General features: G+C 37.9%; 3 protein-coding genes and 1 pseudogene across 3 annotated transcripts in view; all 4 read right to left on the bottom strand.

Moving 5' to 3' along the window:
* The window catches only part of LOC149841317 (ubiquinol oxidase 2, mitochondrial-like), a 15,703-nt gene extending 5,873 nt beyond the window's left edge, over positions 1 to 9,830 (bottom strand). The window contains exons 1-3 of the mRNA XM_090004752.1: positions 9,341 to 9,830; positions 9,099 to 9,227; positions 5,505 to 5,993 (exon numbers count right to left, since the gene is read on the bottom strand). Of these exons, the coding sequence (XP_089860878.1) occupies positions 5,505 to 5,993; positions 9,099 to 9,227; positions 9,341 to 9,688 (966 nt within the window). The 5' untranslated portion in view covers positions 9,689 to 9,830. The remainder of the gene's footprint in view (positions 1 to 5,504; positions 5,994 to 9,098; positions 9,228 to 9,340) is intronic.
* A 14,477-nt stretch (positions 9,831 to 24,307) lies between these two features.
* On the bottom strand, positions 24,308 to 24,934 carry LOC149841316 (pentatricopeptide repeat-containing protein At5g46100-like). The gene has a single exon (XM_090005243.1). The coding sequence runs from the start codon at positions 24,932 to 24,934 to the stop codon at positions 24,308 to 24,310; it is 627 nt and encodes a 208-aa protein (XP_089861369.1).
* Positions 24,935 to 38,609: 13,675 nt separating this feature from the next.
* LOC149841315 (multifunctional methyltransferase subunit TRM112 homolog B pseudogene) lies at positions 38,610 to 39,229 on the bottom strand (annotated as a pseudogene).
* Positions 39,230 to 40,128: 899 nt separating this feature from the next.
* LOC149841314 (ubiquitin carboxyl-terminal hydrolase 4) lies at positions 40,129 to 56,232 on the bottom strand. Its single transcript, XM_090004751.1, has 6 exons — positions 55,920 to 56,232; positions 54,384 to 54,500; positions 41,770 to 41,868; positions 41,488 to 41,676; positions 41,110 to 41,291; positions 40,129 to 40,812 (listed from the first exon to the last, which is right to left on the bottom strand). Exons 1-6 carry the CDS (start codon positions 56,040 to 56,042, stop codon positions 40,413 to 40,415), a joined length of 1,110 nt encoding a protein of 369 aa, XP_089860877.1. The 5' UTR covers positions 56,043 to 56,232; the 3' UTR covers positions 40,129 to 40,412.
* Between the last annotated feature and the right edge of the window lie 15,857 nt (positions 56,233 to 72,089).

Genomic DNA, 72,089 nt, shown 5'->3' with positions numbered 1-72,089 from the left:
TATTATCGAAGACTACTAGGTCGATTGATATACCTTAATTACAATTACAAGGCCCGACATAGTCTATTGTGTTAATATTTTAAGCCAATTTATGCATACACCAAAGAGGCTACATCTTGATGCTGCACAGAGGCTCTTGCGATATCTTAAGTCCATGCCAGGTCAGGGCATATTGTTGTTATCTAATAGCAAACTTCAAATGTCTGTCTACCATGATTCAGATTGGGCATCATATTCAAAAACTTGAAGATCTACCTTAGGTTATTGCACCATGTTGGAAAAGAGTCCAATATCTTGGAAAACAAAGAAGCAGACAACAATATCAAGATCGTCAGCTGAAGCAGAGTACAAATCGATGGCACTTGCAACTTGTGAATTAACATAGTTAAAATATTTATTGACAGACTTAGGAATCATGCATCCCCAGCCTATGTTGATGTTCTATGACAACCAGGCAACATTGCATATTGTGGCAAATCCGGTGTTCCATGAACATACTAAACATATAGAGATCGGTTGTCATGTTATAAGAGAAAAAATTCAAAACGGCTAAATCAGAACTCGATCAATTTGTTTCGACAAACTTACACTGCACATATATGTTTACCAATTGGGACAAGATCAGTTTCTTCAAATCAAGAGCAAGTTGGGTGTTATCAATCCCCATGCTCCAACTTGAGGGGGAGCATGATAGAACGAGAATCTAGCGGATCAACAGATCATGATAATTTATATCGTGATTGGGATAATGATAAGCACTGGGATAACGATAACCTTATCGTTATATCCAGCTAATTTAGTGGAGATACACAAGACATTTTTGTATATATATATATATATATATATATATATATATATATATATATATATATATATATATATATATATATATATATATATATATATATATATATATATATATATATATATATGTGTGTGTGTGTGTGTGTGTGTGTGTGTCTTGTATATTTGAGTATGTATTCAGAGAAAAATAGAATTCTATTTTCTAAACTGCGTAAGACTTTCTTCTCAAACATTTTCTTCAAACCGCAAAACCATATTTAGTATGATATCAATAGATGTCTGAATAGCACCTCCATGATGGCGCATGAGAAAACTGCACATATGAAGATGAATGTTTTTGCAACCAAGAACACCCAAGTGACAACAGAGGATCATGCAGCAAGGTCCCCAGTAGATGCTTCCCCATCCCCTCCCCCATCTAATGAAGATCTTAATATGGATTGCTAGGGGGATGGGGTGTCGGTGGGCCTAGATTAGATTTTGTAGACTGTTCCACACGGTCTGCCACTTTGGTTTCACGATTCGGGAGCACTTGGGACATTTCATCGAGGCCGATTGTTTCACTGTGAACGGCAAACAAGTAGATAAAGAGTGGTGTGGGTGGAATTGTATTCTCAATCTTGTGGTGCCCAGCTCACGAGTGGCTTTGAAAAGTGGGAGGATAGATCTGGTAGCCAAAACGAAATAGGTTCTTAACAGAAAATTCCAGCCCCCCTAATTTTCCGTGGATCTAATTCCAGTTTTGTATGGCTTTGAATATTTTTGTGTACAACAAGTTAAATGTCACACTAATACAATAGTGAAGCAATTAGCAAAACTGGCCATAGGGGGGATGCACAAGTCCTGGAAGCACCTAAACGAGTATTGAACTCCTTGAGAATGGAAAGAATAGCATCGAGATATGGCAGGAAAAGAAAAAGCAAAGAGAGTGATACATCGTTTACGTGGTTCGGCAATAAAGCCTATGTCCACGGTGAGATAATCTTCCTTGATTATGTTAACTCACATTGGTTACAATTAAATAAGTCTTGGTTGTTTACATTTTCATCTAGATGAGGTTTCTCATTTAACGATATTCCTTTCTTGATTTTGCTCTTATCTTGACAGATCATGGTATTCTTGAGAGAGTGAGTCAGACAACGATTTTGTTGAGTCTGTGAGTCCATCATGCCAAGGATACACATAGAGCTATCCAAATGTAGAGTCTTGTTGTATCTGGTGGTGCATGAGCTGAGCTAGCATTGAACTATATCGGGTAATATCCCCTCAAACTAGGCGGTGGGTTCAAGTGGGTCCACAAGCCAAGTTTGGGTCGAAGCGATTGGAAGGCTGGCTTCGTAAGAATATCAACGACTTGAAGATGAGAGAGAATGAAAGCAGTAATGAGTTGACGTTAAGCCACCTTCTCACACACGAAATGGTAATCAATTTCAATATGCTTAAAGCGATTATAAAACACCAGATTAATAGTCATATATAAAGCAGAGAGATTATCACAAAAGATGGTATGAGCCTAACTGATAAAGAGGTTGAGATCACGAAGGATGAAGGTAATCCAAGTAATTTCAGCAGTGGCGAAGATGAGAGATCGATATTCTACTTCAGTGCTGGAGCAGGCAATCGTAGGCTGCTTCTTTGTGCTCCAAGAAATGCAGTTACCGCCAAGATAGACACAAAACCCAAAAGTCGACTGATGTGTGAGAGGGCACCCAGTCCCGTCAGCATCAGAAAAACCATAAAGAACAAGGGGGTTGCGAGCAAGTAAGCATATGCCAAAGTGGATGGTGCCTTTGATATAACAAAGGATCCTCTTGACTAGTTGAAAATGAAATACCGTAGGAGTATGCATATATTGACAAATGAAATTAACACTATAGGATAAATCGAGTCGAGTAAAAGTGAGATATTGGAGGCTTCCAATGAGACTCTGGTAATAGCGAACATCTTCAAAAGGAGGGGAGTCAAGTGGTGGGTTTATTCTACCAATCATAGGGGTGAAGATGGGCTGGCAATCCTTCATCTGAGTTTTTTCGAGAATGTCATATGCATATCGAGTCTGGTCAAGAAAGATACCTTGATCAAAGCGCTTGACTTGTATTCCGAAGAAATGATTAAGATCTCCACGATCTTTCATGGAAAATTCTTTACTTAACTGCTGAATAACATCGGTTAAGAATACTTGGCTACTCCCAATAATAATAATATCATCGATGTATAATAACAAAAAGATGCTTCATCGAGTATGTCAGCATATGAAAAGAGAAGAGTCGACAACCCTACAGAAGAACCTCATTACCTATAAGAGGGTGTTGAATCTATAAAACCATGTGCGAGATGACTGGCACTGACCATATAGAGCACGATGAAGCTTGAACACATGTGAGGGTTTGGAAGGGTCTTGGAATTCGGGTGGTTTGTCTATGAATACGAGTTAATCAAGAGAGCCATGGAGAAAGACATTTTTGATATCTAGTTGGAGAATAGACCAAGAATAAGCTAAAACAACGGACAATATAATGCGAATGATGGTGGGTTTAATGACAGGAGAAAAACTATCGATAAAATCGACTTCAAACAATTGGATGAAACCATTAGCAACTAAGTGGGCTTTAAATCGATCCAAGGAACCATCAACATGAAGCTTAGTTTTAAACACCTCCTTGCAGCCAACCATGTTCATATATGGACTTCTAGGTACAAGGTCCCAAGTGTTTGTTTGTGAGAGAGCAAGTATCGCTTATTGCATGGCCTTCAACCACCCAGGGTGAGCTAGGGCAGACTTGACAAATTTTAGTTCAAGGGAAACATTCAACTCAGCTAAAAAATATTTTGGGTTTGGTTTGACAATACCAACTTTGTCTCAGGTCAACATGTTGTGAGTGTTAGTGGAGGAGATGTTACCATGATCATGATTGGAGATCAGGTGAGAAGGTTGGACTTGAATGGGCAGGGAACTAGGTTGTTCGGTCAAGGTTGAAGGTTAATCAAGCTCATCATGATAGTGACCAATGGAATGATCGATGGCTGAACCTACCTGATTTTCAAGGTGCTGCTGTGTGATAGCTGATTGCTTTATAGTAGCATGTATGGACTCAACAATGTTGTTGTTATTTCGATGATCGACTTGATCCCTTATATGTTGATCAACTTGCTGCCAATGAGAGATATTTTGAGCGTCACATTGCTTGTCTTTAAAAGGTAAACAATTTTCATCAAAAATAACATGTCGGCTAATGTAAATTCAGTCGGTTTCAATATGCAAACAACGATACCCTTTATAGTTATCACTATATCCCAAAAAAATGCCTGGTAGCGACCTTGGAGATAGCTTGTTCTTAGCACAATCTCGTAAATGAGGGTAACAGCTTGATCCAAAAATATGAAGATAATCATATGCAAACTTCTTACAAAAAAGTCTCATATGGCGATGCCATTTTCAATATCGAGCTGGACAAACGATTAATTAACCAAACTGCCATGAGGAATGCCTCGACCCAAAACTTTGTGGGTAATAATGCATGAGTCCATCATGCAAAGGATAAGCGGAGAGAGGCCCATCCTCAGGACCGGTCCCCATGGAGGGACTGCATATATAAACATGTACTGAATTATAGATTAATGAAACCTCGTGCAGATCTGCCTAACCCCAGCTTGCCTTTCAAAAAAAAAAAGGAGCAAGGTACACCTTGGTTAATCTCTAATTTTTAATCAAATATATTGTAGTGTTACTAAACTTCACACACTCAAAAAAAAAAAAAAAGGTGTAACAAAGAATTCAGCAATGGGCAACCCAAACTCATGGAGCATGTTCAGTTGATGGAATACAAAAACTATTAACCAACGGGGTCCACATGGTTCCTACTTGGTAGGAGCTGTCAGTACACGTCTCCTTGTGGAGGGATTTTACAGGTTCAAATCCCAGTGGTACGTTGTATATATAATAACTGGTGAGGTCGGCCTAGCCCCATGGCCCAGCTTGCCTTTCATAAAAAACCTATTACGTTGATCCACAAATGGTTTTTTATCTATTCATAATTAAAGAACCAGGGAAGCTATTGTTTTTTTTTTGTGTGCGTATCAGCTCAGAGCGTGCTCTGACGGTAATCTGATAGACTGACACCATGTGATTAACGACATCCCAAATACGTTCTGTGAACTGGTTTTAGATCCTGTATCCTTTAGAAACTGGAACAAAGGGCAACTGCAGGGCCTGTACCCTGGAGCAGCCAAATAGGCGGGGTCACAGGGAGAGGACCCCTGTGACTCAGTCAACAAAAAAGCCTAGGCCCAAAGACTTACCAACCGCTCTGAAAAAACTCGTGGAACCAATCTAGAAGACACAGATCCCATCCATGGTAGCTGGGATGCCATTCATAGCATGGATGAACGGCCATGCTCTGACCTGAAAGGGGATGGAGGATTTCATGCAACTTAAAAAGCACAACTTATGATTGGGAACATGGAGGCCCGCTTGAGATAACGAGGCAGGATGGGGTGCAATCACATTGCACAAATGCATTGTGCACCTCATCACCTTCCATCTGCTGTTGTACAGCATGTCAGAGTGGGGCCCAACAGCAGATGGAGGGTGATCAGATGCAGCAACACAATGCATTTGCGCAATGTGATTGCAACTGATCACAATTCGAGATAACTCAGCGAAAAGGAGAAATAAGGTAAGAGAAGATCAAGACACTCACAGAAGCAAAGTGGTTGACATCACGATGGTGCGCTTCATCTGCTCTGATCACGAGCACAACATCCTTGAGAGTGGCATCTTTCGGCAGCCTCCAATAGTCTATAGCAATAGCAGGTGCTGGAATATTAGGGATGGCCCGGCTGTCTATCTCCTTCAAGAACTCTGTGTAAGAATGTATGGCTTCCTCCTCGAGGTACCCCACAACTCTGTGTGCAAGCTTCGGAGAAAGTAGGTAGATCACGAAATACGCATTGAAGAAGACGCCCTGAACCGCTAGAACCAGGAGTCGTTCGTACCATTTCGGCTTCACGATCTCCACCATCGTCATGAGGTGCATCCTCTCGTTCTCGGCTTCTTCGAGCAATGCCTTTATCCATCCGCCGCTGTGCTCAAACCTCCGCAGTGACTTCAAGTGCAGAAGCATGCCGCCCACCATGCCCGGAACAGCTGCAACCGTTTCGAGCATCATGGCCCGGCAACCATATCGCCTCTGCACCATGATTACCCAAAAAATGATATCAAACACACACACACACAACAAAATACTTTTTGCATGTTGATGCAGGAGTGGAGGAAGACCCGGGGTTCATAAGGGTCTATTTGAATTCATTTTATATTTTTAGTTTGTATTTGCATATTAGGTTCAAAGTGATGGACTCGTATATAATTAGAAAGTTATAGGAACTTACCTTAATTAGAGTATATCAGTTAAGTAGTTTGTTTTGATTGTAATTGAGAGTTTTCATCTATAAAAAGATGAGAAATCTTATTGTTATCTAAGAGTTGAGATTGATATGAGATAATTTCTTGTTACTGATTTTCTCGTTAATTTTTATTTTTCTTATTTTCTTAGATAAAACTAGATATTCGTAGTTTATGTAGTAGTAGCTGGTAATTTGATAGATTTTCTCGTAAATCGGGCAATGGATTTACATCATATGCTTAGGTTTTCAAGAACTTACTATAAGCAGAGGCGTTGAATGAAATTTTGTTGATTAAACCATCAGATTGATGAAACAACCCATATTTTTAGTGTTCGAGATTAATTATGTAGCTATGGAGAAAATGTTCAAGAATCCAAGATATACGTTGATGCAAGCGCCCATGTTCATGGTATGCATCAGTATCTACCCATGAATGCCTTTTCTCTCAAAAAATCATGAGTTTTTACTCAAATGACTTGGTTGTAGCACATGTAATCAATCCCTAAGGCGTGTCCTAGCAAAGAGGGTTGGCTCTGCCAAACATGCTGATTCGTTTTCTAATTATGTTTTGGAAATGACTTGGTGGCCTTCCTAGAAACGTCACACATGACCTTGACTTATTGAATTGAGGGAAAACAAACGGACATTAACCAGCTTGTCCCGTTTGGTTAGATACTTTCACCAGGAATCCCATGGAAGTTGAAAATTCTTATGCCATTGAATTAATGAATTCCTAAAGTTGGAAATCAGGAAGACGTTGAGGAACCAATTTGCAAAATCAGGGACAGACAATCGTTTTCCCACCCAAAAAGATCTCTTTTTTTTTTTTGGTCCATCAATCAGGTAAGCAAGGCATGTAACGTGGCATTTTCGTCGCTTTGCAAAGGAGGGCTGTACGAAGGCATTTTCGTCATTTCCTAACACATCGACCTCGAAGTTGTTTCCTGTCGCTCTCTGTCCCTCGTAACTCGTTAAAGCCGTGGGGAAATTTCCGAATAGATCCCATCTTTCTCGCTAATTTAACATATCCGCCACTTCTATGGTAAAATTTATTAAACGCTCTTGTTTTCATAACATTAGTTCAAATCAAGTGCGAAAACTACTACATCAAGTACGAAAACTACTTCACCAATACGAAAGCTAGTACACCAAGTAAGAAAACTAGTACTTGGGATACTTTAATTTTCAAAAACATCAGTTCTTCGAATATAGGTAAAAGTTGAGCACTTAATTGAAAAGTCACCTAAACCCTCCGGTTTCGTTTGACATCCTGTTCAGGTTTGTACAGAACATCTTACCCAGGACAGACAGGACAGTGGTCCGGTTCAGGATACACTGTCCAGTTTGTCCTGGATAGAGGTTTTCTTTCTATTTTTTTTGTATTTTAAAAAATGTCCCATCTTCAATGTTTGTTCAAAAAAATTAACTAGTACATCAAGTACGAAAACTAGTACACCAATACGAAAACTAGTACAGCAAGTACGAAAACTAGTACTTGGGATACTTTAATTGTCAAAAACATCAGTTCCTCGAATATCGGTAAAAGTTGAGCACTTAATTGAAAAGTCACCTAAACCCTCCCGCTCGTTTGACTCCCTGTTCAGGTTTGTACAGAACATCTTACTCAGGACAGACAGGACAGTGGTCCGGTTCAGGATACACTGTCCAGTTTGTCCTGGATAAAGGTTTTCTTTCTATTTTTTTTGTATTTTAAAAAATGTCCCGTCTTTAATGTTTGTACAAAATTTTTTTGTCCTGAATGTTCCACGGACCCACAACGCTTGAATCAAACGCTCTCTCACTGTACAGAAGCAGGCAACTCGCGGGAAGGACCATTCCCCCTCCTCTCTTCCTTTCACTCAAGAAACGAGATGGACAACAATAAACCTACCCACCTGTAAAGCATATCCGTACCTTTCCCTAAAACTGCCCTTTCTTTCTAGTTAATTCTGAAAATACCCCTGCTACAGAATGAGTCCGCGAATACGCAAAGAGAACATGACTTTTGGGTGTTTTTCCTTGTTATCTAAATCACGATCTCATCACAGTCGAGACATTTTTTCGTTTTCTCCGTCTACCTTTAGGGTCCGTTTGTTTGTCACGGAAAGTGGAGCCTTTCAGCAGAAAGGCATCGACGGGTGTGCATTTCCCTGGAAAAGGAGCCTGAAATACAGGGGACCCCCAATTTTCAGAAGAAAGGGTTCCCGTGGGGGGTGGCCCGATGTTGTTTCCGCGGAAAGGAAAGAGCGGCAAACAGACCCTTAAGCCGTGTTTGGAAATTAGGCGTCAGAGTTTGCTAGAGTGAGAAGTGGGGAATACACAGCACCAGCAACCAAAGTTGGCAGTTTCTAAACAGGACCTTAAAATATTTTTGTTTTCTACCGTTCACCCGAATTCTGCATTGTCTCAGGAACGGATGGGAAATATATAGCAGAGAAATATTGGCAAAACTAGATTGTACCATGCCCTCTAGAAAAACCTGAGAGCTTTATCTGATCCATCTGAACCGACTGATGTGTTTTAACATGGCTTGTTTATTTTGAATTTAAAAATACGTAGTCTTTTTTTTTTTTAAGAAAAATACGAAGAATTTTCAATCCAGAAATTTCAGTGCACTTTGTTTTTCGAAGTAATTAGAATAATTGCTTATACAAAATAATCGGATGATCCTGAATATGTTTTTAAGCAATCCATATAGATGCTTGATCCGCAAAAAAATCAAGAAAATGTGAAAAAACGAATGGTTTCCGCTACACTGTACGATAAGTCGAGTGTAGCCAAGGTTTTTTATATATATTATAGCAAGGAAGACAAGATTGAAGAATGGAGATCGAACTTGACGGGAATAATTAAAATTAATTTCCAACTTATTCCAAGAATAAAAAAACTACCTGGAATAAGATATCGGTCGGAATCCGAAGAATTTTGACTGTCCGATAGGCAAGTTTGTCCAAGAACGTCTTAGGCACATGATGCTTCGAGAGATCGATCGACAGATCGGCGGCATACGTATCCCACGGCTACAAATCACATCATATAAAACAAAAAACAGATTATCAGAATTCCCAGAAATTCCTCGGACAAACGGGAACGCAAAGGGAGGGAAAGAAGATTATATAAAAAAAAAATCAACCTTAAAACAATTCCAAGGCCAAACTGTTCCGTCCTCCTTCGTGATCTTCGTCGGCATGATCCCCCAATAGCTCGAGATAACCGTACCGGTCTCCGGCAGCGTTTGGGCCGCCCGCTTCGCGGGCTCGGCGATCGATTTCTCCTCCGCCGGCTCCTCCTTCTCTAGCTCCGGCAAAGCAGAGCTCATCGGGCGGCTCCATGTTGTGATGCCGATGAAAGAGCAGCGATCGATGGTAGTAGAGCGGCAGAATATCGCCGGAGAGGAGAAGGCGGTGGAGAAGCACCTGCCGGAACTGTGGCGATGGTGGAGGAGTTGAAACAGCAGAGAGCTCGTGACCCTGTAATTCATCTTCGAGGAATCTCTTTCCAAGGAAAATGAACGAGCTAGGGTTTTCTGAGCGGTGAAAGAGGTAGGGTCGGAAATTCAGAAGGCGGTTTGGTAGAGAAAAGCCAGAACCAGAGGACGATGAATCGACGATTCCTTCCCAGTAAATGGGAAAAGTTCGCCATACGCTATACTGTATGAAATTTCAAAAGAGTGCCAAACTTTTTGTCAATTACAATAATGCCCTCAATGGGGCCTTCGGAGTTTTACGCAGCCGGTATGACCCAAGGTATGGTAGGTTGGGCCAACGCGACCAGGTCTTCACACCGAGTGCTGTTTCTTCAGGTTATAAATCAAAAAAAAAAATGCCTTGAATTTGACGCGCTTCTTGCTTTAACTCGGTGAAAAACCCAAACGTCAAGCCTTACTATCTGATGCTGCTAAGATTATTATTGAAATTACTGTATTACACGTGGTGGCCATCTAAGATATGGTAGAGTGCCCAATAATAGCTACGTATGAACAGCGGGTAGGGCGGCCAGATGAGCCAATCCTAGCCTAGCCATTTTGGGTTCGGTTGGGTTGGGTCTGGATTTTTTATGCGCAACCATTAGTTACCAAGCCTAAAGGCAGCTTATTTTTAATGAATTGAGATCGGGCGGAATGTTGGGCCTGATGGTGGATGATCAAGTGCAGCGGCACACTAAAGTTGTGCAATTCGCATCGTACCTGATCTTTCTTGGGTTGGGCTTGGGCTTATCGTTAGGCTGCCCATCCAACACGTTAAGACAACTTAAAATAAAATTAAACTTGTTATTGGCTGCTGTGGTTTCTTTTTTTTTGTGCTCCTGACGCCTCACCTTTGATAGAGGTTTGACCCGGTTATCTTTTTGCCTTGGAGCAACAACTCCAACAGCATCCGAGTCCAAGTAGAAATGATGGCACTGCTCCCTCACCTTTTTTAAAGTTCAACATGGTTCACAACTCCTTCCGCCACCCTGAGCGACCATTAATGGCACCGACAGTCAGCAAAGAGCTAAAAGAAAAGATGCACACCCAAATTTAATGTGGTTAAGTGAACTATCACTTACGTCCATAATACTTTACTCAACGATTCACGTGTGGGGTTTTCCACTATTTAAAGATATTATATGGTTATTGACTAATCTTAGTTTATCTTTTAGATTCTTCTCTTTTTTACATTTGATAATATTATCTTAATCTTCTTCACATCTAACCTAATTAGCCTTTTCTCTGATATTATCGATAGTCTTGGTCTCTAAAATATTGGCCTCACACATGTCTTCTTCTTTTGTATGATTGAGATTATCGATAATCTTGGTATTATCGATAATCTTAGACTCTATTGTATTGGCGTCACATTTGGTTCTATCATTAGAGTTAGAGTTAGAGTTAGAGTTCCAATCTTATTGTGATCTTCATGGTAACCGCTTGGTAGAGTTCGAGTTCCAATCTTATCGTGATCTTCATGGTAACTGCCTGGTAGAGTTTGAGTTTCTTGCTCAATCTTATCGTCATCTTCATGGTAATTAACTGTTCGATAGAGTCTGAGTTTCATTAGCACACTCAAGCTTATCGTGATCTTCACGATCTCTATTGTTAACAGTCCCCCTCAAACTAGTGGCGGGCGGAGCGGAGAGACCCAGTTTGACTCGAAGATCAAGGAAATGAGTGTGCAGTAAGGGCTTAGTAAAAATGTCAGCAAGTTGTTTGGATGATGGCACATAACGAGTGATGAGATTTCTCAGGGCAACTTTGTCCCAAACAAAATGATAGTCGATTTCAACATGTTTCATGTAGGAATGCAACGTGGGTTTATGGCAGTCTGAAGTGCCAAAATATTGTCATAAAAAATGAGAGGGGGGTGTTGAAGGAAGACTCCCAAGTCATGTAGCAGAAATGTGAGCTACATAAGTTCAGCAGTAGTGGATGCCAACGAGAAGTATTCGGCCTTTGAACTGGATCTGGCAATAGTAGGTTGCTTTTTGATACTCCAAGAAATGCAATTGTTCCCAAAGAATGTGAAAAAGCTAGAGGTAGAGCGTTGGTTAATGGGACATCCAGCCCAATCGACATCTGAGAAGGCATACAAGGACAAAGATGTATTGAAAAGCAGTCAAATCTCATGATCAATAGTGTCGTGAACAAAATGAAGAATGTGTTTTACCATTTGGAAATGAGTATTGGTTGGATTCTGCATGAACTGACTGACAAAATAAACACTGAATGAGAGATCAGGTCGAGTCATAGTGAGGTATTGGAGACCGCCAACCAGACTGTGATAAAATGTAGCATCCCGAAAAGGCAAATCACTATCTGTAGTGCTAGTAGCATAGGTCACCATGGGTGTAGAGACAAGCTTGGTACGAACCATTTGAGCCTTATCAAGAAGTTCATAGGCATAGTGCTTTTGATTCAGGATTAAGCTCCCGGAGTACCTGTGAACTTCAATGCCCAAAAAATAATGCAAGAATCTGAGATCTTTCATAGCAAACTCTTTACTGACAATGTGGATAAATTGTCTAAGAAACAAAGGATCATTGTCAGTCAGAGTAATATCAACATAGAGTAGAACAATAATTATCATAGATCCATTTTTACATATAAATAAAAATAGATCAACAATGTTAGAGAAGAAACCAAGAGAGATAAGAAATGTTCTAAACCAATCAAACTATGCCCGAGGAGTCTGCTTGAGTTCATACAAGGCTTTCTTCAGTTTGCAAACAAAATCCGACCTTTGAGGGTCTTAAAATCCTGGAGGTTGTTTACGGAACACAGTTTCATTCAAACGACCATGTAAGAATGCATTCTTGACATCCAATTGACGAATATTACTGTTGTAGGCCAAGGCAAGGGAGAGGACAATACGAATGGTGGCAGTCTTGATTACGAGAGAGAAGGATTTCAAAAAGTCAATACCCAGGATTTGATCAAATCTCTTAGCAACAAAATGAGTTTTTAGCAGTTCAACAGAGCCGTCACTTTTGAGTTTGGTTTTATAAACCCATTTACACCGAATGATATGCATGCCAGGCTCCTTGGGCACAAGTTCCCACATGTCATTGATATGAAGAGCATGCATCTCTTTGTGCATAGCATCATGCCACCCTTTGTGGGCAAGAGCAACCTTGAGACTCTTTGGTTCAAGCGGCATAGAAAGAGAAATAAAATATTTTGGATTAGGCTTTACTATGTTGTCCCTTATACGAGTGACCATATGATGGATTCTAGAAGAAGAACTGTCAGTGGTACCTTCAACACTATCCCTAATGATAGCAGACTGGCTAACGTTGGCAGAAGAAGGATCACAAGACTGTGAACCTTTAGAAGCAGCACTGACCAAGTCGTTGTGAGTGGGTTCACGTTGCATAGTCGTGTCATGAGATGACTCATATGTGACGTTTCTTGGATCCTGTGGGTCATTAGACTCAATCAAGTTGGATTTAGTCTAAGTGAACCATTATTTCAGACTGATGATCTCACTTCTGTGTTGGTTGGTAAAGAAGAGGAGGCCAAGTTTATGATAAGGGAAAACATTTTCATCAAAAACAATGTCTTGATATATAAACACGCATAGTGGAGGGTAAAGACATTGGTAGCCTTTGTGATAATCACTATAGCCCAGAAAAACACATTGTAGCATTTTTGGATCAAATTTATTTATAGCATAGTCCTAAAGATATAGAAAATAGTGGCACCCAAAGACTCTCAAGCTAGTATAATATGGTTTCTTTCTAAATACCTTCTCATAAGGGGTTTTCATAGATAAGTTGGGTGTAGGTAACTGGTTTATGATCCATACTGACGTTAAGAAGACTTTCACCCAGAAATGAGTCAGAATTTGAGCATGAAAGAGCATGGTTAACCCCAGTTCGGTGATGACCCGATGCTTTCTTTCAGCCATTCCAGTTTGTTCTAGAGTTTTTGGATAACTTTTATAGTGAACAATCTCATTCATCTTTAAATAAGTCCCAAGTGCAACACTTCCAAACTCGCCCTTTTCATCGGTTTAAAAAATCTTTATTTGTTTTTCAAACTGAGTTTGAATATATTTATAAAATTCAATAAATTTGTTGCACATCTCAGATTTATGTCTTAAAGAGAATATCTAAGAAAAATGAGAATATTCATTAATAAAGGCAACATAAATTCTGAAATTTTGATGAGAAGTAAAATGAGCAGGTCCCCGTAGATCACAATGAACTTTTCCAAACATCTTTGTGCAATGATCATCAACAGAAAGGAAATGTAGTCTACTTATTTTACCCATTTGACAGCTTGCATATATATCATTTTTAACAGACTTTGAAGTTACTGAAATAGATTTACTTCTTTCAAGAAAGTCAACAATTCGGGCATGCACATGCCCAAGTCGTTGATGCCAAACATCCCAACTGGAGTTTCTGAAATGTGAAGAAAAGAAAACTTTCTCTTTGTCATCAACCTTGTTCCTTGAGTTGTTGAATCCATATAGGTCTCCTACTCTATTTCCCATCGCCACTTGCTTGCCCATCCTCTTGTCCTTAACCACAAAACCATCATATGAGAATTCAAATAAACAGGGCATATTAGAAGTTAATTGGCTTATAGACACAAGACTCTCTTTAATATCTGGAATGACCAAGACGTTGTTTAAGTGAAGCGAATGGTCACCATTTTCAATTTTTTGTGGACCCAACATGAGTGATATTTAATTTGGCGTCATTTCCTACCATAAATTTTTTTGAACCATAATACTTGGAAAAAGTTTCAAGGTTACCTAGATTGGCAATAATGTGTGCGGTGGCTCCTGTGTCGGAGAACCAATCTTGATATTGAGTATCAGCAAGTTTCATTGTTGCAAGAGCCTGTGGGACATCTTCAGCTTGATAGGCATGATTAAAACGGTGCCAATAGTTGATGGCACTGTGATTCATTTTGCCACATATTTGACACAAGACCCCTTTCTCTTTTCTTTGATTGCTTTTGACATTCGGTTGATTAACACCTAATTTAGTTTTATTTTGATTGAATCGACTGCCACCCTGTCTAGCTTGGATAAAGCCACGTCTTTTTGAGTTGAATTGTGGCTTTGTGTTAGCACAATTTTTTTGTTTGGTAAAATTTTGCCCCAAAAAGGCAGAGTACTCATTTGCACCTTCTTCATGTACGGTGTGCATGGTTTCACGCCCTTGGAGTAGGCCAATCACATCATCATATGGTGGAATGGGGGCCTTTAGTATAGTTGTAATGAATGTGTCATGCTCATGGACAAGCCCATTAAGAAGCCAGAATACCATAGTTTCATCTTCCACATGTTTGTCAATGGTCGCGAGTTCATCACAGATTTTTTTAAACCCATTAACATATTCATTCACCAAGAGGCTTCTTTTCCGATATGACTGTAATTTTTTGCGTCAATAGGAATTCATGTTCCTTGGAGACATGAGCAAAGGCCTTGATAAGGGTATTTCATACCTTGCTTGATGTTTGGCGGTGAATGACGAGACCCAGCACTTCTTCAAATAGAGTGCCCATGATGCATCCTCGCAGCAACCCGTCGGATTTTTTTCAGGCAATAAACTTTGCATTTGAAACACCATCTATGGTTTGAGTCGGGATAGGAGTTTCACCATCAACAAAGTCAATCATGTCTTGGCTTTCAATCATATCAAGTAATTGTGTTTTCTACAACAAGAAGTTTGAATGGTTGAGTTTAATTGTGATGAAATTTGCCACATTCAGGTTGAAGGGGTATGAAAATTTTATAAAGCATTCAGTGGATGTTGATGTCATTGAGAAGGATACTATAATCACCCAGGATGCTAGTCGCTCTAATACCATAAAATAAAAGATGCACACCCAAATTTTAACGTGGTTCGGTGAACTATCACTTATATCCACAATACTCCACTCAATGATTCATGTGTAGAGTTTTTCACTATTTAAAGATATTACATGGTTATCGACTAATCCTCTAAATTCTTCTCTTTTTTACATTTGATAACATCATTACATTTGATAATATTATCTTGATCTTCTTCACATCTAATCGAATTAGCCCTTCCTCTAATATTATTAAGATTATTGATAGTCTTGGTCTCCACAATATTGGCCTTACACGTGTCTCCTTCTTTTGTGTGATTGAAATTATTGATAATCTTGGACTCCGTCGTATTGGCATCACATTTGGCTCTATCATAACCATATGTTAGAGTTAGAGTTTCAATCTTATCGTGATCTTCATGGTAACCGCCTGGTAGAGTCCGAGTTCCAATCTTATCGTGATCTTCATGGTAACCACGTGGTAGAGTTTGAGTTCATTGCTCAATCTTATCGTGATCTTTATGGTAACCGCCTGGTAGAGTCCGAGTCCCATTAGCATGCTCAAGCTTATCGTGATCTTCATGATCTCTACTCTTAACAAGAGCAACTAGGGATGCCACGGGTCAGATTTATGTAACATCCAACTTGAATCTAACTCCAATTAACTGGATTCAGTAAAGAAAATTCAATCTGATTAATAATAGATTCTCATCAAGAATTCATAATGGGTATCCGATTTTGATTACATGTACTCACTTATATTCTGCATTAGCCTTTCTTCATCCGGATTCAAATTTGAATCTAACTATGATTAGTCGATATCTAATTAGTCAAATCTGGTATTAGCTACACCCAACCCTAATCCGAACCGTTTACATACCTATGAGCAACGGACTGGATGGATGGATGGTTTTGGTCTTAACACACCCCCTTGATGTCATGTAATTATATATATATATATATATATATATATATATATATATATATATATATATATATATATATATATATATATATATATTGTGTCATGGGGATTATTTGTATTTGATGTCGTAGGCTATAACCAATTTTGTTTGCAGAGCATACATTCTATTGGAAAAATATTGGCTGCATTTGTGGGTTATCAAACCCTCCAGTGAAAAAAAAAACTTCCTTTTTTCTTGCCAAATTAGACTCTCCAGATGTGATCTACATACAAGGATCACGATTTTTTGATGTTTATGTAGTTTTTTTTGGTGATTTTTTGATGTTTATGTAGGTTTTTTGGGGGTTAAAAATTGACAGTGTATAATGTATCAAGTGTCAAAAATATGATCCAAAGGTTGATCCTTACTAAGTTAGACATATCGAACACATTTATCAAGTTGGATTTGGTTGACATGACTTGCCCTTATGAGTTCCAACTAGAGGGTTTGGAACCCACCAGTATAACCAATATTTTCCCATTCTATGAGTTCCCACTAGAGGGTTTGCAAATGGCCAAGTGGCGACACACCAATTTCATGAAAATAAACCGTAGATTCATCGGTAAGGTACCATAAAAAATAATGGATCATTCATGAGTTCATATCACACGTTGGGTCTTACCCGTCTTTGTGGTTGGATGATAAGGCAACCTTAAAACTCATTAAATTCATGAGTAAGTTTTTTTTTTAATATTTACACTAAAAAATCATCCCTAGGATCATAGACCTAGCCATGTTGGCTCTGCTTGCTGTACGTCGGGACAACGTAAACTCCGTAAGCTTACCCCTTGCTCCCAAGCTTCACACAGTGTTAACAACAAATCCTTCCTAGAGCAAGGCCAAACAGACACTAACTGAATCAATGGCAATAGGAACACCAGAAAGCCCAAACATAACACTAATATTTACTATTCAAGCTGAATGTGCAGATCATGGAGAACTAGCACCCTGAACAGCAGAATGATCAAACAAGAAATTCATGTTAGCCATATGGGTAAAATATGATTTAACAGGCAGCAAGCTCAATGACATGCAATCATCTTCAGAAGCTAGTGAAAACGATCCCATGAATGCTACTGAATGTGCCAAATGGCCGTCTTGAAGAAGGCAATGAACATTGAACTCGCATTTCCGTTACACATCACTTCAGATCCATTCACTTCACTTTGAAGTTTGACGTTCATATTCTCTATTTAGTTATGGACTTACAATTGATCAAAATTCAGAAGGATTTTCCCTCCTACTTCAAGCTCCTGATGGCTACCAAAAAAGCAATAAAAAGCAAAGGCATAATTTTATCATTCATTGATGCTTGTGCTGGTTGTACTTAGTCAACTGGCCATATAGCAGCATTCATGAAAGCCTATTTTTATTGATATAAATCAAGAGCTTGAGCTCAGAGTATTTTGACTAATCAACCTTCGTTGAAATTGGGATGGAAAACAATCATAAATAATCTCTCATTCTATACAAAGGCTACGATCCACGGCTAGCATTTGTTGCAGTAGGTCCGTGTAATGCTTTCATAATTTCATCAGTTCAATTTGTATCAATTCAGTCGCTTCCCGCACCTTCCTCCGATCCCCAAAACTGTTGAGAAAAAGAAGCGCAAACTGAATGCAACCACTTCTCAAACGAAGACGATGGCAACAAAGTACCTAGAAGAAGAACACGTATATGCCTTGCACATAATACAGAATAACTCATTTCACCCGAGAATAAAACCCTTATCATCCAAGGGATACCACAAAAATATTTATACTTCGATTCACAAGAGCAAGGGATAATAAAGAAAATAAAAAACACAATAAGAGAGAGGCACACACAATTTTTAACGTGAAAACCCTCTCAAAATGAGAGGTAAAAACCACGGGGTTGAGAGCAACCCAACAACAACTCCACTATCTGATATAAAGAATGGTTACAAAGGGGTATACACAATGCCTACCCACAATAAGCCCACAAATCACCACAATAGAGAAACATCAAAGCAAATAAAGAGGTGGAAGTGGAAGAATATCACCTAATCAATAGTAATAACCTTCCCACAACAAAAGTTTTTCTTTCTCTTGCAATAATCTTTACAAAATAAGAAGGGGATAAGAAAGAAGATGAAGAACACCAACAATTAAAGCTTTTTTTTTTTTTTCTCCTTCTCTCCCACTTTCGTTCTCTCTTTCTCACAATCTTGTGGAAGCCCCACACAAAACAAGAGGAAGAAACCCTCTTCCCTCTCTTTCTTTCTCTTTTTTCTTCAAAGAGCAAAACTCAAAAGGACTCCACCAAGCATACCATCCATCGTACCCTCTTTTCTCATTTTTCTTTCTTTTTCACCTTTTCAATTTTAGTCCCGCACTTCTTGTTATTTTTCTCCTTTTCAAACCTAAAAAAATGCAAGGTGAAGTGTGTCTCTTCACCTACCTTGAATCGGGTCCTGCACATGAAGGGGACCCAAATCCAACACATATCCCTCTCACCGGCTATGTGGAAGACTTTGCCAAACCGATGATAGAGCAACATACTTCAAGTTTACTATGAGGCAACTCCTTAGTCGTCATATCTGCACCATTATCATTTGTATGAATCTTCTCAAGCTCAATTAGCTTTGTATCTAACATATCACGTATCCAATTATACATCACATCAATGTGCTTCGACCTTGCATGAAAAGTAGAATTCTTGCCAAGATGAATCACACTCTATCACAATACAAAACATACTTCTCTTGAGTAAAACCAAGTTCTTGCATAAATTTTTTCATCCACAGTAACTCTTTACTGGCCTTTGTCACTGCAATGAACTCTGCCTCTATAGTCGATAGTGCCACACATTTCTAAAGTCTCCACTACCAAGACACTGCACCACCTACTAAAGTAATCAAATATCCAGATATAGACTTTATAAAATCAACATCACCTGTCATATCTGAATCTGTATAACCTACTAAAGTAGGTTTCTGCTCATCAAAACAAAGACACAAATTGCTTGTTCCTCGAAAATATCTCAAAATCCATTTCACATCATTTCAATGCTCTCTACCAGGATTTGAGAGAAATCTGCTAACAACCTCAACTACATGAGCTATATCTGACCTCGCACACACCATTGCATACATCAAACTGCCAATTGTTGAAGCATAGATAATCTTTTGCATATCCTCTTTCTCTTTATCTGTAGAAGGACTTTGCTTCACACTCAACTTGAATTGTACTCTAAGTGGAGTGTTTATTGTCTTTGCCTTATCCATGTTGAATCTTTGAAGTACTTTCTCAATGTACTTCTCTTGTGATAGCTATAGCTTATTTACCTTTGTATCACGAACAATTTGCATGCCCAAAATCTGACTTGCGGCTCCCAAATCCTTTATGGCAAATGATTTGCCCAACTCTTTCTTCAAGTTAGCAATTCTTAAAGTGTTCTTGCCCACAATGAGCATGTCATCAACATAGAGCAACAAAATGACAAAATTATCATTTAAAATTTTTCTTACAAAAACACAATGGTTTGAAGTAGTCTTTTTGTAGTCATGCTCCCCCATAAAAGACTCAAACTTCTTATACCACTATCTGGGAGCTTGTTTCAAACCATACAAGCTCTTTCTCAATATGCAAACATAGTCTTCCTTTTCTTTCTTCTCAAACCCTTCAGATTGCACCATGTATATCTCTTCCTCAAAATCACCATGGAGAAAGGTTGTCTTCACATCCATTTGCTCAACTTCCAAATCAAAACTTGCTGCCAAGCTCAAAGCAACTCTGATAGAAGACATTTTAACAACTGGAGAGAAGATCTCTTTAAAGTCAACACCTTTCTTCTAACTAAAACCTTTTACAACCAACCTAGCTTTATATCGTGGGTGTGACGAGTTCTCATCTCGCTTCACTCTAAAAACCCAACGATTCTTCACGCCCTTTTACCTCTAGGCAACTGTACAAGCTCAAAAGTATGGTTGTCATAAAGAGATTACATATCATCTTTCATTACTTCAATTCACTTCTCTTTCTGCACATCTTGCATAGTTTCATCATAGCTCTCAGGTTCTCTACCATCAGTCAACAAGACATATTCATGTGTAGGATATCTAGTGGATGGTTGTCTCTCTCTAGTAGATCAGTGAAGTGGATCTGCAGCTGAAGAAGAACTTGTCTTATGCTGCTCAACATCATCACCATCAGACATATCTGACCTGTCAATATTCTGTTGTGAATCTTCAGCATCCTCATGTGTGTCATCTTCAACTGAATTTGAAAAAGATGACAAAGGAACATGATCCATATCAATCAAGCTGTCACTGCTCTGAGATTTTTCCTTCACCACTTTCTCAATATCTTCAATGGTTCGGTCTTCAATAAAGACAACATCTTTGTTTTTGACAAGCTTCTTTTCAATAGAATCATATAACCTATACACAAACTCATCCTGACCATATCCCAAGAATATACATTATTGTGTCTTTTCTTCCAACTGTGTCCTTTCATCTTTAGGAACATGCACAAAAGCTTTGCACCCAAAAATACACAAATGGTCATAGGAAACATTCTTTCTAAACCAAACTCTGTCAGGAATATCATCATCTAAAAAAACATAAGGAGACAAGTTAATAACATGAGCCACTGTGCATAATGCTTCACCCCAAAAAGGTCTTGACAACTTTGCATTTGATAACCAACATCTAACTCTTTCAACAAGAGTTCTATTCATTCTCTCAATTACACCATTCAATTGAGGAGTCTTTTGATGCCTTATACCATGCATCTTACAATACTCATCAAATGGTCTCAAATATTCACCTCCATTGTCAGTTTGAATGTGCTTTAACTTCTTCTTTGTTTGTCTCTCAACAAGAGCATGAAATTGCTTGAATGCATCAAACACTTGGTCTTTTCTCTTTAAATCATAGACTCATAACTTTATTAAATGATCATCAATGAAAGTCACAAAATAAAGTGCACCTCCAAGCGAACTCTTTTTCAAAGGACCACATACATCTAAGAGAACCAATTCTATAATTTTCTTCTTTCTTGATGGTGGATGACTATTGAAAGATACTCTCATTTGCTTCCCAACCAAGCAATGAGTATACCTTTTCAACTTCTCTTTCTTCACTACAAGAAGTAGATTCTTCTTTATCAAGCATTCAATGCCCTTTTCGCCCATATGACTCAACCTCTTGTGCCACAATTCAACTGACTTCTCATTTTCAGTCACATTCTTTAAAATCAATGCCTACAAAATATACATACTGTTGCACTTCTTTCCACGAGCTATAACCAATGAGCCTCTAGTGAGCTTCCATTATCCATCATTGAATATACTATAAAAGCCTTCATCATTAAGCTTTCCCACTGAAATTAAATTCAAGCAAACATTTGGCACATGCCTAACATATTTAAGCATCAACATAGTTTCATTGGTGGTTTGCAAATTTACATCACCAACACCAACAACTTTAGACAAACCATCATTGACCATTCTCAATACTCCAAAGTCGCCTGGAGTATAAGTAGCAAAGAACTCCCTATTTGAAGTAATATGGAGAGAGGCACCACTGTCTATCACCCAACTAATATCATGACTAGTCAAGTTCACCACATCATCATCATAGACAACAACTAACTCAATCGAAGTAGTTGCAGTAACACGATCACCATTCTCATTATTTTTCTTTTCCTGCTTTTCACAATTCTTGTTCTCTTTTTTCAACTGAAAACAATATTTCTTAATGTGCCCCTTTTTTCTGCAATGATGACACTCCATATTCTTGTATCTTGATCTTGATTTGCTTCGGCTTTTATCTCTACCCTTCTCACCCTTAAATTCACTTCTCCCCCTATTTTCAGTGACAAATGCCTTTGACTGTGGAGAATAGCCTTAAGATTTACTTCTCATCTCTTCATTGAGGATACCGGCTTTAACAAGCTCTATAGAAACAACACTATTAGGAGCGGAGTTGGTGAGTGAGACCCTAAATGTCTCTCATGAATCCGGTAGAGTAGCAAGCATCCAAAGCCCTATAACTTCATCTTCAAATTTAATACCCATGCCAGACAATTGATTAACAAGCCCTTGAAATTCATTCAAGTGGTTGGCTATAGAGCTTCCTTCTTTATACTTGAGTTGCATCATTCATCTAAGTAAATATAATTTGTTGTTGTTAGTTTTCGAAGCATACAAATTTTCAAGCTTAGTCCACAATGTCCTTGCATGATTCTCATGTTGAATATGATTATAGACATTCTCATCAACGAATTGCCGAATAAAACTACACACTTGCTCATGCTCAAATTCTCATTCTTCATCACTTTTAGATTCGAGTTTCTGAGTAGCAAACACTGAAAGATGCATAGCCTTTACAAACAAAAGATCTTTCATCTTGTTCTTCCATAAATTATAATTTGTGCCATTCAAACTAATCATCCGACTTGTGTTTATATTTATTCTTGAACCTGAAGCTCTGATATCACTGATGTTGAGAAAAAGAATCGCAAACCAAATGCAACCACTTCTCAAATGAAGGCAATGACAACAAAGTACCTAGAAGAAGAATACTTCTATGCCTTGCACATAATACATAAAATAACTCCTTCCACCCGAGCTCCAAAATGAAACCTTTATCATCCAAGGGATACCATAAAAATATATATACTTTGATTAATAAGAGCAAGGGATAATAAAGAAAATAAAAAAATACAATAAAAGAGCGGCACACACCAATTTTAACGTGAAAAACTCTATCAAAATGAGAGGTAAAAATCATGGGGTTGAGAGCAACCTAACAACAACTCCACTATGTGATATAAAGAATGACTACAAATGGGCATACACAATGCCTACCCACAATAAGCCCACAAATCACCACAATAGAGAAACATCAAAGCAAATAAAGAGGTGGAAGTGGAAGAATATCACCTAATCAATAGTGATAACCTTCCCACAACAAAAGTTTTCCTTTCTCTTGCCATAATCTTTACAAAATAAGAAGGGGATAAGAAAAAAGATGAAGAACACCAACAATTAAAGCTTTTCTTCTTTTTTTCTCCTTCTCTACCACTTTCTTTCTCACAATCTTGTGAAAGCCCCACACAAAACAAGAGGAAGAAACCCTCTTCTCTCTCTCTCTTTCTCTCTTTTTCTTCAAAGAGCAAAACCCAAAAGGACTCCACCAAGCATACCATCCATCGTGCCCTCTTTTCTCCTTTTTCTTTCTTTTTCACATTTTCAATTTTAGTCCCTCACTTCTTGTCATTTTACTCCTTTTCAAGCCTAAAAAAAATGCAAGGTGAAGTGCGTCTCTTCACCTTCCTTGGATCGGGTCCTCCACATGGAGGGGACCCAAATCCAACAAAAACCGCTCATGATTGCATTCCATGTGAATTCATCAGGAATGCATCCATCATGCAACATATCACTAACAACTCCACCAGCTTTATACACCTTCCCTTTATTGCACATACAATCCACAAGCACATTGCAACTTCTCAAATTAGCAAAAATTCCCTGCCTTCGCATATTCTGATAAACCGTAAAAGCCTTGTTCGCATCTTTTTCGCTACACAGTCCCTGAACGACCACATTGTGCATACTGGCATGAACTCCCTAAGTAATGTGGTTCGACATCACTTCGCTAAGGATCATCTCATCGATGAAATTTGATGCATCGTGAAACCTCCGTGAATCACAAAGACAACCAATAATCTTGTTGTACAGTCCTGCATCAAGCTTTCATCCCTGCAGCTTCATCCAATCCAAAATCTTCAATGCTTCCTGAGTCTTGCCTTCTTTACAAAGACCACTCACCAACGAACTGTAAGTAATCATGTTCGGGGCCAAAACGCTTGCTCGTCATCTTCTACAACAATATAACTGCTTGCGAAGACCGTCTGCTTTTACACAGACCATCAATGAGAGCACTGTAAGTTACCACGTTGGGCTCGATTCCTCCTGCATTCATGTCATCGAAGAGCTTTACAGCCTCATCGAATTTGCCATTTCTGCACAACCCATGTATGATGTCGCTATATATAATAACGATAGGCTCACAATTCTCCTTGTTTATCTTCTTCATCAACTCCCTGGCTTCACCCACCTTCCCAAATGAGCATAACCCATTAATCATAGTGTTGTAGGTGTAGCAATCCAGGACGCACCCATGATCACCCATCTCCCTAAAAACCTTCAGAGCGAAGCCTAGCGTCTGGGGACACTTGTAGAGTGCCTTGATCAACACATTGAGCGAAACCACGTTGTAAGAGACACCCATTTTCTCCATGAATCTGTAGAATATGTGAGCTAATTTCAGTTTGTTTTCGAAGACGAGGGCATCGAAGACGGAGACAAACAAGCTTTGCGTGGGAGAGCAATTGCACTCCCTCATCTTCGAAATTAGCCTAAGGACGTTGAGGGGGCAGTGGGCTTGAGAGTAGGACTTGAAGGAGAGGAAAACGCATTCTGGGCAATCGAGATTCTTGTCCCTCATGCGGTTCAAAAGGTGAAGGGCGGGTTCGAACTGGTTGTCCACGAGCAATCAGAAGATCATGAGGGAGAACGTGTCCTGGTCGTGTATGTACGCATTGGAGTATTCGGCCATGGCCGAATCGAAGATGAGAACGGCCTTGCGGATCTCCCCGAATCAGTTTTTGAATGTGCTGCAGCGTGATGGTTTTCGGCCATCTCATCGGAGTCATGAATTCTTGGTTTTCTAATAGTGAAATGAGAGCAATTTTCCCTTCTCTCTCTACCTCAACTTTAGTGTAACACTATCTTATGGGACTTTGGGAGTCCGAGTTTGTTTGGTATTACTTTCTATATGAAAAGAGTATAGACTTCACATAGAGAAATATGACTAATTTTTTTTTCATTATCATTTAATAACTCACTTTCTTTCATAATATTCATCATTTATAATAAAAGAAAATAACAAATACATTATTTTTCAATTATATGAAAGTAAAAATTATCAAATACTCCATCGAAAAAGAAGTCGATCAAGTCCTGCATGTACTAGTATGCTTGGAACCTACAGTTGTAATTAAACAGGAAGGTGTGTCTACAACTCAGTAAAAAATAATTATAAGCAAATAAACACTTAAACTTACAATTGTAGTGGGCTCTAAGCCCTTAGTCTCAGTTTAATTTTCGACACACCACACAAGTTTGTATATTTTAATTACCCTCATTCACTCTCTTAAACACTCTGATCACACCAAACTAATCCTATGTCAGTTATACCGATCATAACTGTCTATACGCATAGCAACCCACGTAGAACACTTCAATTCTACATGTTAGCCAAACAATGAACCATACACTCTCACTGGTCCCCAAACTACCAGGCACTGTAGTGAAACAAAAAATGAACCCCACTGATAGCTAGTTGGAAGGTCAGGATCAATCTCAATCTCGGTATGGTTCATGCTACATTGTAACCATGATGGTTCTCAACCATCCATGGTCGTCTAGAGTCCCCAAACACTGTGTGAGTATAACCCTAAGTCATAGGCTAAGTTTAACACATAAACCCACATTCTTAAAGTCATGTTTCACTCATTCTCTCATGAGTGATATCATGAAATAATCATGATGAATTTCATTCTCTAATCTTAGGATGACATTAGGACTCACATTTATCTCATAATAAGCATGCAAAGATGTAGGGTCTCCATATCGTTAAATCACCGGTGGCCTACTCTCTATGATGACTGTACTCTGGCCGAGAACTAAGTAGCCCTTACCACAGGTCGCCACTTCTAGGATTTAAGGGGTTATACATGTTAATCTCAATATATTCATTCATACAACATAAATAGAATAAAATGAGACTCAAGTCTAAACACAATCTCATTACAATACATGGCATAAGCAGTTTATCACATATACATGCTATCATGAAATAATCTTTTTAACATGCATGACATACAATAACTAACATATATTCCACAATTAACATGTGTATGTAATCATCTCATAATATCATGCATGGTCAATATATGCATATCATTTCCACACTTAAATTGTCATGCTAATCACAACAATAACATGCAACGTAAAAATATTTATTCATATCTAAAATTACTTATAATATCTCTTACCTGTGCGAATACCGTGCTCTAATCGCAATCGAGTCTCAAGATGTTCTGACAATAGAATTTGGTCATTACATAAGCATATTTGTATTAATTCATAAAACCTTATATACTTTAACAAATTTATCAAAATACCCCTCCTGAATTGACTCATGAGATCTCAATTTTTGTGTCCTTGATTTGACTAAAATTAGTAGACAGAAAGATTCTCCTCTACAATATGAGTTCAATGCACTAAACCTCACTCAATTCTGAGTTCGGAGTGCAAAGTTATGCTCATTTTATCAAAATAAATCTCAGGTACCCATAAAGGTATTTTGGTTCAGATTTATTCTTAAAATTCGAAAATAAGCATAACCCGATCTAGATCAACTTCTGATCTAGATCCAAAATTGACTATTTAAATCTAGACCCATAACTCATCTGGATTCAAAACTGTCTGACTGGATCCAGAATAGTCTCACTGAGTTCAAACTCAATTCTGATCTGGATCCAGAAATGATCCAATCAGATCTGATCTGGATCCAGAACTGATCTGAACCAAAACTAGTTCTGTTCTGGATCCAGAACAGTCAGTATAGATCCATACTCAAATATCTTTAGATCCATTTCTATTTGGATCTATCCAAATTGACTGGATCCAGATCTGGTCTGGTCCAGATCTAATCAAAATGGATCTAAGATTTTGTCAGACCGAACAGATTCGATCTGACCCGGTTTGATCCAAACTGATTTGGTTCAGATTGGTTTGGTCTAAACCGACTCAACCAGAACCGGTTTGACCGAATTTTTTTTTATAGGCCCTCTCTTTTTTTAATTAAAGTTGGCTCAGTTTGGGCACGACCCAAATCGGCTTGGTTTGGGTCGCGCCTAGACTCACCCGGTTCGGTCTGGGTCACACCCGGACAGAGCCGGTCCTCTTAAAAACCTAAAAGCTAAAGGGGTTTTGCCGCTTCCATTTTTACAAATGCAAAGGGTCGGTCGTTGCTGGCCCTCTCCCTCCTTCCTCCCTGTGGTAGAGGGTTCGACCACCGACGTCGGTTGGTTGGCTCTCTCTCTCTCTCTCTCTCTCTCTCTCTCTCTCTCTCTCTCTCTCTCTCTCTCTCTCTCGTAAACCTCTATTTTTTTTGTAGTTCGTCGGCAGCCATGGCTATTGGCTCCCTTTGCCCGAGAACAAAAAGAGAAACAAAGAAGAAGATGAAGAAGAAGGGGAAAGGCCTTACCTCATCGCTGGCGAAGAATCGGTAAGCCCCTCAAAAAAAATTTCTTCTCTCCCTCGCTCTTTGCCGCTTCCTCTCTCCCTCTGTCGTTCGCTTGATGCGAGGTGGAGGGGCTGCATGAGGGCTTTTATAGCCCTCACGTAGGGTGAGGATAAACCTCACCCCTCCCGCAGATTGTGGGGAGTGAGGGTTATCCTCGCCCCCTTGGGTCTACCAAAGAGGCGGCTCCCCCAAATGGGGAACTCTCTTTTTTTTTTTTTGGATCAGCCCTTTTGTCGGAGGGGGTTTACATTTTGACAAGAGGAGAAGTGGTGCTCCCCTCCCAGCTAAAACACGTTGTAGAGGAGCACTGCCATTAAAGTCACATGGACACCGTAAAAACGACACGAACACGTTACCGCTCTCTAGTTTTCTATTGGAGATGATATACACGAAGACATGACACGAGAGTACATTGAGGTATCCTGTGACATAGAGGACGGACCATCGGTCGTAGGCATGGCAATCAAATCAATGAAGATGCTTGACCTTGTCTCGACTTTGTGACTCTTTTAAAAGCTTGTTTGAGTCTGATGTTGTTACGCTAATGATGCAAGCACAAAGTTAATTCTATGCTAAAAAATAATAAAGATAAGCTCAAGCATTAGATGGATGCAAACGGATCGGACTCAAAACAGCTAAATACATGGAGAATCGGATCGGAATCGAGTCAGAAGAGCCAAAAATCACAAAACCACAAAAAAAAAATCGACCCATTTGCATCCCTATCAAGCACCACAAAGCTTGACACAGTTCAGTTCTGTAAACCATGGTTCCCATGGAAACGAGTCATTTGTCCGTGGGGCCAGAGCAAACGCCCACTCGCTTTGTGGGGCCCACGGTCTACTGAAACAGCTTTTCCTTTTCGTACGAAAATCGTTTCGCACTCCCTTCTCTTGTGAAATGATTTTCGTTCAAATCTCTTTCTCTCACTCTCTCTTTATATATATATATATATATATATATATATAAGGAAGTATTACGATCATAATGATAAAAGTTAAAGACGGCAAAAATATAGGCAGTTAAAAACATGCAACATTTTAAAAAATTTCATAAATCTCGCATTTTTTTTAAAATATCAACAATAAAAAATAAATTAAAAAATATAAAAAAAACATTTTTATAAAAAAATATAAATAAAACACATTTAAAATAAAAACCTTGGGGGTTTTCATGATAAATATCTGCTAAAAGCGTAAATATCACAATATTCATGACGGTTTGAAAAATATCATGAAAATTTGCCATTTTTAAACTTTCAGGCAATTTCTTGAGATATTATCGCAAGTTTTTTCTAAATCTCGTAATATTTGTCAGAGAGGTTACAATGCACAACCGTTTGTCTATTTTAATAACATGTACAATGATGTCCCTCAAAACAGTTTGTTGGTAATTTATTTGTTTAGCTTTTTTGTCATTTGCTTAAAAATTTAGTTTTTAACATAAACCGCTAATGACTGATCTACCCCTTCTATTCCCTTTCCCTAACCCCTCTCTCTCTCTCATTCGATGGTTACCCACCCAAAAGTAGCCGGATTACTACCCGTAGTTATCTTTCAGCATCCAACCTCATTCAATATCTCCAATAGTATAACCCTCTCTAAGGAAAGAATATGGATTTTGATGCTCCAAATCAAGCCTTTGCAGTTGATTTTGAGGTTCATTTCTTTGTAATTTCTCTTTATTTTTTCGAAAAATTTGGGTTCTTGTTTTGCTTGTCTTTTCTCCAGGTTTAATGGAGCGTTGATATGTTATGATTAGGGTTGACAGGTTGATACAAGAAAAGAGATGGAGCTTTAGTGACTGATTTTATCCCTCATTCAGAGAGCGTAGGTGCTTGAGCGCCCTGACCGTCGAAGGACGGTCGCAGAAAAAAAAAACGAGTTTTTCCCCCAAAAAACTACTTTTAGCGGCACACAAAAAATTTAATGACGTGCACAGGGACGGTGCATCGTTACAAAATTGTAATGACCAGCCATGCAGTAGGCCAGTTGTTTTTAGGAATCAAAAGACTACACACTTGAGAAAACCCCAGTTTGGAAGCCTTGAGTCAGAGGTAAGCTGTTGTTACCCCCATTATCTTCCACTGTTTGGAAGAAGTGTGTTGCAGCTTCTCCGATACTGTTTGTTGTTTGGGAGCAATTGCGTTGCTTTGAGGATGAAGCTAGCGACTACAAAAATAAATACATTTTGGGAGCAGAGCAGAAGACCTAAGTCCATAAAAGATTCATTTGGATCTGTTTTAGATTTTAGATTTTATTTTGGATCTTTGTGCTTAGATATTGGATTAATATGTTCGATCCATATTGTTAGAATAAGTTTTATCTTTCAGTAAAGTTATCTAAATATGTTAATTAATTTGATTATAATTAAGAAACTCTCATCTATAAAAAAAAAGAGATATAGGAGGTTATTAAGAAACTTTTTGAAGCTCGGTCTGGTTCGGTATTTCATTCAAGTTAGACCTAAACCCAGTATTTTATTCCCATTAGTGTGGAACAAACCCAAATCAGACATTATCGAATCCAAACCTAGATCCAATCACATTTTATATAATGCACCAAAATTTCTAACTTGTAAAAATTGTGAAAATTTTAAAATTTTGTAGTTAATCATTTTTTAGAGTTAAAATAATAGTTCAACAGAATATTTGTTTGAAAAGATCAAGTTAGCGAACCATGGGCAGATTCCGGGCGAAATATCCAACAAATAGATTGGGTCCCAAAATGTCTTGGAATTTGGGCCTGCATTTTCATGCAATCATTCAAAACCATAAAGATTCAAACCAAAGATCTAGATATAAATAGTTTTATACAAAAAGTTCATATACAAAATGTCAAAATGTGCTCAAGAGCGAACAACAGAGAGAATGAATTCTTGACATCATCGCGTCATCGCACCATCGCCCGTAGAGACTGTCTATTTATCACTTAGATCTCATAAAAATGGCCAGACTCATGAAAGTCTGGTAGGTACAATGATATTACGCAGTTGTACAGAACTAATACAAGTATTATGCACATGCAACTAATGATCTACGAATTTGTATAAGCAGGGTATCGTTTTCATTTTGATTAGTAGTGTGGATATCATGACTTTGTTTTAATATTAACCTACCTGTGGGTACTCACAGGACGAAATTCTGGCTACAATCTGAGATCACTCAGGGGTTTGTTATTTCATGTAAATTGATAACCTGAATAATTAGATGAATCTGATCCAAAGGAGACGGTATTACTATCGAGAGAGAATTATCTAAAGACTGAGAAAATTAAGGATGCATCATTACTTCTGCACAAGTTATGGGATCTACCACCTAAGACAATAATTGGTAGCCATGTCCCCTAACTCTGATGATTGGGGACTATGAGTAATTGCTACCTCGTGGAGCGTAGTTGTTAACAACTTGTCCATCAGAGTTTGTATCTCATATCCTCTTCAGATAGACATGATGTGTGAATGAGTTTTTGGGTCTTCTATTACTAAGGGGTTTTAACACATTGGTATATGTCTTGCTCGGGTAGGCATCATCTACTCGTTCTAGCAAGGTTTTCAAGTTTGTTATTATTGTAACTCATTCACCATGCTTTAGTCTTGAAATCGATTGAGCATTTTGTCTGTCAAGGCGATCTCAGAATTTGCATGTGATTTTTTTATAAGACGGTGCATTGTTGCAATGTGAGGTTTGTCACAAACCTCGACTCATTCATCAGTGTACGAACATGTCTTGCATGTCTTATATTACACAGTGATGATAATCAACCCAGTTTTCAGAAAAGATTATTGCTTTTATTTTTTAAAACCAATAGGGGTATTCTAGAAGATTATCACTGTAAAAAATGATATCTTGATCCTCAACTTGATATAGATCTAGGTTAATCTCAGATACATATCGAGGAACTTGATGTACATGTGATCGAAGTCCACGTAATCAAAGTTCTGCATTTTGCCCATTCAAAAATAGATTCGGCTGCATATTCTTAAAATATATCGAACTTATTTCTTTTTTAACAATCTTTTAATGTTCAAACCATACAGGGTTAACATTTTGTAAAGTTCAATAATTAAGAATGTCTGATACATGCCAGCGTAAAATCTCGTGCACGTGTTTTTTTGAAAAAAAAATTAAAGCACACGTACGAACATTGAAGTATGGGTACGTAAGTAAATCATATGTAATTTAATAAACCAAGTGTATGCAAAACTGTGCACAAAAATAGATGCACACATTATTTATAAAAAACAGCATTCGCATAAATGTCATCATAATAAATACACATGTAATTTAAATAAAGCACGTGTATGACATACATAAATAAATGCACACTTAATTTAAGAAAGCAACATATACATAAATGTTATGCATATAATTTAAATAAAGCATGAGTATGCAATATTTTGTACTGAAATAAATTATACTTATACATGTATGTATATATGTATAATATATTTATATATATATATGACTTAAATAGAAAATACTTATATTAGGATTGCACAACCATGGTGACAGCTTGCTCATGCCTTGATATTCATGCCGAAGGTACTGAAATTCATAGATTAAGCAAGTTCGATGTCAAAAGATTTTTGTGAAACTGCGACAAGAACGATCGTTAAATAATTTTTGACAGAGGTGCCAACTACAGTGGCATCGGGGTCAAAACCGAACCGAGTTTGAGTTTAACCGGACTAAGACGGGCTTTAAAGTCGATCCGAGCTTAGTTCATATTTTAACTATGCCGAGTTCTGCTTTGGCTAAGATGAGCTGGGCTTAGTTGACTTGACCGAGACAGACTCAACTCAACTAAACAAAGCTAGACTCATTTGATTTAACCGCTCAAGCTCGGCTCAAGTGAACCAAGCTGGGGTTCGATTAGGCTAACCGAGTCGGGGTTCGATTAGGCTAACCGAGTCGGGCTAGGCTCAAGTGAACCAAGATGGGGTTCGATTAAGCTAAGCTCGACTTGGTTAAGCCAAGAAAAACAAGGGTTTTTAACCGAGTCAGGCTCAGTTGGATCTAACCGAGCTGGGGCTTGGTTACAGGGAACCAAGCTAGGCTCGGTTTACCCCAGGGTCAACTCGCCAGAGCCAACTGAGACTCAAAGGAAGCCAGGGGTTATGGCTGGGACAGCCCCCGAGTCAGAAGGGGGAGTGTGCTGGAGGGCTCGACTGAGTCTAGCCCGATCCAACATATCAGTAGTGATTCGGGTAACCCCGAATCTCGGGTGCGGTCCAATACACCCCAGGCCTCAAGTGGTTGGATTGGGCTCCCCTGCGTCGAGCCCGGTCTAGCAGAGATCCGGGTCACCCCGAATCTTAGTGATTCAGCCCACTGAACGCAAGGCGCAGTGGAGGGCGGCATTGGGTACCGGAAGCAGGAGGGAGGAAGAAAAAGAGGCGGGGGAGGAGCCCCGCCGTAGCGGGTGCCGGGCAACACCACCAACAGGGTGTTGCTGGGCAAAACAAAAGAGGGGCGAAGGAGAGCGGTGGCGCTCTGCCTCCGCCCGATCAAAACAGGAGGAGAAGAGGGTGCCAGGTGCCCTCTCTTCCAGCGAGCCAGAGCCACCACAGCTGGTGGCTATAGTTCTCCGGCAGGTCCTGCTGGAGAAGAAGAAGAATAAGAAGAATGGAGGAGAGGAAGAGGAGGGCTTCATCTGGGTCTGGCAGGGGCTCAACAGCCAGAAAGAGCGGGAGGAAGGGTTGACGTATATAGAGAGAGGGGAGAGCTGAGAGGGAGAAGAAGAAGAGTAGAAGGAGGTGAGTCAGGTTTTGTTTTGAAAACAGAGAGAGAAGGGGGTTTTATAACCCCTTCGAGTGGCGGTGGCCCCATCTAGGATTAGTTTGGGTCCATTTTGGATCCAATTCCAAATCAATGAGTATAAAACATTACAATAATATGGTTTTATTAGGTTGGGTTCGAATGGATCTGATCCCGTGTTATTTAAAATAAGAACCATCTTGGGTCTTATTTGGATCTTGAATCCAAATTAATATTCATCCATATATATATATATATATATATATATATTTGTTTAATTGTTTTAAAGTTGGTTCCACTATTGGGATCTGATTCTAAACCCGATCAGTTCAATAATTTGGATCACTTTTGGATCCAACTTAATTTGATATTGGATCTATCTAATGGATCTGAACCTAAGTCTTAAGGTTTTGAGAAGTCCGGATCTCATTCGAGATCCAACTTGAAACCATTTTAAACTTGGACTAGTCTAGTGAATGGATCCGAGCTCTCCTTATAGTGTTTATAAATCTGGATCACTCTCTAGATCCAAACTCATTTAACTAAGAGATCTAGTGAATCCTAGGCATCTCAAGTACATATTTGAATTGGGTTTCATGGGGGGTTGATCCCCGTGGATCTTTCATCGAGATCCAAATCCAAAGATGTTTAAAAAGCTCGTAACTTGTTAAATAACTTGATAAAAATCCAAAATCTCAATGATAGTTAAGTGTCAATGAATTACTCATAATAATACCAAGATAATCCCTTATATTTTCTGAAAATTTTAGAAAATTCATGGACTTTACATTTTGGGCCGGGTCAAGACTATAGCCATGCACATTATAGTTCTGAATTGGGTATAAAGCAAGTCCATGTACCCCAGGATCCAATCCAGAGTCCAACCCATCCTTATGTAGGTCCGACAATTAATCCGATGCCCAATCAAGTCACAATCCAAACGGATTTTCACCAAGCTCAATATTATCCAGACCCGAACCATGAGCCAAAACCTATTTTAACCAATTCTAACCTTCTTTTGGACCCAAACCAACTCCAAACCCCATCTCACTCGTATTTGGACCCACTATTGTTTCAAAATCCATTTAGTAGCCAAATATGGACCTTAACCAAACACCCACAATGTGCACAAGCCCCAACTCTCAAATATTCATCAAAAACTCCAAAATAATGGATAAAGAATTAGATTTGTGTTAAGTATGGTGAAAACTTTTGCCAGAGTTTATAAGCTGCAATGATCTAAAAATATTCTTTGATTGAATTCAAGCAATGAAGCGGATCTTCAAAGAGAACCAGACCCAGAGTACCATAAAACAATTATAACCATGCTTGCGTTGCGTAAGGAAGCTAGAAGATGATTCAAGGACATGCTATTCGCTCAAGGAGTAAGCGATTCTACATGGATCGAGTTGAAGCAACTGATGCAGGTACTTTTCGTGGGTCCATTGCCTCTCGCTTTGGACCCAACAGATACCTAAATCCAATTGGAGCCTATTCCAAATGAGCCTTCATCCATTCAAGACTTATCCAAAGTCTCAGATCCAATTAAAAATGATTTGGATCTGACATCCCTTGATGGATCCAGACCACTTTTAGTGAATCCATTTGAAATCACCTTAAGTCCTAAAGATCCAACATTAGATCCACATGACCCAATCTAGAGTGACCTTTTGGAAACCTTATCCATACTCAAATATATCTCATATCCAAACCCCAATACCCATATCCAAGATTTTTCTATATCCATATCTCACAACCCAAGCTCATTGAAGACCTTTTACTTGCTTAAACAAGATCCGTACGAGGCTCTACAAGAAGATGCGAATGGGGTTCCTTCTGAGTGGATCCAAATTTTGTCTAAGCCATTTGCTTCAGATCCATTTGACCCATTTTATTTTGAAGGCATCTCATGTGATTTTGGATGCTTTGGAAAGAATGCTCCAGGTTTTCATGTAAATATTGGAGCAAATCCAGCTTTATCCACTCTTTATGGTGCGGTACACGAATCTTGCTTCATATTGTGGGCCCATAACCCACAAGGTGGAACAAGATTAAAAATAGCTCAAGTGGGATCCAAACTTGAGGGCAAGTCTTCTCCAATCCAAGAATTAGAGATGACAGTGGATTGGGGTAGATGCAGGGGACAAGGTCTCCACCCCTGCCCCATCTCAAAATTTTTCCCCCCATTCTCGCCTTCATCCCCGTTTCATGTCCTCCATCTCCGGTCCAAATGGGGTGAGGTGGGAAGGGTCCTTGTTTCCCCCGAATCCACTGCCATCCCTAAAGAAGGAGGTCGAACCGTCGAAGGGTATTTTAATTATTTTACTATTGGAGATCGGGGACCGGGCAACAAAACGCATAAGTCCATCCCAGCACGGGTTTTAATTTTAACCTCCATCCTTGTCTCCATCCATGTTTCATGTCATATATCCCCGGTCCAAACGGGGCAAGGTGGGGGCGAGGCTGCGTTTTTTCCCGGTCCACTGCCATCCCTAGCAAAGCTGAAGACCTGTGTCCATAAAGGATTTATTTGGATCTGTTTTAGATTTTAGATTTTGTTTTTTATCTTTGTGTTTAGATATTGGATCAATGTGTCAGATCTATATTGTTATGATAAGTTTTATTTTTTGAGAAAGTTATCTAAATATGTTAATTAATTTTATTGTAGTTAGAAAACTCGCATCTATAAAAGGACGAGAGATCTAGGAGGTTAGTCAAAGTAAAAGTTGATTTGAGACTCTTAATTGAGTTATTTCGTATTTTTTCAGTTCTTTCCCCTTTTTGGGTTTTTCTTTAGTTTTCGTGCATAAGAGTAGGGTAACATAACATTTTATCGTAGATTAAGCACTTTATTTTACATCAACAATGATGCAAGAGCAAAGCAGAAGACCTGGGTCGATAAAAGATCAATTTTAGACTTTAGATTTTGTTTTGGATCTTTGTGCTTAGATATTAGATCAATATGTCAGATCCATATTGTTAGGATAAGTTTTATCTTTTGAGACTAAATATGTTAATTAATTTGATTGTAATTAGAAAACACTCGTTTATAAGATGACAAAAGATCTAAGAGGTTATTAAGAGTTGAAGTTAATCTTAATTTAGTTATTTTCTGCTTTTTCGATTCTTTCCCATTTTCTCACTTTTCCTTGATTTTCAGGCATAGGAGTAAAGTAACATAACATTTTATCATAAATCGAGCCCTCATTTTTACATTCCTATGTTTTAGGACATGTTTGTTACAGTCCCTTTCATATGAAAGGGGGTCCCTTGTGGAAGGAGGCATGTTTGCCACCAGGGTTGAAACAAAAGACACAACGGGAAAATGGGCATGGGCCCATGCAATTAATGTGTTTCTCCTGCTTTCATATGAAAATGTGGTCGCACCCTTCCTCAAGGAGTCATTTACCCTCATGAGACTCCATAAGAAATCAGTGTCCCATTCCCCTGCGTGTAACAAACATACTTGGGCAACTTCATCCCCAACACCATGCTTTTGTGATACATGGAAACTGTGTTTCCATCCCAATGCAAGTATGAGTGTCAACGGATTGGGTTTACTCGGACCTGACCTTACGAAACCCTATAGGGTCCCTGTATGACGATAAATAAGAAGACCCGATTAAGATTCGGGTCTAGACCCAAAGGTCTGATTAATACATGGAGCTGGGTATAGTTTGCGAAATTTTATACCAGACTCAGGCCCGACCCGATGAGACCGACAAATTTTCAATGTAAAAATGATAAAAAATATTATTTTACCGGGTATGGCCCAGGTATGATTCATGCAGTTGTTATCGGATCCGGGTATGAATTCTCTTATGGTGGGTCAAATTAAACTCAAGTCTGACCTGACACCATACCCAAAAATCAGGAGCAGGTCTGGTTCCACCTGGGTCTAACCCATTGACACCCTTAAATGCAAGGGTCACAAGTTTTGGCGTCCGGGCATGTTTGCAAGATTTCTGCATTTTCTCAAGATTAAATCACAATCAGAACACTTGCTCAAGATTAGTGAAACATATAAAAGTACTTGTGATTGTGATTGCCGATTGCTCTTGACCTGAATTTGGTAAAAAATGATCACAAGATTGCCTGTAACCCACAATCACAGATTCTACTTTCGCAACAGTGATTGGCCAAGCTCCAATTAACAGCAAATTGGAGATATTGGATCGGGCAAATCTAAACAATAACTCGCTTGGCTCAGATAAACTTTAAATAACAACAAATAGATATATTTTATATCACATAATTTAGTGCAGTTCAAATGGTTTTTTCTCCACGAAGGACAGGAAAATCACCCTCGAGATCAGATAACTAGTAGCATTGGCTAAGCCTGCCATACCGCACGGGATTTGCAAACGATAGATTTATAGGTAAAACTTCACCGGTTCCACCTCTGAAACATTGTATTTTTTATAAATGAATCAGCTCAAGTTGGGTTCAGTCGGTCTACAGTTCAAACTATCTTTTTGGCAAACAAGCTACCTGGAGCTCTGATCAGTCTAGGTTGGGCTCATTATCAGCTCGAGTTCGGCCTGGGTAGCTTGAAAAACGATCCCAGCTTGAGGTGTTCAAGCTTGGTCGGCAAGAACCTTCTCAGGTCTTATGATCCAAACCAAAACCAGAAGCTGTGGATGCAAAAATAATAACAATAATAACTCATTATTCAAACCAAGTTTGAGTAGTTTCTATGTAAATCCTTCTTTTCCATCATTGGTTATTATAATATTTTCATGAAATTTTGCCAAAATTCATACGTCGTCAATTTGTCACCCTAACGCACTAGCAATATACCAACCATAAATCCCTAAACATGAAGAACCACGCACCTCTTAGTTCTTCTTGCAGCCCCCAAATCAAAATTTCTGAACTACTCACCAATCACCTCAGCCATAACTCAATTGGGGTACATGTTAAACTAAGGCTTTGAGATGATTGATTGGTACATATAATTCAAAACCCTATAAGGAACGGAACGGCCCTCTTGATGAATGAAACCTTAAAGCCGAAAACCCTTCAAAAATCTCATCACTGCAAACACCAATCAAAATTTTGCAAACTACCCATTTCTTATCTCGATACCAATCAGAAAACCCATCAAACAAAAAAGGCAAAAAAACGGTGTCCAATCCGACACCTTCTACATGATCCCCCACCAAAGAAAACCCTAATTTCAAGCCTCCAATACGATCGGGATCTCGCGAACAACCAGGAAGAGATTTCATAACATATCAAAGAAAACCAAAAGGGAAACAAAGAAAGAAAGAAGAAGAGGAGTAGAAAGAGAAAGGGAACTCGCTAGACTTCGTCTTCGTGGAGGAGCATGTTGGGGATGCCCTTGTTGACGGGGAAGCGGCGGCCGGTCTCGGGGCAAATGAGGGCGCCCTCCTCAATGTGGAGCTCGAGGAGGGCATGGTGGAACTTCCGGAGGAAGTCGTCGGAGTCCAGCATGGAGGGGTCGGCGCGGTCGGGGAGGTCGGTGTCGCCCATCTTGCGGGCGGCGTCGTGGAGGGCCTTCTATTCGATCTTGGGGAAGATGTTCCTCAGGAACTCCGGGTTGAAGGCCACCTCCTTCACCGCCGACTTCTCCACCTCCAGCTGAAGTGGAAAGCCGTTCACCACCCCCTTGATGTTGACAGCATGTTGTGCGTGAACAGCCTCATCTTTTCTCTCTCTCTCTCTCTCTCTCTCTCTCTGTCTCTCTCTCGGTGATTGATTTGATAGCGAGGGGAGGCAAGGAGTGTCTATATATTCGGGCTCAAAACAGGGTCGGACATGACTGTATTTGGGTCTCTCTCTCTCTCTCTCAGTGGAGGAACGGAGAAAGGGTCACATATGGCTGAATTTGGGTCTGATCCAGAATTACATTTGCCATGAGATCATTTTTGGTTATGTCCATAAATTATACATATCCAAGGACTTTCTCAGGGGAGGAATGGAGAAAGGGTCACATGTGGCTGAATTTGGGTCTGATCCAGAATTACATTTGCTTAGGCATTGGGAGGGGTGGGAGTATGAGATCATTTTTGGTTATGTCCATAAACTATACATATCCAAGGACATATGTGAATACAAATTTATTTTATGGCGAGGAACCCTCACCGAAGGTGGGGCCTCACGACCACCCTGCCTTTCTTGGCCCACTTCTGAAAGCTATGAACACACTCATGGTCCAGTGGGATTTGATCTGGTGTCTTCATCTCAGTTCCCTCACAACCACCCCGGCCAGGCGGGGTCCTGCAGTGTTGTTATATATGAATACAATTATGATTTTATATGCATGAGATTAACATGCTCTAGATAGCATGAGATTCCTCCTAGAAAGGAAAGCCAAACCGAGGTTGGCCTAATGGAAGTGAACGATGTAAAAAGCAGATGCTTCTCATTTACAAACTGGGTCAAAAACTGAGCTCTACTCATATAATTCCCTGTTGCAATCTATCTCGCATAACCATCAGTCTCAAACAAGAAAGGCACCAAGCAATCTTCCAATGGGGGTACCGTCCGATTCCTGTCACACTCACTTGATATGCATACATATAGAAAATGAAAGAGGATAATGTTTTCTGTAAATATTATTTGATATTGAGAGCAATGAAGCAACCGCATTTCTATAAAATACTCGGAATCGAAGAATACAAGCATCTGTGAAATCTCAACCACCATTTACACTCTCCTTTATTGTCGAACAGGCAAAGGATAGTGTGCTCCCACCATCCACTGTACATGGCAATCTGCAACCTTCTCACATCTCATGCAGCTCGTTTTGGAGTAGCTCTTTCACAAATGAGAAAGAGAAGAAAACGAAGAAGAATCACAGAGTTCATAGCGAAAAAGCCTGCCTCTTCAACTCTTGCCTCCTAAGCTCTCATAAAACAGAATGTACCCATGATCTGTGTTGCTAGAGTACTCCTGGGCCGACCCGAAAAACGTCTGTACAGCCGACTCATCTATCATCTCCACGTTTTCGTCATCAAAGAAAAGCCAATGGTTGTGGCTCTTCACCAAACTGACATAATGACCATGATTTGGACCACTACCGACATGAACAACAACAGCGAACAAGGAATATTCAGAGTCTGTGCTGTCCATGGTGTTGCTTAGCTTTAGCTCTAGAGGAAAGACAACTCTGTATGATAGTTTTTTGTATCGGCCAACCTGCTCCATGTATTTGAAGCGTTTCAAATGGATGACAAGGATGTGAGGGGGCTTCTTTATCTTCATCCTCTTCTGTGCTTCCTGCAAGCTGCAGATCAAGGAGCTCCGGTTAAAACAAGACCAATATGCCATCAGGAAAGCACAAAAAAATAAGTCAAAAAAGGTATAAAAACTAGAAGGTTGACAAATGGCCCAAAGACATTTGAAACAGCTTAAATTTGACTATTTTATAGCAAATGACAAAAAATTTGAGCTACCAACAAATAAGAAAATTGAGTTGCACAAGCCTCCCACCAACTAAAAATCATGAAAAGGACAAGCATGCAACACAATTCCATCTGTTGATTATGAGGAAAGATTAAAGAGAAGGATGTAAACACTAAACCTGCAACATTTATCACAGAAGAATTTATCCTCAGCATTCAATGTCTCAGTAGAACTGAAATTTTTTAGACAACTGGTGATGGAACTGTTCTGTTCAATGTCAAGGCTCAAATCTAAAAATGTCTCATCCCTTGCCGTAACTGTTTCACACCTTAGGCATCTTGTTTCATTGGTGAGGATACCCTGTTAAGAGAAATGGGAAAACATGTCAATATAGCACGGGCCCTTGAAACAAAGAGCAAAAGAATACCATCTGGAATGATGCACATTCTGCAAATTACTCGATAAGGTGCAAGATTAACAGACAATTGTGAGTACCTGGATGCACATACTGTAAATTACTCAATAAGGTGCTAGATTAACAGACAATGGTGAGTACCTGGAAAATTTTGTGAACCCATGTAGTCACAGGCTCTTTTTGGATGCCATTTGCTTGAACATTGCGATGCCCATTTGCAGTCTTTTCTGAAGGAGATGAAATCTCTGGAGAATCATTTGCAGCATTTGATTCTTTCTCAAGAATATCAACAAGCTCATTTAATAAGAAATTCAAGAATTCATGTGCATCCTACACCCCAAAAGAAAAAAAAAAACAAAATTGAGTTACCTTCCAAAAAGATATGAGCAAAGTTTGTAGGGACATCTAAGATGGCCACCATACCTGATGCATGTAACTACGGAAAAGCTCATGTTGTTTCTTCACTCTCTGCACAAAACGTTTTGGAGCAATAACACCAGTTTTCTTCTTCTGAGAGCTTATCTGCATCAAATAAACCATATTTTTGGCATTAAAGAAAATGCATGCAGTAGAGAAACATAAAATAACAAAAGCCCCGTTCAGCATATTTATGAAATGACAAACACATACAAGTCCATTTTAAAGCCAAAGTGAAACTATAATAAACAGGAAGAGCCTTAACATGTCTCAAATGTAACTAAGGAAGCAAAAGGTCAAAGCAATATCAAGAAGCACTTTGAGTGAACCAGTAAAGCAGGTCAACTTTCTTCCCTTTCCTGTCAAAAAGAATACTGTTCCTGATAAACTTTCAATTTATTCTAGGTTTACTGAGCAAAGACCAACAAGGTTTATTTAGAAAAGCAGACAAGGATCTTGTTGCAAGTCTCTGAAATTCCATAGAGAAATGATTAATAAGCTATTAGGTGAATCCTGCTGTATTCCATTTCCTGGAACGTGTTTTATTCAAGTTAGCTAGTCATTCAATAGTAACAGTGCTAGAACTACTTCCTGCCTAGTCAGTATAGGAAACCTGCATCTCCTTTGCATATCCTCTCAGAGATCATCAAGCTCATTTTGCAGAACGTGCTGCAAACACAAATCAACTTCAAAGCTACAATAGCTCCTCTATTGAGCAATGTAATAGAAAATTCATTTGTTCTTATCCCGCCACTACCAATATTCTCCAATGTCCAAAAAGAAAATTCCCATCATTAGCAACCACTGGTTGGATTTAATTGTCAGACATCATCATCCCACAAACAAATGGAGACCACCTGCAGAATTTACATGCACCTAGACCATTTCCTTGCGTTAAAACTTGATGAAAAATGAATTGCCTCAGTGTTTGCAGCAAAGTAGATTTGTAGATAAATTAGGCAGTTCAAATGATGTAGTTCATCATCCAACTTAAAATGAGTTATTACCACTATCATCATAAATAAGCAGCATAGGAGATACTTTTCATACTAAGATGTTTGACAGACACAGGAGTCCATAATCTGCCAGGGTGGAAGAGAATCAACAATCAAGTGAACAGAGGCATGACTGCCTATCTCTGCATGACATAGTAACAAATTTATGAATGCTAACAAACAAGTAAATGTGTCTTAGCTTCAACTTCAACTCTTCAAAGTTCAAACACCTCAGAAATTCTGGTGATATTATTGGTCAAAGCAAAACCATTCTCTGACCACCTTAATATATGGTGGTATGAGAGAGGCACAATTCTCTTAATGGTAGGCTCTCTAACTGAGTATCACATGTCTCATGAAGCATGCTCGTTCTTCCCATACTAATTGGTGAATTTCAGTGTAGGCTTTCTGGCTGGGTTTCAACACGTCTCATGAAGTATGCTCATCCTTCCCATAATTGGTACATTTCAACTTAGCCACTGTGCACCATTAAAGGGCCTCTAGCCATGTGCTTCATAAGAGCACAATGGAGCAGTTAAGATGGATCAACCTACAATAGCTCCAAGGATGTAATCCAATCCTTATATTAAAATCTTAAACAGCATTATGATTTCCATCAAGAACCTGATTTGGGAAAAACCAACCACTGAGAAGTGAGAACAGTGAAGGAGGTCTATAAATGGCAATGCACAAAATGGTAGCATCCACTGAATCAAATGTAGAAGACTACCATAGAGGCTAAAAAGATAATCATCAATGCCCTTTCACAACCCTTTGAGTTTTTGTTTGGCTTCCATCAAAAAGTAATATTGCAACAAACAAGTTTTGGAGGCTTTTGCAATCAGCTTGGCAGAAACTTTGCTTAAAGCACTTTTAGCAACATCAAAGATAAAAGTGAATCCATTATTTGTTGATCAACAGCCAAGAAAAATACTTGAGGTCACCAATTTTTCACAGAAAACCCTAAACTCCAATGACAAAATCCTCAAGTTCTCATTGTTATTAGCATTATACTCTTGAACAACACTCAGTAATTAACACATGAGATGCGACTGCAATGTCAATTGCTGGAAAATAAATTTGATGATAGGAAATCCCTTGGACATAAAAGTCAACTAGGAAAAAAGATCTTAACTTACATTTTTTCTATTACCATAGGAAAAGGGAAGATTTAACTCATACTCTCTTTTTTTCGGCTAAAGCCTTTTGGTTTTTCACCATCAGAAAACAGCCCCGCCTGTGAGCAACTTTTTCTGCTGCACTTGGTAAAAGCAACTAGAAACCTTGGGCATCTGTATCTTTTCCCCCTTTGTTTCTACCAATTGATTCCTACTCTCTAGTCTATTCTTGTGAAGCACGCCCCACCACCATGCATCTTGGCAAGAATGGGAGTTTTCCTCCATAGATCATCCACAACATAATAAGTGCTAACTGAAGAAATTTTCCAGACAGCTAACCTGTTTTCGTCATCGAATTCACATGCCCATCAAAATCCTCATGCTTAGGTTACTTTAAATCAGACTAAAAACTTTTCACGTTGTTTACCAATGGCAGTGGCTTTTCTCTCTTAGTTCAGTGTTGAAGAAAATCTTTCAAAGAAAATCTTTCATGTATAAAAGATTTTCTTCACCCAAACAGATAATCTCAAGTGAGCAAACAGAATTGCACACTCGATCTCATAGATCATATAGAAATTTGTGAAAGCTGTAATTTGAGGGATCTGGGTATGGTTAGATGTATCAAAGATGAAACACAAAGGGTTTTAGTCAAAGATGAGGAGATTAAGGAGAGATGAAAAGATTGTTTTGATAAGCTATTTAATGAAAGTCATGCTCAGGATCTTGGAGACTTCTCCATTCCTTTTCATGAGATGAATCGTGACTTCATGCGCAAGATTCAAAAGAAAGAAATTGCAGAGGCTTTGAAGAAAATGAAATCAAGAAGGGCAGTTGGCCCAGATGGTATACCTATCGAGACTTGGAAATGCTTGGGTGAGAAAGGTTTAGAATGGTTGACAAATCTTTTTAACAAGATTTTGCGGACAAATAAGATGCCTAATGAGTGGAGGAAGAGTACTTTGGTGCCTCTATATAAGAATAAGGGTGATATACAAGATTGCATAAACTATCGTGGTATAAAACTCATGAGTCATACTATGAAACTTTGGGAGAGAGTGATTGAGTATAAGTTGAGGAAGGTTGTCATGATATCGGAGAATCAATTTGGTTTTATGCCTGGAAGATCAACTATGGAAGCTATACATCTTCTTAGACAACTTATTGAGAGATATAGAGAGAGGAACAAAGATTTGCATATGGTTTTTATTGATTTGGAGATGGCATACGATAGAGTATCTAGGGATGTTCTCTGGTGGACAATGATGAAGAAAGGTGTTTCTCTCAAGTACATTAGTATAATTAAAGATATGTACGAAAGAGTAGTAACCAATGTCCGCACTTGTGGAGGGGTGACAACCAATTTTCCTATAACTGTTGGGTTACATCAAGGATCTGCATTAAGCCCTTTCCTATTTGCAATAGTGATGGATGAGCTTACGAGATCAATTCAAGAAAATGTGCCGTGGTGTATGTTGTTTGCTGATGATATTGTTCTGATTGATGAGTCTAGAGCTGGGGTTAATGCTAAGTTAGAATCATAGAGACAGACATTGGAAGCAAGAGGTTTTAAGTTGAGTAAGAATAAGACAGAATATATGAAATGTCGGTTTAGTAAGCAACGAATAAGTGATGGGAGTGTAGTGAAGTTTGGTGAGCAAGAAATACTGGTGGATGACTGTTTCAAATATTTGGGATCTATCATTCAAAAGTATGGAGAAATTGATGGAGATGTAAATCATAGGATAAAGGTTGGGTGGATGAAATGGAAAAGTGCAACTAAAGTGTTTGTGCGATCGTAGAATGCCATTGCGGTTGAAGGGAAAGTTTTATAGGACGACAATTAGGCCCGCTTTATTATATGGTACGGAATGTTGGGCTGCCAAGAGACATCATATTCAAAAAATGAGTGTAGCTAAGATACGTATGCTTAGATGGATGTGTGAAAATACAATAAAAGATAAGATTCGAAACGAGGAGATACGTAAGAAGGTAGGCGTTGCTGTTAAAATGTATTCTTCAATCATTGTAATTATATATATATATATATATATTATATATAAAGGATGATACATATACATATATGGTATATATGTATATGTATCTTCCTAATTATATATATAAAATATATATTTCTCTATTATTAGCCATAGGGGTAGTTTAGTTATTTCACTTATTTTTACGTATATTCCATTTGGAATATGATTGTAATTTTCTTTTTATTTTTTATTTTTCCTTTTTTATTTTTGTGGTTTGCGCCACCTAGGGAGGCTCCCCAAAGGAGTCGTTGGGGGCTCCCAACGACTCCTTTGGGAGCCCCCTATGTGGCTCCTCTCTTGTATTATAAATAGGGGCCTCCTCCTTGTAATTCGACATTCTTGAGGGAGCTTTAGCTCTATTGTAAAAGGGTTTTTACCCTATTTTTCATAATAAAGAGATATTCTTTTAGCCTTTTGGCTTAACCCCTTTGTGGGTTTATAGATTTAGCACTTTATGTGCTTTTGGTTGCCCCTTAGTGGGTTTGTGTATTTGCACCTTTAGTGTGCATTTATGGGTTCATTATCGAACCCATTGTTTTCTAACATGATATCAGAGCAAGGTTACGATCGGGTTGTCTTTTGATGCATCGGAAAGCGTGTCACTCAAGAAATGGTGAAGTATTCATTGTTCTTCTCTTTTTTGAAGTTATTCGGCATGTATTCCTTTTCTTAAAGTATTATGCATTATGAAACTATTTTTCTTGCATATATTTTGTATATTTAGTGTTTATGATAGTTGAATCCTTTCTTTTCACATTTCACATTTCACGTGTTCGCATGTTTTAAAATATCTCCTTTTAAATTTGGTAAACTTGTTTGTTTTTCAAATATATGATTGCTCAAAAATGGGTCGTATATTATATTTTTAAATTTGATGTCAATCCTACTTAAAATCGTATGACTTTAGGTGTTTTCTATTATGTTGACTTCAAGTATTAAAAGCTTGAAGTTCATATTTTTCATGTCTTTGTGCATGTGTATCCGTGCCTTTGTGCACTTGTGAGAGTTCTCCTTGTACCCTTATGCACACTTCTTAGTATTGTATTTATACACGAATACTTTTTAGAAATTTTTATATAAATGAGCATACATGGTTGTGATAAAAATCTTTTGTATGTGTAATAAGTTTTTAAAGAAAGTTTGGATGAGATTGATTTTTTTTATACGAAGGATTGTGATAATTCACATACTTCTCTACGCATTCATCGATTACCCATCACATATAATAGTAATTTATGTTTTTCAAAATTGTCTTCAATTATGTGAGATTTATGATTTTTTACATAATTGTTTCGTGATTGACCTATAAGTTAACTTCTAAAATTATATATGTTTTCTTGCTAAATTAATGATCTTTGCTTAAAAGGCTCTTGACTCTCATATGAAGCCTAATTTGTTTTGAGGTCCTTTCTTGTTTATGGATTTTAGTGCATTTTTTGTGAAAATTTGATATAATTCTTGTATGAGAATTTCTCACATCTAAATCTTTGTTGTTCACTTTTTTATAAATCCTAAGTGGTTCTTGTTAATGATAACTATTTGTGAGAACTCCTAAACGTCTTTCAATGTTTTTGGTTTATTTAAAGAATTTTGAAAATTTTTTGTGTTAAATATGTTGTAAGAACCATTGTGTTCATTAAGAAAGATCTTTTAAAAGAACTTCCCACACTATTTAGAATCTTAATGTGCATAGTGTGTCTATTGCATCTTTTGGTATAAAAGATTTCATTAGTTTTGATTTTCTTCTAATGATGCAACTTTATAAACTTGTTTGTTTGTATTTTTCACATAAGATTTCAAAACCTCTTGATTGTATCTCTTCTTTTAAAGGATGCCTACGTTGGCCGTAATATGGTCTCCTTTGTCTTAAATTGCATTTGTTAAGCATATAACTACATAATTAAAGCTTGAGAGTCTCAAGTATTGCTTTTTTATGAAGTGCATGCCTCAAGTGCATGCTTGCTCACATTTGTGTATTTTACGTATTTTGTGCACATTTATTTCTCTTCGTAGACATTTTTACATTGTGAAGCTTTTGTGCACATTTCTTTTTGTGAAAGTGTAATGGACTTGGATATTGACTCTTTTGTTTAATCATTACAAGACATTGTAAGTGCTTATAACACTTTATATGTTTCTGCATATCTCATCACAATCAAAGAATATTAAAACTTGTATGAAATTTAATCCCAATTTTATAAATTTTCAAGTACTTTTGAATATTCTTTCTTTGGGTATTGTGTTAATGTTCTCTTTGTGAACCGTTATGGTTCTTGTGATTTCTTTGTTAAAAGCTTGGTTTTCTTCTCTTAATTATCCTAAGAATTTATTTATATGTCATTATGTTTTTGAAAGAGTATTTTGGCCTTTTATGGCACTTATTTTGTCCATCACAAGTTGTTATATGATGTATCAATCATTTTTGGCCCTTGTTATTATTATATTAGAGATGTTTATTGAGGTGAGTTATGGGCACCTCGTGTTATATCATTTTAGATTGCCAACTTGTAGTTTGACTCTAAAATGACTTGTTTTGAGATATCTAATTATAAGTGTGTCACTCATTTGTTTTTTAGCCGTTATTTTTATGGATGCTTTTAATTATGTATACTTGTGATGGATTTCTAAAGTTTGAAACCTTAGTATTTCAAGGTATATTGAGAAATTGATGTTCTTTAATTGTATTTTCATTACAAGCTCTATTGCCTCAAGTGTCTTCTTCTTTTATGCCCCTTATCTAAGTGTCATCATATGTAGACAAGATTTTTTACTACACCTTTGTGTGTTGGTAGCCCTTTGTTGGCTTTGTTCTCTTGGTCTAATAGTTGAATACACTTGTCTTAAGTGTCATTATATGTAGACAAGGCACGTTGATTCACACCATTGTGTGTGATTTTAGTCCATGTTGGCATTTGTGTCCTTGTTCTAGTCGCTGAGATGTGTGCTCATGGTTGACTTCTTTCACTCATTTCAAGTGTCATTTTATGTAGACAAGAGATGTATTGTCATACCTTCGTGTGTGTTTTAGCCCATGGTTGGCTTGGTACTCTTGTTCTAGTAGCTTAACATACTTGATTTTAAGTGTCTTTTTACGTAGACAAGAGATGTTTTTAGTCCATGTTGACATTTATTCTCTTATTCTAGTCGCTGATACACTCATTTTAAGTATTATTACATGTAGACAAGAGGTGTTTTGTACACACCTTTGTATGTGTCTTTGGCCTTTAATGACATTATGATTATGTTCATGTTCTAGTAGCTTATACACTTGATTTATGGGTTTTGGAGGACTAATGAGGTGGTTGCTTGTAGTGGATAAGCTATTGTTGATATTTACAAAATTTCATATTTATGGGAATTTGAAATTTGGTTTTGATATGAGTTTTTCTAACTCATATTCTTTTTATAGCACAATTGCTATGTGCACATGTTCAAATCAAAGAATATATTTTGATTGTTTTGTCTCATAAGTAGACTTAAAACTTTTGAACTCTTGTGTTTTATACACTATCTTTTATCACATGCTCTTGAGCATTTCCTTTGTGAAATCGCCTTCAAGAAAATTGCTCAAATCAATAACACTTGTTTTCCTATCTTGTAAGCTCAAGTAATATTACTTGATTAAAGTATGATTGAAGCATGTTCATTAATGACTCTTTTAAGTGATGATTCAATATGCATATGCTCATAATGTCTTTTAAAGCTCTCACTTGATTAAGATTCATATATTTTCTTATGAGTTGGCTCTTTGAAGGCTCTTTATGCTGTCCCTTCATGAACTATTTCAATATTCTTCATTGTGGCTTCTTAGTTGTTCGTCATTGAATCGTATGAATGCATTAAGCATTCTTATTATACATTTTCGCGTACACTTTAAAATTTTCTCATTACTTTTTAAGTATATGATTTTGAAAGTTGGTCTTCTAAAATCATGTTACACGCATAACTAATTATCTTGTCCTGACGAATCCTGTGTTTTAAATAAAATAATTATGCTTTCATTATACATAGAATATCTTTTTGCACAATTGTTTCTTGGATGATTCATCTTGTTTGGAATATTCCACTTGATTAAAAGTGCAAAGATATCTTTTACTTGGACCTTTTCTTTGTTTGTTCCACAGGATTGTGAAGATGAGATGAAAAGAAGTACCTTGGATAGATAATGAAATGTGCTCACCATTAAAGACAATTGGAGGAAGACATTTGCAAATTTCAATGGCATCCTTACTGAAGACTCTTGGAGCCTTGAGTTTCTTCATCTTATATTCTTCAATCTTTTCGTTCCCCCACGCAAAGTTTAAGGAGGGTATTAAAATATATTCTTTAATCATTGTAATTATATATATTATATATATATAAAGGATGATACATATACATATATGGTATATATGTATATGTATCTTCCTAATTATATATATATAATATTTCTCTATTATTAGCCATAGGAGTAGTTTAGTCATTTCACCTATGTCATAGGGATTCGGCCAGACAGGTGTCGCACCCGCATCGACGCGACGCGATGCGGGTGCGCGTGTGGCACCGAGTGCGGTCAACCTGATCCTGGGTGCATTGATCGCACCCAGGGTCATTTTGGTCCAATTTTTTGATTTTTTTTATTTTACCCTGTGAAATGGGCTGCGGAATTTTTAAAAAAAATTCTGCTGACAGCTGACCGCGCAGCGGGACCTGCCCCTTGCTGGATTTTGATTTTGGCCTTGATAGCTTTGGTCTCTTTAGAGTTGTCTATTCCCTGACGAGGACTTCCAGATTCTTCACCTCTCCCCACCCTTTGCTGGATCCCTGCAAGTAGTGATGAGAGAATGAAAGGACGGAACAGTTGATGCCTGCTTGCTGCTGCTGCTCTTGTTTTATAAAGGGGGCACTTGTGTCCACAACATTTGACGAGCTTTGTTGGCATCCCATGCTATTCCTGCCTCCAAACAATGAATTCGCAGCGTTGGTTAACTTGGAAATGATGATCCATCTTCCTCAAAAATTAAAACCAAAATTCAAGAGCCTTTTGAAGTCTTTATCCTTCAACCATCCAGATCTTTCTTCGTCAAGGATTTTCTCTCTCCATAATAAATGATAATGGTGGTGGTAGCCTTGGTGGCTATTAGTATTCACTTTTCTCCTGACGAGATGGGTGCTCTAGCCGTAGCCTGGTGTAGACCTCTCTTTTCCACATGTCAAATCCAATAAATTTCTTTTAGCTGTCATCCAGAGTCCAGACTGGAGATCTGAGATGGGTGCTCTAGCCGTAGCCTGGTGTAGACCACTCTTTTCCACATGTCAAATCCAATAAATTTCTTTTAGCTGTCATCCAGAGTCCAGACTGGAGATCTGTGTGCAACTGTATATAAAATGAAATTTGAAGAACCCTAGGCAGTGGCGGTGGAGCCGTAGGCCTCGTGAAGACTCTCTCCAACAAACCACATCAAACCTTTCGCTTATATTTTTTTTCGTGAAGAACAAGGAGTTTCAGACATGATTGAATCATGACAGTCAGCAGAACGCAACAGGCTGGGTCGATCAGATTGCCAATCCTTTCGGTTCATCAATTTTGTCCCATTGCGCCAAAGTACACAACAAGCAGAACGTGGGTTACAAGTCTTCAAACAAACACACTAGCAAAAAAAAAAAACTGGTTATAAGTCCTATATATATATATATATATATATATATATATATATATATATATTTTTTTTTTTTGCCGCACCCCCGCACCCAGGTTTTTTGGAAGTGCCGCACCCACACCCATGTGACATAGCATTTCACTTATTTTTACGCATATTCCATTTGGAATATGATTGTAATTTTCTTTTATTTTTTATTTTTCTTTTTTTATTTTTTTGGTTTGCGCCACCTAGGGAGGCTCCCCAAAGGAGTTGTTGGGGAGCCCCCAACGGTCACAAATGTGACCGTTGGGGGCTCCCAACGACTCCTTTGGGAGCCCCCTATGTGGCACCTCTCTTGTATCATAAAAAGGGGTCTCCCCCTTGTAATTCGACATTCTTGAGGGAGCTTTAGCTCCATTGTAAAAGGGTTTTTACCCTATTTTTCATAATAAAGAGATATTCTTTTAGCCTTTTGGTTTAACCCCTTTGTGGGTTTATGGGTTTAGCACTTTATGCTCTTTTGGTTGCCCCTTAATGGGTTTGTGTATTTGCACCTTTAGTGTGCATTTATGGGTTCATTATCGAACCCGTTGTTTTCTAACAGTTGCATCCATTGAAAATAAGATAAGAGAGAATCATTTACGGTGGTTTGGACATATTCGCCGAAGGCCTAATGATGCTCTAGTAGAAGGATGGAGAAATGAGAAAATATATTAGTTAAAAGAGGTCGGGGTAGGCCTAAGAAGACTTGGATGGAGATGATAGGAAAGGATATGAATGCTTTGAACCTCATCGAGGACATGGCATTGGATAGAAATGATTGGAGGAGAAGGATTCATGTGGAAGACCTAGAATGATTTTCTTTTTTGGTTCATATCACCGACCCCAATTGTTTTGGGATGAAGGCGTAGTAGTTGTTGTTGTTGTAATTCATGGAAGTTATATGTACAACTTGGAGGGAGATCTTTCATATCTTTCCAGATCCACCCTACAGAATGGGTTCAAAAAACCAAAATAAATTATTCATTTCTAGGCCTTAAAAAAACTGATTCTTGAACCTTTTTTCCACTCATGTCATATCAAAGTATTCCAGAAGAAAAAACTGCAAAATCCATCAGGATTAAATCGTTTCACCATTTCCCTTCTTAAGCATCTTGTGTCAAACAAATGCCAACGACTAGGACAACCATTTAAATAGCACCATATATCATTTCTAGAAATAAGAATAGTTAATAACAAATAAAAGAATTAGATGGAAACATCCTGCATGTGAGGAAATCAATGCTAGTAAGAAAGTGGGAAACTTATCATCTCTTTTTAAAGATAAACTAGAATAGGCATTTGATAGGAGGAGGGAAGAGTGCATATGCATGTGTAAATGTGTGTAGTTGGGCATGCTTTGCATTTGTATATTCCCACAAATTTTTTGCATTCACAGCACTTGATAAATCATATGCAGAAGCAGCTAGGATGAAAACACAAGCCAAAAAGAAAACCCAAAAAGCCTTTCAAAAAGGTCAGCTTGTAAAATAGTGCATGATAACAAGCCTAGTGGAGAAGTCAACCACCTCTCCAAATGGTGCTCCCCTAAGGAATTTCATAGTAAAGGAGCAAAATGGGCATCTTCCAATAAGTTCAACACTGTTGGGCTCAAGGTGAAACCATCTCCAATGAAACTAGTTGGAGCCTTGGACCAAGGAATATGTCACAACTTTTGAACTACCAATATCCAAGGAAAGGCCTCTGCATGGAGGGTCCTTGGAAAAACATATCTTCTAGATACTGTCAACCATATGGAGAAGACTTATATGATGAGAGATCAGGGAAAGAGTGCATCTTCTAAATAGCAACAACTGCAGGACTGCAGCAGCAACTTTCCAGGCTGCTGCTGTCTTGATATGGCCCAAGAATATGGGCATTCTTGAATCTAAACTCACTGGTTCATATGAAAACATTCTTAACAATAGCTGGATCATTTAAAAAGGAAAGCAAAGAACACTGATTTTTAACTTGCAGCCACAATCCACTTGTTACATGTGAAGCTTGCAAGAAATGATTGAGACTAGATCTGACGATAATAATAAAAGGCTGTTGGAAGATCCTAGAATAGATTCAGTCCTATAAGGAAGGAACGTTGCATAGATGGTGACCCTTCTTTTCGCTTTGAGTTTTGACCTCATGATATCTTTTTTTTTCCTTTCTTTTCTGGACCAACTTCTTGATAGATCATGCATTCTTTTTCATTTTATCAAACTTCGGTTGTTTTTTATAAAAGAAAGGAGTTTCCTAAAATACAAATTATCATGTCATGCATAACTTAAAAAATTCCAAAGGATTGGGTTTCAGTGCCATGCAGCTGCAATTTGAAACACTGAAATAACTGATAATGCTTGCATTGCAAACACTAAGCAAGAAAAGTAGTATGTATGACAGTGAACAGCCACATGTCAATGTCATGCAGTTGTCCATTAAAATGTTGAAATGACAGACTATCCAAATTGAAAATAATACCAAGGAAAACTCAATTGCTGCCCATTATTTTACAGGCGTTTAACCATTGTGTCTAATGATTGCCACATTTTTTGCACAAAAAGGTCTAAAAGTTCATCAAATGATCTGCACTGCAAAATGATCATCGCCTGTATTGTTCTCCATATAATACAAAAACTTACTCTTAAAAATGAATTAAATGTGAGTTGTGAAAAAGATGATCTCCATGCTTATTAAGAATCACTAAGAAAAAAGAAGGGTACACCAAAAAGAGAAAAAAACTCTAAATCTGAAGTAGGAAAGGAAGAAGATGCTGGTTACTGAACATTGATGCAACTAATTCACTCTCTAGACTTGCACCTGTGTAAATAGATCTGCCAAGCATGTCAAAAGAGTCTCCTCTGCATCTACGGCATTCTTGTTGTTAGCATAATACTCTAGCAACTGATCTCGGAATGGTGCACAAAAATATAGTGCCTGTACCATAAAGTAAAGATGAAGTGCTTGTTATTTCATAATATAACCTCAAATTAAAGAAAAATGAGAATAAGGTAAAAGGTGCCAACACCTGCTACAACTGCAGTTAGAAAAACTGACATATATAAGAATAAGTACAGGGTGAGGACCGTGAGCCACATGGCAAGAATATATCCAAGAAATATCTGAAAAAGAATGTCTGTTTCCAACAGAAAAAGAGGCCAAACCATTCTAACATAATTAGATAACCAAATACACCAACTGAATCAATGATCTTTAAAATCGAAGACCTAAAAGGTTGCAAACAAGAACTTATAGAGCACTGAATCTGAAGGGTTTCATCAAGCCAAAAATCCGTAGGAATTGTCAATTTTTAATCTTCTTTGTACGATTGGTTAACATCAATAAGAAGGCCAGTGACCAGTCACAAGATAGTTTCAAACACAAGGATTACAACTTCATCTATTAGAACTAAGGGTTCTACACTGAGTAAGGGAAAAATCATAAACTATCAAAAGTTTACAACTTAAAAGGTCAGCATACAACAATCTGTTGTTACTATGTGCTGCCTGGTCTGGCTAATGGCTCCATTCCTCCACTTGACACTCACTTAGCAAGCAACAAAACAATCAAAATTCATGGAACTCTGCCCTGGACCATGGTGGTCATTGCGAATACATGCTAATAGACAATCTACATTGCAAATTACTTGTTTTGCCCGGTAACTCACTAAATGATATTGCGAATGGCTTAATCTGCAGTAGCGAATCTCTTATCCATGCAGGGCACTGGCCATAGAAGATGACCAATCCTTTACCATCAAGCCTCGGTCTACACAAAATCTTGCTACAGAATTTGGAAATTGCCAATGATATTGAGCTAGGCACGTTGTTCAAGAAGACCATTGCAGGATAAGCCAAACACCAAAATAGAGTATATTCAACATGGACGTCCCATCCCAACTTTCACGAAAGAAAAGGAAAAAAATACATTATCATAAAGAGTATTTCACTGAAATGGTTGCAAATAAGAATCATTTGACAAAGAAACACTAACAACTTTAGTTTCGATTGATCCACTGCAACCACAAACCGCGCTCTTTAGAACCGAGAAAAAGATCGCGCCCCGTTGAATTCTAATCCCCAATACCCAAAAGCAATAAAACGTCACCCCAATACCCAAAAGAAACACTAACAATTCTAGGCATTCCCCGAAATCTCACAACAGAAATTATCCAAACGCAAATTCAGCCCACACCCACGAATAATGGCAAATACCAAGATCGCAAAATCGAGTGAAACTCCAAGATGACAAGATCTAATAGGCCACCAATAAAATATTTATGGGGATTTGGAGATGATGATGGAAAAGAAGGTAATTAGGGGTTCAAGAGGAAATGTTGTGGGCGAAAGGAAGAACCTGGAGAACGCTGTTGCAGTAGCAAGTGTTGCCGAAATTCTCGAGGCCAAAGTACCTCTCCCCTTCTGGAAACTGATCGCCTAGTGCCTTCTCTAGCTTCGACCCCGCGGCTCCCATGACCATGAAAGCAGGAACCAGTCTCCCTTCTGATCCACCGAACCACCAATCTCTCTCTCTCTCTCTCTCTAGAACAATGGGAAATGGAAAAAATAAAGCAAAGAGATTGATACTGGTAATCAGAAGGAAGTTTCCCAGTGGAGATGGGAATTCTTCAATGGTGGTGAGAAGGCTGGGTGTGATTCTGATCTTCCCTTCTTCACAGCTTTCCGGTTGACCATCGATGATAGATGCACGAATTTGTTCGTGTTTTTGTGAGTCATACAGCAAAATCTAACGTGATACGACTTGCTGCAAAACGGCCACTAGTTTTTAATTAATTGCCATAAATACAAAAGGTATCGTCTCAACCTTAAGCACGCATATGTTTTTGGTTTATTATGTATAAGTTTTGATTGGGAGAATACTTGTTGACGAATGATGATGATGGTTGTAGCAGCGGTGTGAATCGGGTTTTTGGATTTTTAGAAAGTGGATTGTTTAATGTGTTAATGCAAACCTTCTGCTGTTGGAAAATTGGGGTATTAAATTTTTGCACCAAAATGTCATGTTCTAGTTTGCTTATAAATTATCCTCAAAATCTGAGACCTAGTATCCCTGGCTTTGCTTGCCATACTTTACGGTCACTGTAAACTCTGTGGCCTTACCCTTGCTCCCAAGGAATAGCTTCGATCCTCTAAGTCCCATACCATTACGTCAAACCCCTTTGGGGCAAGTTCTAGTTTGCTTTCACTAGGCTTTGTGTGTTTTGAAGGTGGGCGTGGTGTGATTGGTCTTTGAATTGGGTGTTGAAATTTTCATCTTTGAGATTATGGTCTTCATGAATATACCTTTGCTTATTGGTTTTGGAGAAAGTGGGCGGATATTGGAGTTTTGGTATAGGTTTGAGTGTGATGTTTGGAATGGTAGACGTTGCAATAGCTTAGTCTCGAAGGTTCGTCACCAAGCTTGACTATCTAAGAGGGTGACATACAACGTGAAGGAAAAAGCAAACAGTGTGCGAGTGAAAATAGAGGATATAATTTTGCGTGCGGGTAAAATATTCGCTACTAATGAAGGTAAGGAACTAATAAGTAGAAATCACTTTTTTCCTCAAAGGTTTTTAAATTTTTGTAGATCAAATGTTTCAGATGCAATCTACATGGTTTGTTTAGTAAGAAACTTGTTTTGAATAATGTGATTTATGAATAGTAATTAGCTTTTTAAAGGGGTCCAAAAATCAATGGTCGACAATGTGCCAAAATTTTATAACTCAAAATATCACATTTTACATAAAAAAAAGTACGATCCAAAACTTGATCCTTAGCAAGAAAATCATGCTGAACACATCTATGTGTTTAGATTGAGTATATACAACTTGCACCTATGATTTCTAGTTCATCAGTTCCTTAGCTTCATTAATAGCAAAATTTTCCCTATCTTTGCTGTTATTGAAAATATACATATAAAGGGATTACATTTGCTCAAGTATTTTTACGTCATTTTCATGAAACTAACCTTAGTTATGTGATCTACATGTTTTGGTTAGTGGGAATCGGCTTTTGAATCACCTGATTGTGACACGTGAGCCTGATTTTATGAGTCTTGAAAAATCAACCGATCACAATGTGCGATATTTTTCTCAGCTTATAAATTTCTGTTCTTTTTATCGAATACACATGATCCAAAAGCTGGTCCTTAACATTTGGACCATGGGCTCCCACCTGGGGTTTTCCTCTCTTTGACGAGGGTTTCTCATCATAAAAATAAACATTTGGACCATGCTGAATCCATGAATGAGGTGGGATTGGGTTATCATGACCTACACATATAATTTCCAGCTCATTTGGATGGTCAGGTCGACATTATTAAATGTTACCTTCATATATATATATATATATATATATATATATATATATATATATATATATATATATATATATATATATATATATATATATATGCGCCCATAAAGGAGACCATTCAATCAATATAAGGTACAAACTATTCAAACTACTTTTAAAAAGTATTTTTTTAAAGTATTTTTTTTGGCAAATTTGACCATGCACATGATTTTCACGATCAAAGACTTAAGAATCAGCTCTTATAGCAAATGTTTTTGTTGTATAAATAGTTTTTTTTATTATTTGGGAAACTTTAAAAGTCTCGACTCTTATTGCAAACTTTTTTTATGCATTGATTGGATTTTTATGATCTAGAAAACTTAAATATTTCAAACTGATGTTTTTTAATACATTATAAAATTCTATATACATAAAAAAATTGCTACACGAGCCAATTCTTAGGTTTTCTTACCATAAAAACTGTACGATCATATTTTCCAAAAAATACTTTTAAGATAATTTTAAAAGTGGCTTTGATGGCTTGTACTTTTCTGTGGTTGGTGGGTCAGAATACCTCAACACGAACATGACCCGTTTATTAAATGGGTTGGATGTGGCAAACACGAACACGGCCCATTTATTAAACAAATAACCCGACACGACACGGTTAACTCGTTTAATAAACGGGTCGGGTCGACACGACACGATTACACGACACGGTGACCCGTTTATTAAACGGGTGGACCCGATAACATAGACATGATAACCGCACAGGCACACACCACCACTGGAGAGGAGAGGTCTCGGGCTCTTGGTTGCGGCTGGGTAGGAAGGAGTTAGGTGGGTGACTAAAGTGTAAAGTTAGAAGTTAGGGTTAGATAAGTTAATATATATATAAACGGTTTGCGGATTGACGGGTTTGTGTAAACAAGTTGACTCGCCCGCCTAACCCGTTTATTAAACGAGTCAAACGGGTTGACGAGTTGGCATACCCCTAACACGAACACGACCCGTTTAATAAACGGGTTAGGCGGGTCGACCCGTTTAAGACACGAACCCGTTTAAGCCAAACCCTAACCCAGCTAAGAAGCGGGTCAGGTCAGATTTTGCCACCCCTAGGTGAAATGTGTAAGCTTAACATTTGGTCGAGTCACCATGATGTATAAATGAGTTTTTTTATTTTAGATCTTGCATCTGGACTATGCTAAATCCATCTATGAGGTCCAATCCTGTCAACATAACTGGTGCCTCTGATTTCTAACTCATTTGGGCATCAGCTTGTTACAACCAAATGCTGTTATATATATATATATATATATATATATATATATATAAAGGGGTAGGTGCATGATGTTTTTTGTGCCTATTGCGTGCTTACCGAGCTTTGGAAAGATTGCTTCTATTTTTTCTAAAATCTGACTATACAGATGTGATCTACATGCTTGATTTTGTGAGAATTAATTTTTGGATTGTCCAATTCCAACACCAAGTTAAATTTTTATAAAATTCAAAAATCAACTATCTACAAATATAAAAAATTAAAAAATCATTTTTTTCTCAAAAAAAAAAATTATCCAAAGTATGATTTTCTAGTAAATCAATCATGCATAACACATCTCTAGGGTCAGATTTTTTAAAAACATCTTGAAACCCCATATCCAAGCTCGATAAGCACACGATAGGCACAAAACGCATCAGGCACCTATACTTCTCTCGATATATATATATATATATATATATATATATATATATATATATATATATATATATATATATATATACATGAGAAGTGTGACCATCCCTCCTAGAACGTTAGGAATACCCTTTCCCGCCTTGAGAGTCTGAGACCTCCCCCTTGTGGGCTCTAGTATAAACCCTTTCTCTTCATTTTTTCTCTCTCTTGTTCATAGATGAGTAGGAGTGGATGAACAGGCGAAGGAGATGCTATAAAGCTTGATGAGTGGGGCATAGACTTTGTGGCCGTGATGCAAGAAGGATGCCTTTGGTGAGCCCATTGTAGCATGTTTGACGGTTGATGACGATAAAAGAATATACGATAATAAGAAGTCCAATGCTATGTCGGTTAAAGGAAGAGATGTAGCTACATTTGTGGCTACTTCGGTACAAATGAAACCCAAGTTAACATTGAAATCTCCATTAGCCGAAAAGTTAGTTCAATCTAAATTGATTATCGATAATGAGAGCCTTTCGATAAATGTTGAATCATATCACAAGAAACCAACTCCTCAAATAAAGGGATCTATCACACGTATGAAGGAGTTAGCTCCACATTTGAAGGGATCAATTATCATCAAGGACGTGCAGATGGCTTCGCTTCATGCTAAGACTTCAGATTATATCAAAAACCCTAAGATAGCTGTTATCGACATTATCAAAGTTGAAGTTGAGGAATTGGTCCCTCAAAATATGGAATCAGTTGACATGAGTGAAGCTCAAAATGTGGAGTTGGTTGCCATGTGTGAAGCTCAAAATGTGGAGTCAATTGCCACGTGTGAAGCTCAAAATATGGAGTCGGTTGCCATGCGTGAAGGACGGCTGATGGATTCTCTCTTAAGCTTGACATTAATTTGTTCTTATTTATTGAAGCATATGTATGCTCATATATCGAGTTAACACAGATCTTTTTCTTCTTTCTGTGGACATAGGATTCTCATATCCGAACCACGTACATCTTGTGCACTCTCTTTTTCTACCTTTTCTCTTTTTTTCTTTATGGTATCAAAGCCATCAAGGTGATTTGTGCATCTCATTTTCCATGGCTTCCTTTGCATCCCAGACATCGATCTACCCATATCTTGCGACACTGAATGTTCCAAATTTTGTTTCCTTAAAACTGTCTCATTCAAATTTGCTTTTGTGAAGAACCCAAATCATGGCCTTGATTGAAAGCCAAGATATGCAGGGTTTTTTCTCTGATGAAACGCCTATGCCGCCTATAATGATTCACATTGGCATTGATGCCAAATCTGAATTGAAGGAGGTTTTGAATCCTCAATACTTGGCATGAAAAAAATATGATTGTCTCTTACAAGGTTGGATCACTAGAACCTTGTCCGAAAGTATTCTCGGACTAGTTGTCGGTTTGAAGACGTCAAAGGAAATATGGGTAGCTCTAGTCGACGCCTTTGCTCAGGAATCTCAAGAAAGGGAGTTTCATCTAATGCACATGATGACCATTATCAAGAAAGGTACAGACACGATCGACAGTTATATTTAAAAGTTCAAGTCCATTTGTGATGATCTCGCTGCCATTGGCAAACTTGTCAAAGATGACAAAAAGGTGTTTTGATTGTTTCAAGGGCTTGGTCCTAAATATGAGTCGTTTGTGACAACCATGTTAAAACCACTCGTTCCTTTATACAAGAGAATTATTCCTCTCTTACAAAGTCGCGAAGAAAGAACCAAGATACATGAGTCAAGTCAGCCACAAATGGCATTCTACGATCAACATGCCTCGAATAAAGGAAAAGAGCATGGAAATCACAACTTCAAATTTAATTTAAAGGGGCGATTTTTTCAAAACAAAAATTCTCATGATTCCAAGAAAACTGGTGAATATCAAATACAAAACGACAAAAAGAAAGAAAAAGAAGAAGGGGTTGTTTGCCAAATTTGTAATAAGAAAAACCACTCCGCTTTGAGGTGTTTCAATCACTTTAATCATACTTTTCAACCTGAAGATGCGTCTCAAGCCTTAGCTGCTATCACAATAAACGAAAGTCAGGATGTTGAATGGTTTGCTGACACTGAGGCCATGGCACATATGTCTTGAAACTCAGGTAAATTGCTTAACATGAAACCCTATACTGACAATGATCTTATGATGGTAGGGAATGGTTAAAATATGCCCATTACCCATACCAGTAATACCCATATAAATGTTGATTCAGTTTTCATTCATTTACATGAAGTTTTATATGTTCCTTCTCTCAATAAAGATCTTGTGTGTGTTATAAAGAACAGAAAAATGGAGAGAATAGTGGCTAAGGGGAGTAGAAAAGGTGATCTCTATACTCTTGGTGGAAGTCCAAAGACGTTCTTCACCACTCGATTTAGAAAAGTTTTTGAAACAAAAATGACATGAACGGCTTGGACATCCTTAAATGAGTATCGTGTGGTTCTTGACTAAAAGTAGACTCATTGATTTTATTCCAAGTAATAAAAGCACCATTTGTGCTAGTTGTCAACTCAATAAAGCTTGTCGCCTACCATTTTTGGATTTGGATAATAGAACTCTTAAACCATTTGAAAAGTGCATTCTGACATATGAGGACCCACACCTATTCTCTCTCAACATAATTATCACTATTATGTTGTTTTCATCAATGACTATACTCGATTCACATGGTTATATCCCTTGAAGCAAAAGTCACATTTTTTTGAGAGCTTTGTTCATTTTCACAAATATGTCAAAAACCAATTTGAGAGAAAAATTAAGGTTTTCCAATCTGATGGCGGTAGTGAGTTTACTAGTCTTAAGTTTGTTAAGTATCTTGATGATATGGGAATCAAACTTCAAATATCATGTCCCATGACCCCTCAACAAAATGGCATTGCGAAAAGAAAACATCGCAATGTCACTAAATTGAGACTTACTATGCTCTTTCATAGTTCTGTGCCAAAATGATATTGGGTTGAGGCATTCTCTACGGTTGTTTTTTTTTATCAATTGCCTTCTTTCGTCCATTTTAAACATGGACTCACCTTATCTTCGTCTGTTTGGATCACATCCAAATTATTCCAGCCTTCAGGTTTTTAGATCAAGGTGTTTTCCCTATTTGAGAGATTATGGAAAAAATAAATTTGATCCAAAATCACTTTCCTGCATTTTTCTTCTATATAGCATCTAATATAAAGGTTACATGTGTCTATGTCAAGACACGTATTCTTTGACGAGTATACTATGCCTTATCGGGACCCAGCATCACTGTATAAAGATGACACTATTTTCAGAGTTTTTTCTGTCAATGAAGAATGGACTCCAGAGGGTTTCTTTGAAAACTGGGAGACAGATGGTAATTTTAAACATATAGAAGATTTGCTAGCCGTTGACCCTCACAATGCTACCTCTCATGAGCCAATAACTAAAAATGTGCAGGATTGTGATAGCCCCACTTCTGATGGCTCTATAGCGGAGGTCGGTTCTCATCCCGTACTTCCTAGTCATATTGAGGACATCAACCATGGAATAAGTTTTCCTATTGTTGATGAGTTTCCCATTAAAACGAATCTACCAAATCATGCTTGAGAGGATGATCCAGTCGACCATACAATTCTTCCTTCCCCTGCTCCAGACCAACCTCAACCTTCCCGTCATATGGTAACCTGTAGCATGACATGTATCATCAAGTCTAATCCAAAATGCTTTAATCTTCATGTTTTGTATGACTCTATTTCCAATGAGCCAAAGTCCATCAGAGAGGCTTTGGCTCATCCGAGATGGAAACATGCCATGGATGAAGAAATCATGGCCTTAGCCGATAACCATACTTGGGACTTGGTTCAATGGAAACCGTTTATGAACGTAGTCGGTTCAAAATGGGTTTTTAAAACCAAACTCAAAGAATACAGAAGCTTGGATAGACTTAAGGCACAATTGGTTGCCCAAGGCTTTAATCAAATCAAAGGAATTGATTTTCAAGAGACTTTTTCTCCTGTTATACATCTTGCCAGTATACGAGTTGTTCTCATGGTAGCTATTATAAAACTGTGGGCTATCAAACAGTTAGATATCAAAAATGCTTTCCTTCATGGTGCTCTAAATGACGTTGTTTATATGAAACAATCTCCTGGGTTTGAAGATGAAATCTATCCTGATCATGCTTGCAAACTCAAGAAGGCCTTATATGGGTTGTGTCAAGCTTCTCGTGCTTGGTTTGAAAGATTAAAGAACTTCCTGTTTACCTGTGGTTTTTTAAGTTTGTATTTGATCCCTCTATGTTCACCTTTTGTTCCAAGCAGGATATCATGATTTTGTTAATTTATGTCGATGATATGGTTTTGACGGGCAATAACAATAACCTTCTTAACGATTTTTTGGTGAGCTACAAAAGGAGTTTTTGGTTAAAGACCTTGGCCACCTACATTATTTTCTTGGCATTGAAATTCTCTATACTCATAATGGTATGTTTCTTTGTCAAACCAAATATGCTAAGTATATTCTGGAACGGACAACAATGTTGGATTGCAAGCCGATAAACACACCTATGATATCCAAGAGACAGGTTAACATGAACAATGATCAAGATTTTGAAAACCCTACTCTATACATAAGCATTGTGGGATCCCTGCAATACCTCACCATCACTAGACCAAAACTTTTCTTTGGAGTTAATTATGTCAATCAGTTTATGCATGCGCCAAAAGTTGAACATTTTCAAGCAGTGAAATGAATCCTCTGATATGTTAAAGGCACCATTGACTTTGAGATGAAGATTTTGTCTCACAACACTTTGAAGTTATATGCTTTTTGTGACGCAGATTGGGTTGGTTGCCCTATCACAAGACGGTCTACTACCGAGTATTGTACCTTTCTCAGAAGCAATTGCTTCTCATGGAGTGCCAAAAAGCAGAACACCATTACCAAATCTAGCTCTGAGGCAGAGTATTGCGCCATGACGTCTACTGCAACTAAGCTCACTTGGATACTTTTCTTATTACATGACATTGGGATTCATGTTATGAAGTTGTCTATTCTTTATTATGATAACATTAGTTCTCTTCACATGTCTATTAACCATATTTTTTATAACAGGTCTAAACACATTCAGATCGACTTTCATTTTGCAAGGAAAATGGTTACCCATGAAAATCCCATTACAAAGTTCGTAAAATCGGATAAACAACTTGGAGACATTTTTACCAAAGCATTAGGGAAATCTTATTTTGGTGCCTTGAGGAGCAAACTTGGCATATGCAGTTAGCTTAGTTTGAGGGAGGCTAAAAGAATACACGATAATAAGGAGTCCAATGCTACGTCGGTTAAAGGACAAGATGTAGCTACATTTGTAGCCACTTTGATACAGATGAAATCCAAGCTAACATTGAAATCTCTATCAGACGAAAAGTTAGTTCAATCTAAACTGATTATCGATGATGAGAGCCTATCGATAAATGTTGAATGTCATCACAAGAAACCAACTCCTCAGATAAAGGGATCTATCACGTGTATGGAGGAGTTAGCTCTACATTTGAAGGGATTAATTATCATCAAGGACGTGCATATGGTTGTGCCTCATGCTAAGACTTCGGATTATATCAAAAACCCTAAGATAGTTGTTATCGACATTATCAAAGTTGAAGTTGAGGAATCGGTCCCTCAAAATATGGAATTAGTTGCCACGAGTGAAGCTCAAAATATGGAGTTGGTTGCCATGTGTGAAACTCAAAATGTGGAGTCAATTGCCATGTGTGAAGCTCAAAATATGGAGTCGGTTGCCATGCGTGAAGGACAACTGATGGATTCTCTTTTAAGCTTGACATTAATTTGTTCTTATTTATTGAAGCATATGTATGCTCATACATCGAGCTAACACAGATCTTTTTCTTCTTTCTGTGAACATAGGATTCTCATATCTTAACCATGTACATCTTATGCACTCTCTTTTTCTACCTTCTCTCTTTTGCTCAAGATCTTGGAGACTTCTCCATTCCTTTTCATGAGATAAATCGTGACTTCATGCGCAAGATTCAAAAGAAAGAAATTGCAGAGGCTTTGAAGAAAATGAAATCAAGAAGGGCAGTTGGCCCAGATGGTATACCTATCGAGGCTTGAAAATGCTTGGGAGAGAAAGGTTTAGAATGGTTGACAAATCTTTTTAACTTGATTTGGCGAACAAATAAGATGCCTAATGAGTGGAGGAAGAGTACTTTGGTGCCTTTATATAAGAATAAGGGTGATATACAAGATTGCACAAACTATCGTGGTATAAAACTCATGAGTCATACTATAAAACTTTGGGAGAGGGTGATTGAGTCTAGGTTGAGGAAGGTTGTCATGATATCGGAGAATCAATTTGGTTTTATGCCTGGAAGATCAACTATGGAAGCTATACATCTTCTTAGACAACTTATTGAAAGATATAGAGAGAGGAACAAAGATTTGCATATGGTTTTTATTGATTTAGAGAAGGCATACGATAGAGTACCTAGGGACGTTCTCTGGTGGACAATGATGAAGAAAGGTGTTTCTCTCAAGTACATTAGTATAATTAAAGATATGTATGAAGGAGTAGTAACCAATGTCCGCACTTGTGGAGGGGTGACACCCAATTTTCTGATAACGGTTGGGTTACATCAAGGATCTTCTTTAAGCCCTTTTCTATTTGCGATAGTGATGGATGAACTTACGAGATCAATTCAAGAAAATGTACCGTGGTGTATGTTGTTTGCTGATGATATTGTTTTGATTGATGAGTCTAGAGCTGGGGTTAATGCTAAGTTAGAATTATGGAGACAGACATTGGAAGCTAGAGGTTTTAAGTTGAGTAAGAGTAAGACTGAATATATGGAATGTCGGTTTAGTAAGCAACGAAGTAGTGATGGGAGTGTAGTGAAGCTTGGTGAGCAAGAAATACCAGTGAATGATTATTTCAAATATTTGGGATCCATCATTCAAAAGTATGGAGAAATTGATGGAGATGTAAATCATAGGATAAAGGTTGGGTGGATGAAATGAAAAAGTGCAACTGAAGTGTTGTGCGATCGTAGAATGCCATTGCGGTTGAAGGGAAAGTTTTATAGGACGACTATTAGGCCCACTTTACTATATGGTACGGAATGTTGGGCTGCCAAGAGACATCATATTCAAAAAATGAGTGTAGCTGAGATGCAGATGCTTAGATGGATGTGTGGAAATACAATAAAAGATAAGATTCAGAACGAGGAGATACGTAAGAAGGTAGGTGTTGCACCCATTGAAAATAAGATGCGAGAGAATCGTTTACGGTGGTTTGGACATATTCGGCGAAGGCCTAATGATGCTCCAGTTAGAAGGTTGGAGAAACGGGAAAATATATTAGTTAAAGAGGTCGGGGTAGGCCTAGGAAGACTTGGATGGAGATAATAGGAGAGGATATGAATGTTTTGAACCTCATCGAGGACATGGCATTGGATAGAAATGATTGGAGGAAAAGGATTCATGTGGAAGACCCAAAATGAATTTCTTTTTTTGGTTCATATCGCTGACCCCAATTGTTTTGGGATGAAGGCGTAGTTGTTGTTGTTGTAGCTGAGCAGGGTGTGCACCAAGTCGGTTTGGTCGTCGGTCCAGTTGGTGATGTCGTTGGAGTTGAGGGTGGAGAGTGAGGAGAGCAAGAAATTGGTGGTGAGTTGGGATAGGAGGCGGTCATTGAGTGTACTTTGCTGCCTGCGGTGTGAGTGTGGTGTTTCCCCTTATGGTTTGGTTTATGAGAGAGGAGAACCTAGCTGATTGATCTAGGGACTTCTTGATGAGTTATCGGTTGTAGTCGGAGAGGGTAGAGAGTGATTGTTGGGGTAAGAGGGACTCATAGAAGGAAGGTTGGAGGTGAGGTTACATGCATTCTCTGGGGTGATCAGGGCAGTGAGGTCCTGTGAGAAAGAGGAGGGGAAGAAGGTGAAGAAGAGAGGGATGAAGATGAGGGTTGTGGTACGAATCATCTTCGTGTTTGGTTGGTGGTCTCTGATCTTGTGTGTGTTTGCTGGTCTGTATTAATGTGTTAGTTTAGATGGATGGGGAGAGAACATATAGAAGAATTTATAGATGGTGATCTCTGGTGGATGTTTCATTTTATTGATAGTATATTTATATCACTTTCTTTTTTATGCACGTTCGTCAAGTATTCAAATGTTAAATATTCAATTCAAGGCACCTCTTTCTCTCTCTCTTAAAAAGTGGGTTCTTTTACCTACTTTTTTTTCTTCCTTTTCTTTGTTTTGTGATTCATGTTTGTAGGTTTTTTGATGTATTTATTTGGCTTTGTGATGATCAAAGGAAGGACTATTTTGATTTTGGGTTGGAAACCGCATACCGCTCTATGACCTATATGGATAGATTTCTCTGCAGAAGTGAGTTGTTGTCTAGAGATTTTTATTTTGGGTTGGATTCATGTTTGTAGGTTTATAGGTAAGAAAATGGCTTGTTTTTTGAGATGAAAATTGTTTCTTTTCTAGAGATTTTTGGTTGGTGGTGTTCTCCAATGATGTCATCCAGAGAATGGAACTCTTGGTTGTGAATACATTGGAGTGGACGTTGTATTTTGTCACCCCATTTTGTTATGTCAATTATTTTATTAGAAAGTTTAATGCTAAAGCAAGGCATGTCTTAATGTTCAGAATCATAATTTTTTGTTTCAATCATAATTGCATATTCTTGGCAAAGTTTCATGGTTTTATCTTCGGGGGATTTTATTTTTTGAACTTGTCTGCTTTCTTTTACTTTTTCTTTTTCTTCATAGACAGTGAGTTAAAGAATTATTTTTTTCCCTAATTCGAGATTACAGTTGCATAAAAATAAGAAAAAATTTGATGAGTGTTCTTTTTTTCTCTTATCCATCCAACAAGAGGGTGTGTTTTTCTGCTATAATATCATACAGGGGCTTGAAATTGAAACATGGAGAACTCCCAAGTTTGTAATTTCACCAGACCTATCATCTGTGTATCCAAGTCAAAGAGCCAAGAGGAGAAAGTTATTTTCAAATGATTATAGCCATGGATCCTCCATTTCTGATGAGAAGAGACCTCACTTATCAGTCCCCACAAGGGGAGTGTGATTTTGTCCTTGCTTATTTGTATGATGTGTGGCTTTGTACACTTATAATACATGTTTTCATAATAATTTTCAACCAAATTATCTATTTGATGTGTGGGGTCCTGCTCCAGTATTGAATTTTTGTAATAGGATAACTTCTATTCGATATGGATCTGGTGCATATATAAATTGAATTTGGACATGGAGATTTATGCTTTACTTCATATAGAAAACCAACAGATATCCTCATGATAGAGATATATCACGAAGAAAAAGTTTAGCTAGTGTATGTAAAATCTCATGATGTCATGGTTTAATACGCATATTGCTTAAATGCAATACATTGAAAAAGTGAGAGCTGAATTATAATTTTATACATGTATGTAGATATATTTGTTTGATGATAAATAATCATCATAAGTTATCCTCTCTATGATTTGTGAATGCATGAAAGGTTATTTTAGAAGTTTATGCATGAAATGCAACATGATGTTAGTTTGCCACATTTATTACTATTTGGATTTGGGCATACTAATCCAAGATCATCAGAGGATAGTTAACCTGATGTGAATTTAAGCATGTTACATGTGATATTGTACATAAATAGTGAGAGTATGAACTACGGTAAAATTTTTGAAAAATTCATAGTACTCTACTAGTGTGCATGTGAAAATGAAAATGCCTTATGGTATGTTCATATAAGTGCTATAAGAACCTAATGACTAACTAAATGAGACTCAAATATGATTATTTATTTGAATGTGGTATTGCATATTAAGAGTTATGATAAAAATTTTGACACGATAAGAAACTCATATAGTTGCGTGAAAGGAAAGTATGAAAGAATATTTTTATGGCTAAACTCATACTATATGTGGAAGGTATCATGGTTCATATAATGATGAAAAAACCACAATGGCTATGCGGGAAATAACTCATAGTATGTGTGAAAAACATCATACTTGAAAATAAAAGAAATATCCATATGACTATGTTGAAAACAACTCATAGCATATATGAAAAATCTCATACTTGATAATGATGAAAAAATTTAATGATTATGTGAAAAATAACTCATAGCATGTGTAAAAAATATCATACTTGAAAATAAAAGAAATATCCATATAACTATATGAAAAATAATTCATAGCATATGTGAAAAACTTCATTCTTGATAATGATGGAAACTTTCACATGATTATGAAAAATAACCCATAACATGTGAGAAAAAATATTATTGATATATCCCAACAAATTGTGCAATTTTATTTGGTGCATATTTTATCATGAAGTTCTATATGCTATACATAATGCACTGATTGTGATATAATATGGGTGTTCGACCCATATGGCCAAGTAAAAGATGTTGGATCCCGGTACGGATCCGATGTGGCCATAAGGTCTCACACTGAAACCCATAACATATATGATTGGATCTAGATATTTGATTCAAGTATGGATCCAAAGTATGAATCCATAATTATTCATTGAATTTTCTCTAAAGAATCCAATGACCTTAAGTAGTGGTCCCTTAAATTGCTAACCACAATGATAGTAGTGGGCCCCACATCACATTGGATTCTCAACATGTTTGAAAATCCAATGAGATAGATATGGTTGAGAATTGGCTACCCAAGGTAGGCTACTTAACCCAACCCCTGCTTCTGTAGGACACAAGGATGTGGATCCTGAAAATCCCCCCTAAAGTAGGTCATTTAATCACAAACCTCATTATTATCCCCTTCTTGTTTCTAGAGCTCCTCCCTCATTGTGCACACCTCCGGTTCAAAATCCAAAAAGTTACTCAATTTTTAAACAAAAAAAATGGCATACAATATCTATTGAGTAATTGAAAAAACTTATATTTTTCATTTTTGAAAAAAATATTGGCAGAAATAAATATATTAGAAAACTAAAAATGATGTGTAAAAGGAAGAAAATAACAAAAAATACATAAAAGGATGTTCTTTTTTCTAGATATATCGCCAATAACAACTATGAGTGTCAATGGGTCGGGTTTGACCCAGACCCAAACCTTTTTCAAACCATATAGGATTAGGGTTTGGTGATAAATAAAAAGACCTGATTATATGGAGCCGGATATGGTTTGTGAAATTTTATACCATACCCAGGCCCGACTTCTAATTAAGATTGGTAATTTTTAATATAAAAATGATCAAAAATATTATTTTACTATGTATGGTCTAGGTCTTGTTCATGTAATCCTAAAAGGATCTGGGTATGGTTTCTCTTATGGTGGGTTCATTTGCACTCGGGTTTGGACCTAGTACCATCATCTCAAATCAAGTTTGGGTTTGGGTTTGGGTTTGGGTTTGGGTTTGGTTCTACCTAGGTCCAAACCAAACCCAACCCATTGACACCCCTAATAACAATCTAATATTAATGGCCATGTTAAATGTTAATGGCCTTAGTCCCTAGGTGGCCCTCTTGCCTTCAATCTCTCAACTAACACCTATCCCTTCCAATAAATAGTCATGCCTAATAATAAAAGAGAGAAGACCATATGAGAAGTCATGCATGATTTACTTGAACAATAAAATTACTATTATTAATATAAAATAATACCTACTATTCCTCCCAATTCAACCAGGTCACCAAGAGTGTGGGACCCATAACCATAACATAATCCAAAGATCCAAACAAGTCCAAGGTTGAGTTGCTAAATTTATTAATCTTGTAATATGTTTAGTGGGAAATGAGTTTTGAATCATATATGATTGTTACATATAAGCAGGTTTTTTTTTAAGGCCTTCAAAAATGAATAGTCTATAATGCACTAAAATTTCATAATTCAAAAAAATCTTAATTTTGGATCAAAATAATTATAACCCTAGGTTTGATTCTTAACAAACAAACCTATCCAGAACACATCTATGCATTCAGAAAGAGTTAATAAAGCTTGAATCTATGACTTTTAGCCAATAGTTCTATATAATTCGGTGCCTTTAATAGCACCAAGTATTAACCCTTTATAAAGACTTCACATTGTATTCAGCATCGCCACACATGGTGGGCATGCAACGCCCTCTTTGAAAGCCACCCATCATGGCATTTCTTGATATGGTTGTGTTGTTCATCTCCAGAAATATTGAGATGGATGGTCAGCGGAGTGGAGTTGCAAGCTAATATACAGCTGCACTGCATAAGAAATGACCACATTTCTAAATGACAAAGAAGGGTCCTCTGCTTGTTTGGTAGGAGCAGCTAGTATACGTCACCTTGTGTTGGGATGTTGCAAGTTCAAAGCTAGTGTGTTGGGATGTTGCAAGTCCCAATGGTATCTTGTATATAATTGGTTGGGGGTCTGCTTAGCTTCAGCTTGACTTTAAAAGAACGTGCTGGATTTCAGCCTAGACAAATGAGTGCATATGTTCACATGCATGAAAGACAGGTGGGGTCCATGGTGACCTGGCCGTCACGCCTGTGAATTCATGCTGATTGGTCCAGGAATTTCTAAAA

Source organism: Nuphar pumila, chromosome 4, assembly GCF_984573655.1.
Source record: "Nuphar pumila chromosome 4, dmNupPumi1.hap1.1, whole genome shotgun sequence".
NCBI lineage: Eukaryota > Viridiplantae > Streptophyta > Magnoliopsida > Nymphaeales > Nymphaeaceae > Nuphar > Nuphar pumila.
Note: the sequence above shows the minus strand (reverse complement) of the source record. Positions and strands in the feature narration are given on the sequence as shown.

Excerpts from the sequence above, each read along its gene's own strand:
- LOC149841316 (XM_090005243.1), bottom strand. The coding sequence starts at position 24,934 with ATGAGGGACAAGAATCTCGATTGCCCAGAATGCGTTTTCCTCTCCTTC.
- LOC149841314 (XM_090004751.1), bottom strand. The coding sequence starts at position 56,042 with ATGGTCATGGGAGCCGCGGGGTCGAAGCTAGAGAAGGCACTAGGCGAT. Across the intron at positions 54,501-55,919 it reads ACTGCAACAGCGTTCTCCAG|GCACTATATTTTTGTGCACC; the intron begins GTTCTTCCTTTC and ends TTTATGGTACAG. Across the intron at positions 41,677-41,769 it reads TCCGTAGTTACATGCATCAG|GATGCACATGAATTCTTGAA; the intron begins GTATGGTGGCCA and ends TTTGGGGTGTAG.